The sequence below is a fragment of the Ursus maritimus genome, unplaced genomic scaffold, assembly GCF_017311325.1.
Source record: "Ursus maritimus isolate PB19 unplaced genomic scaffold, ASM1731132v1 scaffold_7, whole genome shotgun sequence".
In the NCBI taxonomy this organism is placed as follows: Eukaryota; Metazoa; Chordata; class Mammalia; order Carnivora; family Ursidae; genus Ursus; species Ursus maritimus.
This window is the reverse complement of record NW_024426885.1, coordinates 55,474,586-55,544,444: the sequence shown is the minus strand read 5'-3', so window position 1 is coordinate 55,544,444 and position 69,859 is coordinate 55,474,586. Positions and strand designations below refer to the sequence as shown.

Below are 69,859 nucleotides of genomic sequence, written 5' to 3'. Positions count from 1 at the left end.
CTAGTATAGCACTTAACCCTAAATGATAGACTAACCTTCAAGAACTTCCTGGATGATCACACAGTCTAGCTATCTTTGTCCTATACTCTGATAGCTTTCCTACACTTTCCTTCCTGTTAACATCCCGACCCATCACACTTGTTCAAAGTGCGTTTTTCTGCCAACTGAGAAATCCATGAGACCAGGAATTATGTCTGTCTTGATTATGGCCTTAGATCCCTACCCTCCATTATAATTAGCACATAGCGTATGCTGAATGGTATTTGCTGATTAAATAAATGAATGATTGGGCAAGTGAATGAACACATTGAAATAACTTGTATATAATATCAGGAATACTTTTTGCTGTAAGTAATTGTGACTTAAACAAATGGGGGCTTATTTTTATCACATAACCAGAAGTTTAGAGGTAGGTGATCTCTTATTAAACAGCCTAATGATTTCAAAACTCTTTGGGAATTTAAAAAAAAGATTTATTCACTTATTTTTTTTGGGGGGGGAGGAGCAGAGGGAGAGGGAGAGAGAGAGAATCTCCAGCAGACTCCCTGCTGAGCACAGAGGCGGATGCTGGGCTGGATCCCATGACCTGAGCCAAAATCAAAAGTTGGACACTCAACCTACTGAGCCACCCAGGTGCCCCACTCTTTGGGAATTATTATTTTTCTTGGCCTTTGCCGCATGCCTGCAAGATGGCTGCAGTAGCTCCAAATGTCACGTCCCTACGTAACAGCTTTCCAGTCCCAGGAAGGAAGGGAACTCTTCTTCCAGACCTCTCTTTTTTGGCCAGAAGGAAAGTCTTTCCCAGGACCCTCTCAGCAGATGCCCCTTATATTTTATTGGCCAGAACAAGGTCACAGGACACCCTTAGTTTGTGGGAAGCTGGAAGAGGGAATGTCTTCCTTCTTTAGGGCTTTGGCACTGTGGTACTCAGTGGGGATGGTGGGAAGAAGCCAGTTCTAAGAGCTCTTGCCCTTCCTTGCCTATGTGGTTCCATGTGGAAAGTCCCAGGTAGCATGGGGGTCGCATGATGTGACCACAAACAAATATGCACTGTTCGTGATGCTTGCTGGAGAATGTTACTTTGTATCCTTTGAAATTCCTTCCTTGACACTGGCCCGCCCTGGAGACTGGGCCCTGCTAGGGGGCTCCCCTGTTTCAGTATAGTCCATCGCCTCATCTCTGTGGTCCCAGAGGAGATGTGCACCAACCCTGTGCCCAGGGATCGAATAGGTTATACAACCTCTTCGTGCCTCATCTTCCTCATCTGTGGAATGGGGCTAGTTGTATACCTCATAGGATTATTGTGAGGATAAAATTAGTTAATACACACAAGTACGTAGAGCAGTACCTGGCACACAGAACTAACTAAGCGTTTGCTGGTATTTTATTATGTCCGCCATGCCATAGATGGGACTGTATGCCCAGAAAGGTTATATAACTTGTCCGCCGTCATGTAGTTAGGGGAGCCAACAGTGAAAGCCTCATCTGTCTGACTCTGGAGCTCATGCCCTTTCTTCTCTTACCCCAGGGCTTCTCTGTGGTGAGTTTCTCCCGAATGTCCCAAGGGTGGGTGTCTTGCCGTGGACACCATCTATTAATTCCTTTCTGGTCTGGATGGAAGGCCACCTCTTCCAGGAAGCCTCCGTGGGCACTTGCTCTCTGTTCCTCACAGGCACTTAGCAGGCCCCTTGTCTCTTCTCTGGAGGGCAGAAAATATCAGTCTTGCCCACGGTTGTGGTCATCAACACAGACACAATCTTAGCCCTCCAGAAGCACCTAGTCTGGATAAGGATGCTGATGTCCGAGCAAGGCACACCCCTGAGGTCAGTCAGGATGAGCAGAGCGGTGCCTTGGAACTCAGGACTCCAGACTCTTTCCAGCACCTTCTCCTCTGCCCAGGGCTTCCTCCAACGACGTGAGCACTTCCGAAAGACAGCAGCTCATCCACAGGAGACCCTGACTCACAGGTAGGCCGAGCATGGGGCTCCCTTGGGAAATCCTGGCCTGAGCATTAAGAGCAGACGGTGTCTTACCCACGTCTGACCTCCTACCTCTACCCTCTGCTCCTCCCTAGGCCCAGGCGGTCCCCTGCAGGTGCCCGTGGTACCTGTAGTACACAGATGCCGACACTAGAGGGCGACATCACTGCTTTAATCTCTGTGGCACGGAGGACTTGAAGCAGCTTCAGGATCATGATGGTGATGATGGTGACGGTGACCTTGACCACGGCCAGGGTTACTATTTATTGAGCCAAACTTCCTTGTAATAAGCATGCATCATCTCTAATCAGCAGGTCTTTCTGTGCATACCCCTCTCTTCTTCCGTGTCCTGCACCTCAGAAAATGGACCATATCTATCTCGTTACCCAAGTCTGAAACCTGGACTTGACCAGCTTTTCCACCCTCACTCTCTCCCCATTATCACCCCCTCCTGTGCATTCTACGTCCCAGACCTTAACCCATCTGCTTCTTTCCATTCCCACTGTCTGGCCTCCTCCAATTCCCCGTTCAATTTACAGAGACTCGCGGGCTCTTGCCTCAAGCCCTGGTGTAAGCCAGCGGTTCCCACACTTTGCTGCACATTAGAATCACCTGGGCAGCTTGGAAAACTCCTGATGCCCCGGCACCCCGCAGCCCAATTAAGGCAGGATGTAGGGGGGCGGGAGCCAGGCACCAGTGCTTTTGAAAGCTCCCCAGGTGGTTTGAGTTTGCACCAAGTTTAGGAACAACTCTTCCCTTGTATGGAGACCTTCCTCCACACGCTTTCATCTGGCCACTTCCACTTAGCCTGGCAGGCCTCCTTTGAACATTGCCGCCTCCTGGAAGCCTTCCCGGAACACATTCAGATCCAGGCGTTGCTCCTCCTGCATCTGGATGCTAACACTGCATTGTTTCTGCTTTTTCAAATGCCTGCCTTCCCCTCCTCCCACAGCCTCCTTCCGCACCTCCTGCTCCGTGAGGTGTGGAACCAAGAATGGGATGAATCTTTACGCCAACACAAGAGGGAGATTTTATTCTTATGATTTGGAATTTTGTCCCAGGTTTTTATTTCTGCAGTTATTTCTGCAGGGCTTCTCTGCAGAGAAGTTACAGTTAGTCTGTTTACAGTGTTTGAAGCATGAAGAAATAGATTTTCTCTTCAAAAGTGGATGTAATGTAAAGACATCTGTTCTTAATACCCTGAAAGCCATTTTCTATTTTCTGTTTGAAAATAGAAACTGTGGCTAATATCTGCCCAGGGGCCTTGAGACTATGGAAAATATCCAAAATGCTGTGGCTTATGGAAGACTGAAACCAAAACAACAATGTTTTTTAAGAAAGACTTATTTTTTTTAGAGGCAGAGAGAGAGAGCAAGTGTGGAGGGATAGAACGGAGGGAGAAGGAGAGGGAGAGAGAAACACAAGCAGATGCCATGCTGAGTGCAGAGCCCAACTCAGGGCTCGATCTCAAGATCCCGAGTTCGAGACCTGAGCCGAAAGCAAGTGTCAGACACTTAACCGACTGAGCCACCCAGGTGCCCCTAAACAATTTTAACCAAGAAGTGAAACCAGGGAGCTGATGCGCTGAGTTCATCTGCAAGGGTCTGCGGCTGGGGGTCGGGGAAGGGGAGAGGAGGGGAGGGGAGGGGAGGGGAGACTTCTGATCTAGTCCGAGAGGCTGGGGCTCATCCTTGTCCCCTCCTATAGTGATGTACAGGTCACTGCCCATTTTACAAAGGAAGAAATCCTGACCTAAAGGTGAAATGCACTGTCCAGGATCCTGTTACAGGTAAGTAGCAGAGGCAAAATTTAAACTCAGTCCTGTCTGTTTATCCATGTTCTTTCCACTATATCAGGATGGGTCAAAGTTCCCAGGTTCACTGTCCCTTCACTCTTTAAGTATTTTTTAAATTTAATGTTTTAAAAGATTTTATTTATTTATTTTTTATTTGAGAGAGAGAGTGAGCGCGAGCAGGGGAAGGGGCAAATCAAGAGGGAGAAGCCCACTCCCTGTTGAGCAAGAAGCCTGATGTGGGACTTGATCCCAGGACCCTGGGATCATGACCTGAACTGAAGTCAGAGGCTTAACCGACTGAGCCACCCAGGCACCCCTTAAATTTAATTTTTATCCAAGTAATACATTTATATAGTTTAAGAAGCCAATACCATAAAACTTAAAAACAATAAAAAGTGGTTCCCTGTAATACTTCCCTAACCCAGTTCCTGTCCCCCAGAGACAAATGATTTCAATTCTTTGAGCTATTTTTTTGGAATTGATGTCCATGTCTTAATAACATAATAACACTATTTCTTGATTTGTAAGCTTAAGTTATTAAACTCTTACTTTTTTTTTTTTTAAATAAACTGTATGCCCAACGTGGGTCTCAAACTCACAACCCTGAGATCAAGAGTCGAATTCTCTACCGACTGGGCCAGCCAGGTGCCCCCACTCTCTTGCTTTTTTTGAGTGAGGGAATATGTTTGATCTTTTTTTAAAATTTTTTAAATTTAGAAGGTAGTCATACATTTTTAGTCTCCCGTTTTATATAAAAAATAATTTGCGGTCATAATGTTTCCTTTGAGTACATCTTTTTTTTTTTTTAAGATTTTATTTATTTATTCGACAGAGATAGAGACAGCCAGCGAGAGGGGGAACACAAGCAGGGGGAGTGGGAGAGGAAGAAGCAGGCTCATAGCAGAGGAGCCTGATGTGGGGCTCGATCCCATAACGCCGGGATCACGCCCTGAGCCGAAGGCAGACGCTTAACCGCTGTGCCACCCAGGAGCCCCCCTTTGAGTACATCTTTACTATAATGCATAGGTTTTTAGATGTATTCTTTACTCCATTATTTTCTAGGGAATCTGTTATTTTAATTGCAATTTTCTCATTGATCTAGAAGTTTTATTAGAAAAATGTTTCATCATTTTCAGATAGTTGAGGGAATTTGGGGGTCCATCTGACCGATTTCTAGCTTTACTGGCCTGTGATCAGCATATGCTGTTTGCAAAATCTCTGCTTTTTATAATTTATTAGTTTCCACTGCAGCTAAAAACATGGCTACTTTGGTCAACTTTCTGGGGACATACGGAAAGGATGTATGCTCTTTATTTCTGATGTCAAAGATTCTAAGCATACCTATTAAATTGAGTGTGTTGACTGTATTCCTTAATCATCTATATTACGAGATTATTATTTGCTTCCTTGATCCATCGAGTTTTTTAAAAAGTACATTAAAATGTCCAACTATAACTTTTTCTTAAATTTATCTGTAGGCCTAGGAATTTTAGCTTAATATTGTATATATATTCTGTGTTATACGGACTGTAAATGTATAATATTATTTGGCGCATTCTTTGTAGCTTTTACACAGACTTTTAAGTTACATAATAACTTATTTCGTGCTTTTGGTTCTGTATGTCACATCGATATCACTGGGAGTGGAGGTCCCAAACCCGTCCTTGGTGATACAGGGGCTCTCTGTGGCCTCAGGTGCTCCTTCAAGGGTCCCCCAGGCTTCCTGGTTGTTACGCAGAGAGTGAGTGAGCTGGCGGGAGTCAACGTTCCATCAAGCAAACTGCGGGATTCGCTGGAGGCAAGTCTATAAAGGCTTTGCTTCCGCTTCACGCCTGGATACTTTCTGTACAAACAAGAGTTGGCGATCCAGGTGTGGCCCGTCTGTTCGCTGACGCGGGTCTAGCAAGCTTTCTCTGACGGCATTCTGACAGTACTTTGTTTCGTGTTTTTAAGTAGGCTCCATGCCCAGCGCGGAGCCCCCGGGGCCTGAACGTAGGACCCCGAGATCAAGTACACTTTGAATTAGAGTAGTGATTTGCAACAGCAGGGTATGACTCGTGTTGAAACAGGGATAGCAGAGAAAATGTACGAAGGCATCTTGCTGGGAGGGGGGGGTTGTGTTTCGTGGAACTTTTGCTCAGCGGTGTGTTTTGTGTCCACACTGGGCTATTGTATAAAACACATCTCCGGGTAAAATGTAAAGATGTGGGAGCTCTGCTGAATGGGAGGACGTCTGGGGGGCAGCTGGTTGGGCTTCACAGGAAGGTAAACGTAAAGGAGGACTAGATTCCCTACCACCCCTGGCTGACTAGAGTTACCAGGCCCTACGGCATTCACACTTACGATGCCCTGGAAGGAACCGGTGAACAGCAGCCTAAGCGGCCGGCCGTCTCTGCCCAGCCCGCTGTCCTGACCCTCCAGGAGCCCAGACTGGCCTGGTTTCTCTGCGGTCACTGGGACATGCTCCAGGCCGGCTGTGAGCTCGGGCAGAGAGCGAGCAAACGTCCCTCCTCCGTGTTGGAGGGCAGCTCGAGGGAGGTGGTGGAGGAGGGGGCGGAAGGCAGCCTGGGTTCTAGTCCCTGCGCGGCTCCTAAAGGGCCGTGAGTGTGGGTGACTTCGGGCACGCTCTCTGAGACGGTCTCTTCGAGGGTCCTTCCCGTCCGTGTCCTGCACAAAGCTATTCTGACCACCCACGAGAGAGAAGAAAACAACCGTTCAGTCAACACATATCGGGGACAGAAAGCGGCCTTTTACTAAGGGAAGGCCTTTGTCTTCTCGAAGCGGGGCAGGGAGGGATGTGGGTAGGCCAGGCAGACAGTAGGCGGGCGCTGAGCTGAATTGCTCAGAAAACAGGAAAGAGGAAGTGGAAATGACCTGAGGGAAAATGTAGGAAGTAGGAGAAGGGGTCAGAAAGTCTGGGAGAAGAACACTGACCCCTCCTAGTGACTCCACAAGTCTGTCATCAAATGCCTGGGTCATTGGATTTCTGGTGGAAGCCAGGGGACGGGCAGGACGCTGCAGTGTGAAATGGGGTCAGTGCAGAGTCAGCCCACATGACCAAGGGCACAGCTGACTCGTGGCCTCCATGTCCAGTGAGCAGCCCCCCACCCCCCGGGAACCCAGATACCAAGGCGGTAGGACGGTCCTTGTCTGCTGGTGCTGACAGTCCGGTGGGGAAGGAGGGTGACATCCGGGCAAGCCTGGAAGTGGCGAGGGCTCTTGCATGTGGGTGAAAGCACTTTGTAAACTATAAACTGTGACGTGCACCCTGGGGCTGTCAGGCACCCCGCAGCAATCACCCACCCAGGACCTTCCTTGGGGCAGAGCAGCAGAGGCAGAGATGTTTTCGGGGTGTGAAAGCCTTCTAGCTCTTCCTCGATAGCTGAAGGAGTAAGTCCAGACCCCACTTCTGTGTCCCCCAGACCCCATTCTTGGTCCCCTCAGACTGCCCGAGCGCCCCGTTCCTCGGAGGCTCCCCTCCCCCAGCAGCACCCAGCACCCAGGCTTCTGGAAGCAGCTGCCCCGCCCTGGCGAGTGACAGGTGGAGCTACGATGGAGCCGTGCCGCCTGGGCACCCGGCCACTCCCCGTGAGTCATGCGGGCTTGGCCCAACACCCCAGCAGCCAGTGTTCCCAGGCCGCCTTCCCAGAATGTCTGGCTGAGCCCCAACCAGGCCAACCCTGCTGGCAGCCAGCGGGAAGCCCCTTCCCCGTGTGCAAGTGCCGGGAGACCAGCCGGGTCTCCTCAGCTCCAGGGGCCCTCGCCGTGGGGAGAAGGGGGTGGGATGGCATTTTCTTAGCCTGTCAGCCCTTCACATCGCCTGCTTCAAAGAGGCTATTACTTAATTGGAAAATGTGCAAAGGAGAAAAACAGGAAATTTATAGAGCTACAAATGGCTAATCAACATATAAAAATACACTCGACCTTACTAATTATCAGGGAAATGCAAATTAAAGAAAGAGAACATTTGTCTTTTCAAAAAAAATGTTTTATTGTGCAAAACAGCACACACGTAGGCAAGGCGTAAATACACAGCCGTGAGCAGGGCGCTAACCCTTTTTCAGCTGAATTTCTGTCTGTTCACAAAAGGGTTGGACTGATGTCCAAGGAGCCTCCCAGTTCTGCCACCTCCCGAACCACCCCTGTCAGTTCTGCTTTATTGCTAATTCCCCCGGGGGAATATAGTTCCCTGGGGAAAATGTCCTAACCTCTCTCTTTCCTCGTTCCTAGTCGGGCGTGCAAGCATCTACCCACGGCCTCAGTGCTGACAGGCGGCTCCAAAATGTTTCGAAGGACAAAGCCAGCCAACGGGAGGTGGGTGCCAGGCACAGGCCGGCGCCCAGGCTGCGCGGCTGGCTCGGGGGGTCTCCCACGTCTTGCCCTCTCCACGTCTGGTGGCCCTCTGCCGCCCCCACCCGCTGGACTGGCCAAGGCGCATGGGCTCTGGGGAGATTTGACTCCTGCTTATTCAGTGCCTGCTTTGTCCTAGGCTCTGGGCTTGATCATTTCATCCGGGTGCCTCGAAAGGTCCCATTTCACAGATGGCACTGTCATGCTGGGAGGGTACTCACAGTGCCAGGTCTTCAGAGTTGGCTTGCATGTGGCAGGGCTGGCATGTGATCCCCTATGCTGACTCCGAATCAAACATTTTCTACCCCCTGTGCCGCTTCTGGGCGCCCAACTCACCCTCCACGTATCCCATAGGTCTCGCTCCCACCCCAGAGGTCCCTTGAAGGAGTTCTTCCCTTTCCCCCAGGGCAGCCTTGAGTGAACTGAAGACACTGGTCCCCACTGGTCTTCCCTCCCACTCCTATGATGTCCTGGGGCTGGGGGGGGGGCGTGCTGAGGCCCAAGGCTCTTTCACCACTGGCTATTCCCTCTGAACTTGTACGAGGTGCTGGGAAGCCTGGAAAGAAGTAGGGGGACCGACTTGTCCTGCTTTTGCACAGGACTTTTCTGGTGTTAGCACCAAAGTCCTGCACCCCAGGAAACCCCTCAGTTCCAGGCAAGCGGTTATGGCTTCTAGGCACTGTCCTGGATTTTCCGACTGAACACACCACATGCCCCAAAACCCCCTCAGGATGGTTGATGATCCCAGAAAAAAAAGGGACAGAGAAAGGAAACAGATCTTGCCAGGGCATCCATTTTTCCCCCCTGAGGAATCAAGACAGGGAGAGATCGGGAAGGAAGGAAGCCCGCACGCCGTTGGTGTCCCGCCGCTGGACCGGGGTGAGGATCCCCCCCCAGGTACCCGGGGAGCCAAATGTGGGTACCAGCCAGCCTAGGGCCTGGCTCCCTCTGCGTGGCTGGAGCAGAGGCTCCCGTAGGCCATCCGTTGGGGCTGCTGGGATCACTGCAGGTGGAGAGCCTCCCACCGTCCTCGGAACGTGTACCCTGTCACTTGCTGAGGAGTGCAGTCCCAAAGGCTGTGCAGACATACCCGGGGCCCGGGCTGGGAAGCCAAGTTGTATAGGAAAGGACTGGACACTTGCTGGCCTCTCAATTCAGGAGAAGCCCTCCTACCTTCTTCTTAAAACAGAGCCCCCTTTTCGCAGGCGAGACCTCACACTGCACCTTGAGGGGTGGTACGTTTTGGGGAAAAGCTATGATCGTCTTGAACTTACCTTTGGGTACCTTGCTTCCTCCACCTGCCCCCCTCACCCCCACTTTCCCCTTGCAAAACGAGTCATGAGAAAGGCCTTCTGGTTCACACAGGCCCTCCTCACCTGGAGCCCAGCACCCCAACATCAAATGCTCCCCTGGGCTGCCCTGAAATTATGCATCCATCCATAAGCCAGAAGCAGTATGCATTCAGAGCCTGTCCCCTCCCCAGAAGACTCACGAGCCTCAGTAGCCAGCTCCTGGGATGTCAGCCTGGACCCACCCCATTCCCTGTAGACCCACCCACTTGCCAGATCCGGGATCCTCCAGCTTGGTTTTCTGGGTTCTAGCCAGGGTCACACCCCTTAGGACTCCAGAGATGCCCCTTCTGAAGGCTGACAACAGTTCCTCCATAGGCCCAGCCCTCCAGTGACACCACGGCTCTCCTCCCCCACCCATCACTGGGAGCAGAGCCCCAGAAAGCTGTGTTGAAACCCAGACCCCATCCCCACTCCCAAACAGGCAGAGTTTCAGAGTACGAGGAGCAGTTCCCACCACACTCAAGCCTTTCCACATCACTTCCAAAGTCTGCACAGGGCTCCCTGGCATGGCTGTGCCATCATTCAGTGAGTTCCCTATGACCAGCCAGTTAGGCTAACACCTCTCTCCCCCACCCCCCTGCTACTTGCACACACCCCCACAGCTGCTCCTGAGGACATCGGCTCTAGCTTGCTGGTCAGGAGCAGTCTTGCTGTGGGGACAACAGGGGACAGCAGGAAGGAGGGCCTGGACTGACCTCCGTGGGAGGAAGCATTTGCAAAACCGGTCCAGGATCCTGTCTCTAGAAGGACGGGTGGGGAGGGGCATAGCACAGTGGGCCTCTGGGACCAGAGCGAGCCTCTAGGACAGGTGGTTTGGTTCCCTCTGCCCAGAAGGAGGCTTTTGAGTCCCCTGAGGCTTTTGAAGGCCTTAGAAGCAGTCTGGGGGTAGAGCTGTAAGAAGGGGCGTCCAGCAGACACGGGCAGGAGAGAGGCTACGGGATGCAAAGGAGTGGGGCTCTGGGGCAGTCAGCCTTCCTCGGGGACAGAGGAGCAAGCTTTCAGAGGCAGCTCTTCAGGGATTTACAAAATGGGAACCGGCTGGAGTGACCTGAGCCCCTCAGAGCACGAGCATCTGGCTTTCCTTGGAGGCTCTTGTCCAGAATTCACCTGGTCCCCAAGGTCATCAATGGAGTATGTGTCCCTCACCCCATGCAGGGCCCTAAGAGGCATGACCACAAATGGATCTGGTTGTGTGACAGTCACAGCAAAGGAAGTTGTATAATTTCGCAAGGTCAAGCACAAAACAGAAATAATCTGTTTCTGATTTTCCTCTTAAATATAACTTTGAAGAGGTCATTTCCAACTTTAAAAGTATCAGAAACCAGTCCCACAGGACAGCATTTCCCAAAGTATATTCTGAAGGATACTGGTTCTTTGAGCCATTATAGCTGGTGTCTGGGGGAAACCGAGTCATGCAATGAGGGACAGCTGAGAAAGGCCACATACCCCCTCTCTCCTCCCAGAGACGCACAGCCCTGGTTCCCGTGGTAAAGGCTCTGAAGTCCGCAGCATTCCCAGACTTAACTTGGTAGATTCTTCTTTACAAAACGCTTAAAATCTCAGGGAACGACTCTTCGGCAGAAACTTACACTAACTCTACATGAAGTTTCCACCCTCCTCGGTATCGAACTCGCAATGTTTGAGCTGAGTGTTTTCTTCCCAGTTGCTTTGTAAGCCACGGAGTTAACTCATTTCTCTCCAGCAGAGCTGGGGCCTAATCGCTAATAAGCCACGGAGTTAACTCATTTCTCTCCAGCAGAGCTGGGGGCTAATCGCTAATAAGCCACGGAGTTAACTCATTTCTCTCCAGCAGAGCTGGGGGCTAATCACTAATAAGCCACGGAGTTAACTCATTTCTCTCCAGCACAGCTGGGGTCTAATCACATTAGCGTAGAACGTGCATTTCTTGCTGAGGCACGAAACACTTGAACTTCCTAATGGAGAAAAGTCCGTTTGCTTCTCTGAACTTCTGTTTCCTCCTTTGTAAAGTGGGATCTATCATATCAAACCCATGGATTTTGAGGACTTTAGCGCTGAGGGTGTGAAAGCCCACAGCTCAGTGCCTGATGCTAAACAAATAATTGGTAGAGAATAAATGGAGAACCTCGACTTCAAATGGGGACGTGAAGGAGGAGAAGTGGCCTAAAGTCGCCTGAAGGACCATCGAGTCTCCTTTTGAGAATAAACATAGACTCAGAAGTGCAGTACTTTGGGACAAGAATGAAAGGAAGAGAGAGAAAGAAAGAGATGGGTATTTGAGTTTGTGTTTTTAAGAGTTTTTGACTCAGGGATGCCTGGGTGGCTCAAGTCGGTTAAGGGTCTGACTTCCACTCAGGTCATGATCTCAGGGTCCTGGGATTGAGCCCCGCGTTGGGCTCTGCACTCAGTGGGGAGTCTGCTTCTCCTTCTCCCTCTGCCCCCACTCGTGCTTGTGCTCTCTCTCTCTCTTTAGTAAATACATAAAAATCTTTAAAATAAAAAAAAAATTTTTTGACTCTAAGAATGTACCAGTTAGCTTTTGCTGTATAACAAACCAGCCTGGAGTTTAGTGTCTTAAAACATCAATATTAGTTCGTGATTCTCTAGGTTGGCGCATTTGGGCTGGACTCGCGCACATGGGTGTAGTCAGCTGTTCGGGTGATGGTCCGGATGGTCTAAGATGCTGTCACTCACATGTCTGGTAGTTGGTGGCTGTCAGCCAGGAACTGGGGTTCCAGTTCCTGTGGTCTCTCCAGCAGACTAAATCCGACTTGTTCTCATGGCAGGAGCATTCTGAGAGGGGCCAAAGCAGGAGCTGCAAGGCCTCTTGATTCCAAGACGTACAATTCAAGCAGCCTTTCTGCTGCCACATTTTGTTGGTGAAAGCAGGTCAGAAGCTGGCATAGATTCAGGAGGTAAGGAAATCGATTCTACCTCTTGATGGAGAAGCTGCAAACAATCGATGATGGCCATTCAGATTTTCCCAAATAGAGGCCAACTCTTGTGTCCTTGGCCTGGGAGGCTATTTGGTGGACTGGGAAGAGTTCCAAGTGTACATTCCTGGGAAAATGGGTTCTTACACCTGTCTGGGAGTGTATACTGCCCTGTGGTGTCTGTCCTGGCCTCCTCCGTTCCTTCCCCTTCCTCTCTTGGGGCTTTTGGCCCCATTGCTCGGTTGAAAGAGATCTTATTAAAGTCACCAATAACCCACATCTTGCAAAGCTGATGGTCAGTTCTCTGCTCTGTCCCTGCTTGACCTCTGAGGTGTAGATGAATCCTCAGTGTATTAAGGAAAGTTCCCAGGACACTAACTCCCGTGGCACCCCTCTTAATTTCTTGAAGCTCTTTCCTCTCCAGGTTTCCCCGTCACCTCACCTCTTATTCCTTCTCCTCAAGGGCTGTACTTTCTCTCTTTCCTTTGCCAGCCCCTCTTGCTCTCCGTGTTGGAGGGCTCCAGGGTCTGTCTCTGTCTCTCTTCTCTTGCTACGTCTTCTCCCTAGATGATCTCACAGAGACCCGTGGTTTAATTTGACCTGATGACTCTCAAATTTATATCAATCAACCCAAATCTCCCCTCTGAGTTCCCTGGACAACTCCGCCTGGATTTTGAAAAGATATCTCAAAAATTTAAATGGCCAAAAAAATTGATTTGTCAACCTCTCCCTGAGCTTCCTCACCTTTGTAAAGGACAGCGACATTTACCCAGTTGCTCAAGGCAAAAACCCTTGGGATCATCCTTGAATTCTCTCTTCCTCACATTCCACATCCAGTCTGCCAGGAAGTCCTGCTGGCTCTATGTCCAAGTGCATCTCCAGTGCTGTGCCCCAACCCAGCCCAGACTTCTTGCTCCGGGATTGACTTTCTCCCCAGCCTCCCTCCCTGCCAACGCCGGCACCCTTCCGTCCTTGTTGGGTGCAGCAGCCCTCCTGAAGCATAAATCCCATTTTGTATCACATCCCTGCTGAAAACCTCTGCATGGCCCTCACTGGAACTGGAAATAAGTCTAAACCACTTGCCAAAGCTGCAAGGCTCCTTCCTAGGTCCAAAGTCACCCCCTCTACCCTCATGCAGTCCTTTGCATGAGCCCTCCCCCGGCTCTCCAAGACTGTCCCTCTCTCATCATCTTTGCCCTTGCTGTCTTCTCCATCAGGAAGCTCTTCTTCCAGATCGTTAGCACATATCAGTGTCTGAAATGTCCCTTTCTTGTGTTTGTTTTCACCTGTGTTCTATGTCCCCACAACTCCCTGCCCAATAGAAGACAGCAGAGACTTGGCTAGCTTGCTTACGGATGTATCCAGAGCCCGGGGCAGGGCCTGATTCACAGGAAAAGCTCAGTATACACTCGCTCACTGATTTGACCATGAGGACTATAGCTAAGGTTGTTAGAGCTAGAAGGGAAAGTGTCCAACCTCATGGCTTCCCAGATGGGGAAATAGAGGCACAGACAGCCTTTTGCTGAGCGGCGTGAGGGCAAACTCACATGAGCCAGGTCGGTCCCGCACATCCTCAGGTTCTTTCTCATAAGCCGTAGGAGCTGCTAAGAGTGGCAGTTAGTTATTTCCTCCTACAATCTGCCTGCCAGGTTATCATGAAAACAGATCTCAGAACAAATTGTGACATCCATAAAAATATCTATAAAACAAACATTTATTGGCAACTAGCCACAAAACCAGTTCCTACAATCTGTTCCGTACAGTCAGTGAAGGGCCAGGTCTCTGCTTTTAGGCGCTCTGCTATCTCGCATGAAGGGTCCGCTCAGGAAGACGCAGCATTCTAGAGACTGCTGGTTGGGTCAGGCCACCGGGTACCTTGGAGCGTGGGATCCTCAAGGATTTAGCCCCACGTATCATCTCTAAGTGACATTCTTCTACTCTGAACAAGAAAGGGGTGGGGTCTCATTTTAGACAATCTGCATATCTGGAATACTACTGATTTCAGCAAAGGGAAGCCCATTTCTAATAACCTGTTATGCTGGGGCGCCTGGGTGGCTCAGTCGTTAAGCATCTGCCTTCAGCTCAGGTCACGATCCCAGGGTCCTGGGATTAAGCCCCACATTAGGCTCCCTGCTCCATGGGGAGCCTGCTTCTCCCTCTCCGTCTGCGGTTTTCCCTACTTGTACTCGTGTTCTCTCTCTCTCTGTCAAAGTAATAAATAAAATCTTAAAAAAAAAACCTGTTATGCTAACTGAGGAGCGGTGAATTTCATGGATGCATTCAGTCATGGTGTACCGGGTTCTCTGGGCTAATCGGTAAAGCTGCAGGGGTGGACTGAGAGAGGGAGAGCTGCAGAGGCATGGGGACCTGTTGGTGTGATTACATCTCATCTTAACGCCCAGGGACCACAGGCGGAAGTATTCCTACTCTGGAAACCAGTGACGGGAGCCCTCCCATCCGCTCCCCACCCACGGAGAGGCAGTCATTAAACCTTCACCAGCATGCCACTAGCTATCTGGGTGACCTCTGGAGTGTGGCCTCTCTGATGAAACGACCACCTCCCCCGCAGGATTACCTCTGGACTGGGGAGACTCTGTCCTGGCTGCATTTTAGAAATTACTTGGGACCTTTAAGATAATACTGATTCCCAGGTCCCTCTTTGTAGTGATTCTGACTTCACTGAACTAGGGTGGGGCCTGGATATCAGCATCCATTTATTTATTTTTTTAAAAAGATTTAACTTATTTATGTATTTGAGAGAGAGAGAGAGAGAGAAGGCATAGGCAAACAGGGGGAGGGAGAGGGACAAGCAGACTCCGTGCTGAACGCAGAGCCTGATGTGGGGCTCGATCCCACTACCCTGAGATCACAACCTGAGGGGAAACCACGAGGCGGAAGCTCGCCAACGGAGCCATCCAGGCGCCCCTCAGCATACATTTGAAACACACTAGGTGGTTGTGAACTGCAGCCGGGGCCACACTCATACGTGTATGTCACACTATCTATGCCACTCATTCTAACGGTTTCTCAAAACGTTCACAGCAAAACCAGGATTAGCCCTACGCCTGCTGACCCCCAGCCCTGGCTCCTGGCTAAAAGAGGGAGAAGTTCAAAATAAGGTGTGTCACTTCTTCTGAGGTCTCAGTGTTTGCAAAGGTGGCTGGGGGCAGCCCACAGTACTTGGGGTCAGGCTGGGGCGGGGGAGGGCAACAAAGGCGCTCAGGAGCCCAGGGAGGGGTGTGCTAGTCCCGCCGAGTTCCAGGCTTTGGGCAGGACTGTCACAGCCTCCTCCCCCGGGGCACTACTTATAGGGGCTCAGGGAGAGCCCCGAGGGGCTGCTCCAGATGGGCATGGCACCAGGAAGACTTGAAATAGAAGAGAAAGTGCAGCTAGCTAGAGGCCAGAACCAAGGCCAAGGGCAACTGGAAAGAAAACCCCAGTGGGGAGGCTCACACCCAGGGAGAGGGAGATGGACAGCCCCTGGGGAGGGGGGCGAGGGAATGAGACCAGTACCTCCAAGAGAGGGTGTAGGGTGAGCTCTGCAGGGCTGGGGGAGGGAAGCTAGTCTCCCAAAGAAGGGTAAAGAGTAGCGTCCTCCTCAAAGGACGACTTTTAACACTGTGGTAAGATGTCTTTGCAGCCCTTGGCTACTCCTTTCAGGTAATGTTCCCCGTCCCTACCCAACACAAACACCCAGTCAGGACTCCCTCCCTTTGTACCAGGAAACTGAATTCCTTTTGCTTCTCTGGGCAAGGCATTGCCTTCCAGCGCAGGGGCCAAGGTCTGGCTGCCCCAAGATGGGCCACTTTGGCATGAAGATTATTTTGAATTGAAAAGCATCAAAGCCCAGCAGATTCAGGAAACGCTCTTTACCTCCCCCTCAACTGCCTAAAAAGAATTTGGGTGGAGAATCGGCTCCAGGAAGACACAGATAACTACATTATGATCTAGTGTAGGTATGGTAGGGGCGCCCGGGGGCTCAGGCGGTTGAGTCTCCAACTCTTTGGCTCAGGTCATGATCTCAGGGTGCTGAAATCGAGCCCCACATCAGGCTCTGCGCTGGGCGTGGAGACTGCTTAAGATTTACTCTCTTCTTCTCCCTCTGCCCCTCCTCCTCTCTAAAATAATAATAATAATAGTAATAATAATAATAATAATAATAATAATAATAAAGTAGGTATGATAGAAAGGGAGGAACCTAGCAAAGCCTGTTCGAGCCAAGTCCTCTATGTCCCATTGTTCCTGGGTTGGGGGGGAGGCCATAAACAAATATTTGTTTATTAAACATTTACTCCTTTTCATTTTCCTATGAATTGCATTTCCTCCTTGAAGTCCCCGACCCCTATCCCTTTCTCCTTAGTTCAGAATGACATATGTATCTCATTTTGCCTGCCTTTGGAATTTTCACATCTATGTGGATTCCTCATATGTATTCTATTAAATTTGATTTTCTCCTGTTAATGTGTCTAATGTCAATTTGATTCTTAGTCTGTTAGAAGGAGCTTGAAGCGGACAGTACATTCTTGCTTTCCAACACTCCGTATCCCAACCTTCCTTCCTTCCTTCTAGGGCAGAACCCTGGGGGCTGGAGCAGGCCGGGTCTGTCTTGGCGCCTGTCTCTCTCTGGGAGGCTTGGGAGCCCAGGGCAGGGGACAAGGACTAAGGTGCCATTCCTGCAGTCACCACCAGGGACCCAGTTCCAGCACTGCCTTGAACTCGACCTCTGGGCCACGCAATAACACCACCACAAACAACTGCTTGACTCCCAAGCCCCAGGCTGAGCTCGGCCTGAAACAGCACATGAGTCAAGATGGGGCAATGGAAGACAGACTCTGACCCCAGGCAGAGGAAACCCTGGAAGAGGAGAGACTGGGTCACACCTGGGCTGGGTGCGTGCAGGGGTGCCAAGGGAGACAGACTCTGACCCCAGGCGGAGGAAATGCTGGGAGAGGAGAGGCTGGGTCAGACCTGGGCTGTGTGCAGCAAGGGCCAGGGCCACTGACCTGGCCTGAGGATGGGCGGTGGGAGGGCTTCCCAGAGGAAGAGGCCCTGGGGGCAGGGTTGGGATCTCCACCAGCCTCCGAGAAGGGGATTCCCAGAGACTCGTTGGGGGGGGGGGCGGGGAAGGCTAGTTGGGGATCTGTGACAGAAGTAAACTCGCGGCCCCAGCTCCAAGGGGACCCCTTAGCCCCACCGGGTTTGCCACACCTTCCTAACTAAAGTCGGTCCCCCACCCGCTCAGGCTGAGCAGCTCCACCTCCGTATTCCATTCCCGTCTTGCACATTCGTTTGCACGCTTCTAACACAGCGGTTAATTCCTGCCCTCTTCCTACAGTCTGCCCTCTTGACAACAGTGGAAAGCAACGCATTTCTACGTACCCCCAATTAGGTACGCCTGCTTTCTCCCCAGCGCTCCTTTGTGCACACTCTCTCACGCCCCACTCGGCGCCCTTAGCACAGGCCCTCCAGAGCCGCCGCGGGCCTCGTTTGCATAACCCTCGCCCCCTCCTCTCTCTGAGCCTCCCGTGGGTCCGGGGCCTCGGCCCCGCCCCCTGCCCGCCCCCTGCCCGCCCCCTTCCAGAGGCTGGGCCGCGGCTTCGCGCCCATTGGCCGCTGGGCGGACTGGTCCCGGCCGGGGCTGTGATTGCGGCCCGCCGATGTCAGTCCCGGAGCGAGCGCCGGTGGCGGGGCGCGCGGTCCGGCTGGCAGCCGCAGGTGGGGCTGCTCACGGCGAGGGACCTAGCCCGGGAGCCCCGCAGCCCCGCAGGCCCGCGGAGAGTGCCCAGGATGCCCCGCGGGGACTCCGAGCAGGTGCGCTACTGCGCGCGCCTCTCCTACCTCTGGCTCAAGTTCTCGCTGGTCATCTACTCCACGGTGTTCTGGGTAAGTGACCCCCGGGGGAACCTGAGTTGGGGGGTGTGGCGCCGACACTCTCTGGACCGCCCTACGCCGTACCGGGGTAGGGTCTAGACTTGGCTGCTGCAGGGAGGGCGCGGGGAGTGCACGCCTGGTTCCTCGTCCCGCTCTCCCAGGGAAGCAGGAAATTCTGGCGCCCCGGCTCAGCCTGAATTTCAGCCGCGGATGGGTGCGGAGCGTTAGAGCCCGTTGACTACGACGAAGGAGCGGTCAGTGGCTCACCTGTGGGCACCTGCCCAGAGCGTTGGTTTTCCGTGTCTGCAGCGCATCGGCTGTTGGGCCAGGCGGTGATTACTGCGTTGTGAGCGCCCACCGGCCGGCCGGGTGTTACAGAGTTTGCCTCCCCATCAGCTTGTGGGGAAGCAGTGGTTCGGCTCTGTGGTCTGGATTGGGCGGGGAAACCTGGACTCCCACTAGCTACTTGCGGACGTCCCAGAGCGAGATGCTTCCCTACCATGCCTCAGTTTCCTCTTTGGTGGAAGGAGGATGGGCGTGCCTTGTCCGCGGAGTAGTTGGGAGGATTCCACCAGATCGCGTAGGTCTCCAGCAGCTCCTGGCTGTTGGATAACTTCCGCAGCCACTGAGCTTTACCTCTTCTTGTGTATTGCTGGGCGGCAGGCTGTTAGTGGTTGGACATGAACTAGGCTTCGTTCGAATCCTGCGGCTACCACTTTCTAGCTGAGTGATCTTGAGGAAGTTACTTAAACTCTCTAGGCGATAGTTTCTTCATTTGCAAATAGAAACAGTAATTATATTCAACTGTAGGGATGGGTGTGGAGATTGAATGAAGTAGGCCAAGTACAGTGCTCAGCACAGGGACCAGTGAAGAGCTTAAGAAGTGTGATCTATTATTATTATTATTATTATTATTATTATTATTATTATTATTATTATTATTGACTGGGAAGCTGGGCCTACCTGGTAAGCTGTCACGAGAGACTGATTTCTTTATGAAGATTTCCGACTAGGCTGGACCCCCATCTAGAAATGAGGACATCTTTCTATAGGCCACTCCAGAATAGTCTCCTGCCCCCAGTAGCCACAAGGCAGACTTGCCCAGGGACTGGAGGGGAGATCTCTGGCTCCTATCCCTCCTGAAACATATGCACACCGTATTCTCCTCTTTAGACCCTCCTTGGATCTCTTCTGTTAGCAGGAACAGCTAGGTCTGCCTGATAACAGGTCTTTCCATTTGACCCCTCTATGGATATAACCTTGCCTGGGGGGCAGGAGATCCAGATTCTTGTCTTGTTCTGTTTTTGACCCACTGGGAGATCTTAGGCAAGTCACTTCCTTGTTTGGGACCTCAGAGCTGTTAAGTGACTTGCCTCTCTAGAGAACAAGGCTGGTGCCTCTAGAGGATGGTAGAGGCCTCAGGGAGGCAGAAGGTTCTATGTGGGATTGGAGTGGGGGTGATTCTCTCCCAAAGTTGCATCAGGATCAACCAGAGACTTTAGAAAACACTGCAGATCCCTGGGCCCTGGCATAGTTATTTAAGCCCCCCAGGTGATTCTAGTTTGTAGTCAGGGATGTAACCTGCTGGGCCTGATGGTCTCACAGACCCCTTGGTTCAGATTCTTGGATTCTTTGCCTGCCCCATGCTTGTCTGGCTGCGGGAGCTCTTGTCTCTGGAGGTCACAGTTGAAGGAGGGAAGGCTAAGGTTGTTGAGGGTGAAGCGTAGGTAGGAAGATAAGGGAAGACCAGGAGTCAGAGGTGGGGCTATGTTTCTGGCTTCACCCCTTCTCTCCATGTGTAATCCCTGACCAGTCTCTTCACCCCCTTGCACCTCCATTTTCCCATCTGTAAAATGGGTAAATGATACCCTGCCCTGCACCTCACTGGATTGTTTTTAGGATAAGTGATATGGGGATATGGTGACATGTGGGTGAGACTGGTGCTATACAAAAGAGAGTTACACGGTTACAGTTGAACTCGAATTGTCAAGGCATTGTTCTGTCGCTGTCCCCTGTGGCCTGGAGGGAGATACTCGATGGCACTTGCTTTGCTTCTCTTGGGCCAAGTGTGGGACTCAGAACTTGGAATCTTTCCTCTCCAGCCAACTGAGCTTGCCTTAGCAAATCCTTGACTTCCCATTGCTGGAAGTATTTCTGCTTAAAAACCTCCCCACCCATGCCAAGAACTCAGCCACCTGCCACCCCTGACAGGGCAGCTCTAGGTGCCAGCTTTTCACTGCAGGGTGGAGGCCCAGCGTGAGGAAGTAATGTGTCCTAGCAGCTTTGCTGCTAATTGGAAACCCATTACAGGAAGGCCCATTATCTCTGGTACCATCCCTTGGGGTGAGAAGTGGGGCCAAGGGTTACTTGCTTTATAAGCCCAAAGTACTAAGACGTCTCTTCATCTCAGACTTAGGTCTGAAAGGGGCCAGAAGTTTTACCATAGTCAAGCACCTTCTGCAAGACTTTCTGCTTTCAATCTTATTATCGAATATGAAATGCAAGGACACTGTACAAAATTTTAAAGTACCAAAGAGTCGTCATCAGTGATAAGCCTCCCGCCTGGCCCTCTCCCCTGGCCCACCCTGTCCAGAGGGGACATCTCTGATCAGTTTCTTATCATTCACTTTGAAGACAGCATCCTAGCGGTGGGCTGCCCTAGGTGCGGACGTGTGCATGCATTATATAATCTTTTTTTTCCATATAAGGGAGCACATGATATACAGTTCTGCCCTTACCTTTTCACTTACACTGAAGTCCATGTGAAGTTCGGAGCTCTGGTAGTGGCCGCCTCATTCTGTCTGATGGCTGCGTAGAGCTCACTGCAGGCTAAGCCCAAAGTCATTCAGTCAGTCCCCAGCTGGGGAACTAGGGTTGTTTCCGATCTTCGGTGACTGCAAGCAGCAGTGCAGCAAGTAGCTTTGAACGTGTTATTTTGCACATGTGTATGTATATCTGCAGGGTAATTTTTAGAAGGAGAAGCGGTGGGTTTAAAGGATAGGTGAATGTATAATATATGTACAGAAATGCACCAATTGTAAACTTATACAGCCTCATGGATTTTTACAAAGCGAACACACATGTATAATCAGCCCCCAGGTCAACCACTAGAATGGAGAGCAGAAGCCAGAAACCCCCCCTTGCGCCCGTTTCCAGTCACCACCCCCTCCCTCCAGCGGTAATCACAGTTGGAATGTCTAATAGCATAGAACTGCATTGCCTGGTTTTGTATGTGTGTTTAAAATTTTGATGTTTGTTAAATTGCCCTATGTAGAGTTTTACCAGTTATAGTATTATTTATTCTATTGCTTTAAACTGATTCACTTTTTAATCTTAAATTATTTTTTAAAAGGAGGCTTTATATCACCACTGCCAATGGGAAACCCGTACTCAGCACTGACAAGAGCATATAACTGTAACACTAAGTCGTGAAGTTGGAAAACAAAATGTTATTAAGTCCTGGCTAGACACTGTGGGTGATGCGGGCTGGGGACCTGAGCTCTGTGTTCAAAAGGCAGGCTGGCAAGTGTTTGAGAGGTTGTAGGACAAACTGACACCAAAACAGATTTGCTCCTGGATGCAATGGGAAGGATGGGAAGGGAAGTGAGTAATGAAAACTTTTTCTCAGTCTATGAGTCAGTATAAATGTGACCCTGAACCCCTCACATGATCTCCTGTCCCACACCTGGGAGCCCTCTCGTTTTCAGCGGGGGACTGTGGGGCTCAGGGCATGTTTCAGGGTCACTCCTCAGCCCCTGTTCAGTGCTCCTTCTGGTAGGTCTCTGAGGGTGTCTCCATGAGGAATGAGCTCACCCGGAGGCATTGGAGCCTCCCCTTCCCACCATGCAGCGTGAATCATTCTGACACATGTGCCCTCAGCCCACTGGGGACACACCTCTAATTTTAGCACTGACCACAGGGTATCCTAGAGATCCGTTTACACGACTGTGTTTCCATGCTAGACTGTGGGCTCCTGGAGGTCAGGGGTGTAGCTCGTTCTTGTCCTCTTCCAAGTCCTGGGCTTGGGGCTGGGCACAGAGTGAGTGCTCAGGGGAAGCTTGTTGCACTGGGCTGGTCAAGTCCCACCCTGTGTCTTGTGAGCAAGGATCAGAGCTGGGGGCCCCTGGATCAGGGCCTGAGTTGGGTATGTAGCCAGCAGTGGTCAGATTCGCTGAGGCCTTGAATTTGCAGAGTGGCCTGGGCTGATCACGGAGGCACTGGCCCTCTAGAAAGCATCAGCCTGCTGCCTTGACAATGGGGTAGGATTTCCAGTTGGGTACAAAAGAGTGTCAGGGCTGGGGGATGTTGACTAATCAGGAAGAAAAGGACTTGGGGTGGGGGAGGTGAGTGGGAAAGAAGTGGGCACGGGCACGTGGCGGGGGGTAGTAAGTGCCAGAGGCTGTATTAATCCTTCCTCGCCTTCTCCAGGGTTGGACCCCGTTATCATAGCTTGGCCTGTGATTCTTTATACTTTCCTATAGTTTAAGAGTGTGGACCTGTACCAGGCTGCATGGGTTCAAATCCCAACTCTGGTATTTATAAGTTGAGTGATTTAGGTACTGACTTCTGTGTGCCTCGATTGCCTTATCTGTAAAGTGGTTGATGCTAGAGGGTTGCCGAGACCCTGAAATGGATGAATATACAGGAAGAGCCTACAGGAATGCCTGGCACGTTAGCGCAAACACTACATCAACTACGTAAGGGTTAGCCAGTCTTCCCACCCTCCTCTCTATTTTTCTAGGAACTCAAGATCCTTAGATTGAGAATGAGAAGGGTCCTTAAGGCACCTCTAGAGTGACCTTTTCATTTTACCGAGGAAAACAGGCCTGGAGAGAGGAAGCGAGTTGCTTTAGACCCCATAGCAAGTTCGGGACAGACCAAGAGCAGGACCCACAAGGCCTGACTGCACTGGGTCGCCATGACCTTCAGCAGCCCTCCCCCTGCCCCCTACCCCCGTGGTCTCCCCCTGCTGTCAGGGCCCAAGGTGTGGGTGGAGGGTAGCATTTCTGCAAGGAGTCATGTCCCTGGCTTCCCAGTTCAACACTAGACGAAGCCAAACAAAAAAGAAAGTAGATTCAGTTTCCAGCAGGAATTTCTAACTTTTGAAAAGAGCTTTATTGTTTTTGTGAACATAATACGTGTGCTCAATTAAAAACCTTTCAGGCAATTCAGGTAAGTACACTGAGGACAGTAGACGTCGCCTTTGTTCCCGCCCTGGGCGAGCACCGCTGTTACACACTGATAAATGCACATCTGGACATCTCCTTGTCCCTATAGGCACATAGTTTATTTTCTGGATTTTAAAAATTATTATTGTGCTTGAGTCCTCAGGCAGGTGCCTCCTCCTCTTGTTCTAGGCAAGCATTTCAAAGAGAAAATAGTGGCATTCAAGCAGAAAGTGACTTCATCCTGGAGAAGTAGCCACCAGGCGTAACGGGCTGGGACTAGGGTCCCCTCTCCCAGCCTGGTCGAGAGGCCTTAAAAATCCGGAGAATCAAGAAGGCAGACCTGGAAGTCACTTGGAGAAGATTCCAATGCATTCATTTCACAGATGAGCAAACTAAGGCCTCAAGGAAGTTTCTCTGCCCTTAGCTTAGGCTTCTGAGCCTGAGCCCTTCTCTTCCTGTAAGAGAGGCGTTGTTTTAAATTGTGGGAATAGATGGGGACCGCCCCGTCTTTGGCTGTTTGTTCCCAGGACGCAGGAGTAACAACCTGTCCTCCTTCTTACCCACGCTGGTGCCTCACCTCTCCGGGTGACTCACAATGCCAGCCTGGGGTGGGGCTCAGAGTAAACCAGATAAAAGACCGATAATGAGATTTCTGTACCGGCTGGCTCCATGTACAGGGGGGAGAGAGGTCTTCGGGGTTAGCCCAGAACACAGGACATTGAGATTAACCTTGTCCAGAGCGAACCTGTGGATGGGAGTCGGGTTGAACTGCATCTTAGCAGAAGGCGGGGAGTCTAGTCCTGAACTGCCATGCTCTCCAGGGTGGAGGTGGTTCTTTGCTTATCTGGTCAACAAATAATTATTTGATGCCTAGTGTGTATGCCAGGCACTGTGATGTTTACTGGGAAATAGCTATGAACAAGACAGACTCAGGCCAGGCCTTGGAAGACAGACACACCAGTAAGTAAATGTAGCTTGTGATCGGTGCTAAAGAGGAAATTTGGGAGCAAGGGGAGGAGATGAAAGTTCCTACTTTCATGGTGTCATCAAGGAAGGACTCTATGAGGAGCTGACGTTTCAGCTGAGGTCCAAGGAATGAGAAGGCACCAGCCATAAGAAAGGTCGGTAGAGAGCATCTCAGAGGGAGTAGTCAGTACAAAGGCCCTGAGGTAGGCCAGCATGGCTGAAGCAGATAGGGAAGCCTAAGAAGGGCCAAGTTGTGGGTGGAGAGGGTGGCAGGGGCCTGGTCATATGAGGAGTATGGGGTCCGAGTGACTGAAAGCGGAGGTTTAATTGTCGGGACCTGATGGCAGCTGGAGACATAGATCAAGTGCTGCTTCTGCTGTGTGACCATGGGTAAAGGACCACCTCTCTGAGCCTCTGACACGTCTCCTCTATGGATACACTAGAGGCCTTGGGGAGGCTTCTGCAAGAGGAGAGATGCAAAGGCACAAAGCACCCTGTAGGGCCCAGTGTCCCTGGGGCCCTTGCAGAGCTCAGCGGGGCTGGGACTTAAGATGTGAGAACTTCTGGAGTCTGTCTTATTAGAGGAGGCTACTTTCTGCCAGGGATGCTCTGTTGGCCTAGAGTAGACGACTATGGCCATAGTCTTAGGCTGAGAAGCCTGGGGGGCGTGCATGTGGCCTTTTTCAGGGGCTGGGTCCTTCCCACCCCTTAGTTCCTGGGCTTTAGTGGTGCCCCAGCAGAAGCCGTGTGCCACATGAGGGGCATGCGTGTCCAGGCAGAGGCGTCCTAGAAGTGTCCTACAAGGCTGAGCACTGGTCCCAGCACCTGGGGAGGTTGGGTTGGGAGAAGCACCTCCAGGAGCTCAGGGGCCAGAGCATACCTAGACCAGGGAGTGTCAGACAGGCGGCAGACAGAACTCAGGGTCACAGCCTACATCACCCACAGTAACTAGCTAGGATTTAATAAAGTTGTCCCTGAACAACTCCTGTCCTCCTCTTATTTCTGCTCTGATCATGAGTTCCCCCTTCTTGGGGATGCAAAGAGTCAAGTGGCCACTGCCACGCCTACAGGAGCCCAGAGCCCAACTGTCCATCTACTGCTGACTCAGTGTCCCCGCCAGAGCCTCCTGGGAACGCTGGTTGGCCCCGCCCCATCACAATGTCGGCAGCTGCCCTGAGCTCTCTGCTAGCACTCAGGGAGTGACAGCCTCTCTAGGGACAGGGACAGGGACAGGGCTGGCTTCTCTCTTCAGCCCAGCACAAGGCCAGGCAAACAGTGGTCCCGGGGCAAAGGCTGGGCAGAACCAAGCCAGAGGCCTGAGTTCCAAGCTGCTGCCCGAGTTCTCTGTGGCCCTGCAGGGAGCATCCTTCCTGGCTGCACAGAAGGCCCCACGGCAGGCCTCTGTCCCTGGGCACGAGGGCGGTCCCATTTGCAGTGTGGGCCCCATCCCCCAGATGGAAAGTCTAATCTGGGGGGAAATCACCGAGTGGTGCTCCTCATCCCCTCAGAATGATGGACATGGTTCCACTGGCCACAGAGTTTGAGAACCAGAGGCAGCTGCTGGAGGGTCTGGCGGATTTCCTCCCCTCTGAAAGTAAGGGGTTGCAACAGGTGCCCTCCGCTGCCCTTGGAAGTTTGGCCCAGCCAGAAGTCCAAGTCATATTCTACCTGTGCCCGGTAACAGGTGACATTCCTGTTCTGAAAGGCTGTAAGAGAAGCCCAAATGTTTTACAGCCCCGCTTGGCAAGCAGTTTCTATGAAACTGCTTTTAGAACCAGGAAGTCCTTCCTGAGAGCCAGCTCACATTCCCCTCCCCTGTTTTACCCTCTTTCTATCAGGCTTTCCTTGCAGAAGGCCCCGGAGAGCACAACCGTGGGCCTGGAGTGCGGCAGGGGCTGGGAGGGGGCGGGGCTGAGGGCGGGGCCTAGGGCGGGGCCGGACGGTAGGCCTCGCCCTCGCTAGCCGTGCTCCGCCCCCAAGCCCTATCCGGGTCTCCGCAGTCTTCCCCACAGCCCCCAAGAAGGGAAATCGATTCTCCCTGCTCAGCTGGGCACGCTCTAGTGAGACAACCTGGTGGAGCAGAGAGGGCTTGCGTTTCTTTCCTGAAGCTGCCTCCAGAAATCCCAAGTTTCCTGGGGGCTGCCCCGTAACAGCTGGGTGGCTTACGGCAACAGCCGGTCTGGAGATCTGAAGTCTGAAACCGAGGTGTCACAAGGCTCCTGGACTTCCAGGGGTTCAGGGGAAATCTTTCCCTGCCTCTGCCTCCGCCTCCCTGTGGCCTTTCCCTCTGTGTCTGTGTCTTGGCCCAAAGCTTCCCCTGCCTTTTCTTATAAGGACACTTGGCCTTCGATTTAAGGCACACCCAGGTGGTCAGGAAGCTTTCATCACGAGATTCAGAACCTAATTCTATCTGCCAAGACCCCTTTCCAAATAAGGTCACAGTAGCAAACATGGACATACCTATTTTTTTGGTGGGAGGGTGGGGTGGGGTGTGGGACCACCAATCCACCGCGGAGCTCAGCGGTCAGAAATCGAGTTTCCATCCTTCCACTGACTGGTCACTAGCTCATCACCATGACCCCAGACAAATCCATCTCACCTGTCTGGGACTGTTCCCATCCGGGAAATGGGGGCTAGACAACCACTGGCCATGTGTCTCCTGCAGGGGGCAGAACTGCAGATCGCGAGTTCACAACCAACATTCCAAACAGGATGCCCATGCATCAGTAGTTGTCAAGCTGAAGACATAATCTAAGGGGGGGAAGCCCCAAAGTCACCTCCCGAGTGTGAATCCCTGACTCACAAAAACAGTCCTCTGGTTGAAGAGAAACTTCTTAAGTTACAAAGTTAACTACAGAGAAGTGTTACCTTTAGAACAGGTGAAAGAATGTTTGTAAAGATAACCAAAAGGAAAGCCAAATTCTAGAACTCGAGGACCACCCGCCACTCCCCAGGTACATCCCGGTCCCCTGGAGAAGCGCAGCCTCCTGAGCGATCTCCCTCACGCCCAGGCTTGGTGGTCTCCGCAGGCTCCACCGGCCCTTCTCACCGGGGCTGAGCCTGCCGACTCCCTCCTCCAACCCCAGCTAGCCCTGCTGTCCTGTCCCGGACCAGCACCAGCAGCAAGCCTCTTCCAAACGGTGCACTGACTCCCAGCGCACAGACACTGCCCAGATTGTCCAGGGCGCTGGGGAAGCTTCACGCATCACTCTGGATTCACACGGAGAGAAAGGCTTGGAAACCCGGCCAGTCGGGTCCGAGTTCCCTCACAGGCACCACCAGAGCTGCGCTTCCGCTCCAGGCTGCCCATGAGAATCACCTGGGACGTTTAAAAAGTAGAGCTGCCTTGGTCCCACCTCATACCTACTGTATCAGCTCCGAAGCTGGGGCCTGGTGTGTACTTGCAAAATCCTCCAGGGCCAGAAGCCTGAAGCCGCAGTCGAGGTCCACTGATCTAGAAAGTCCTTTTGACCCCAGGAAGTGACCCAGACTCAGAATTTGGCACCAGCCCCAGAAGCCAGCATCCCACTCCACTCCAGCGAGGGGACTTGGCCCCACTCTGCAATGGGGTGGTCCTGGGGGCTGGCCTCTGCCCTCTGCCCTCTGCCCAGCGCAGCACCTGGCCTGCTGTGGGTGCACAGGGACTGAGTGCCTGGCCTCAAGCACCACCGTGGTCCCACCATGCTGCACCCGGCACAGCCCATACTCTGGTAAGAGACTGGAAACAGCACGGAAAGCCCATGTGACTGTCCCAGGCCACGCACAGTATCCTGGGAGGGGCTTCCAGCAGCCCTGAGAGTAGCTGGTTCTGGCTCTCCCAGCAGGAAGGAGGGGGGCTCTGAGCCCCTGAGTCCTGACGAGGCCAAAGCTGTTTCCCTTCTTCCCCTCCATGCAAATATTTACTTCCCTGCAGCCCAAGATGCAAATGCCTCCCTGGGTGAGAAAGTCCCCTTTGGAAAAAAGTAAATACAACACAGCAGGCACTTTCCACAGTGAATAGCTCTGGTCTCTGGATGGATGCAAATGGCGGGTTGTGCCAGTTGCTTCCCTGGTAGGGGCCTCAGTTTCCTCAGCTGTAAAATGGAACAGTGCGTCTGCCTGGCTCACACGGTTGTTCTGAGGATCCAAAGAGCTGGAACAGTGCTGGTGAGGCAGGCACCCGATGGCGTCCCTCCCGTGCCCTCCGGCACCCCCTGACCAACACCCCTGGGGCGCAGGGCTCCTGCCCGGTGATGCCAGCGCCCAGCACTCTGCTGATGCCTGCTGCAGGCACTGCCCCATCTGCCTGGCCCCCGTGGGACGTACAAAGTTCTCCCCTTCCCACGGATAAGGAAACTGGGGCCCGGAGAGTTGTGGCTGACCTGTCCATGGTCACGCAGCCCGTCAGTCTCGCGCCTCACCCATCATCCACGTGATCTTCCCCTGATCTGCTACCCAAGGGGCCCAGCCTTCCCCGGGGGTGCGTCTGACCTCCGTGTCCAGCCATTGCCCCTCTGCTGTGAGCGCCCTCTCTTGAGGCTCCTGTGCGCTCCTCTCTGCCAGGCCTCCTCGTCCTTCAAGCCCCCTTCCTACCTCTTCCAAGTCGTCCCCGATGCTCCTCTATAATCCGGGCCGCCCAACGGGCCAGGAACCCGCACGTGACTTCTGGCAGCTGCTGCCCATGTTAGCTTCCATCCTCCTCACGGGCTGACCCTCTAGGTGGGGGAGATGACACCTTCGTCTTCTCTGTTCCCCCTCTGGCCCAGGCCTAGCCTAGAGCTGGACAAATGTCCCACATTGAGTCCCAAGGGCTGCAGAGGGCACCTGTTGCAACCCCTTACTTTCAGAGGGGAGGAAATCCGCCAGACCCTCCAGCAGCTGCCTCTGGTTCTCAAACTCTGTGGCCAGTGGAACCATGTCCATCATTCTGAGGGGATGAGGAGCACCACTCGGTGATTTCCCCCCAGATTAGACTTTCCATCTGGGGGATGGGGCCCACACTGCAAATGGGACCGCCCTCGTGCCCAGGGACAGAGGCCTGCCGTGGGGCCTTCTGTGCAGCCAGGAAGGATGCTCCCTGCAGGGCCACAGAGAACTCGGGCAGCAGCTTGGAACTCAGGCCTCTGGCTTGGTTCTGCCCAGCCTTTGCCCCGGGACCACTGTTTGCCTGGCCTTGTGCTGGGCTGAAGAGAGAAGCCAGCCCTGTCCCTGTCCCTGTCCCTAGAGAGGCTGTCACTCCCTGAGTGCTAGCAGAGAGCTCAGGGCAGCTGCCGACATTGTGATGGGGCGGGGCCAACCAGCGTTCCCAGGAGGCTCTGGCGGGGACACTGAGTCAGCAGTAGATGGACAGTTGGGCTCTGGGCTCCTGTAGGCGTGGCAGTGGCCACTTGACTCTTTGCATCCCCAAGAAGGGGGAACTCATGATCAGAGCAGAAATAAGAGTAGGACAGGAGTTGTGGAGGGACCCCCAGTCCCTGTGACAGGAGTGGGGCCTGTTTGTCCCCATCTTCTTTCTCCCCTGTGGACTTCTCTGGGGCTGGCCTCTCTTAGAACCGAACTTTCCTTTTTGCAGTCGAGAAGCCCTCCATGCTCCCCTCTGTCCAGTCTGCTCGTGCCTTCTGGATGCTCCGGTTTTGTCCTTTTAAAGCTAACAATCGATGAGCCCCCCCCCCCCGTTTGCTAGACATTCTCTCATTTACTCGGCCAGCCACCGTAAGAGGCAACATTATCATTGCCCCGCTCTACACTGAGGTAAAGAGAGGCCCAGAGAGGTTAGGGAACTTGCAAGGAAATGCCCAGCCTCACTCTCCTCGGTTCCTTTCTGTCTCAGGGTCTTTTCCTTGGAAGAACATTTCCTTTTTGGGGACTTGGGCTGTTTGCGGGGGTTGTTGGTTCATTGGCTAGGTTACTTAGGTAGCCATCTAACATTTCCGAGGCACTTGGGGGCCCTCCAGTTCTCCCCGAGGCTCTGTCAGAGGAGCAGGGGCCCTGGCGGCATGGGGAGCAGCTTCCCAGGACTCCCGCAGGGAGGTGGGCTGATGCTGCCCCTTGTGGGACAGGAGGGAGCTGCCCGAAGCGGCACAAGGCCCTGGGGCCCAGCTCTACATCGGGCTCCCTGGAACGGCAGGAAGACAGAAAGGGAGCTGGCATCCCTGTCCTCAGTATCCATCACAGTCCTTTTAATTTTTCCGTCAGGAGAGGGCATGCTAGGGCGTGAGAACTCTTGTTCCTGATGAGGGAGGATAGCTTGTGGTGGTGGGAGCACTGGCCTGGGCGTCTGGAGACCCAGGTCACAGCTGCTGTCCGATGGCTAAGATGCTGTGTGACCTCGTGGGAGTGACAGCCTCTCTCTGGGTCTCACATTCCCATCTGCAGACTAAGGGGGTTGGGCCAGGGCAGCATCCATCTGCTTATTCCTGGTGGTTCACAAGAAGCTTTCAGGCAGTCCCTGGGGCAACAGTTTAAAATGTCATAGATATGGGGCGCCTGGGTGGCACAGCGGTTAAGCGTCTGCCTTCGGCTCCGGGCGTGATCCCGGTGTTATGGGATCAAGCCCCACATCAGGCTCTTCTGCTGGGAGCCTGCTTCTTCCCCTCCCACTCCCCCTGCTTGTGTTCCCTCTCTCGCTGGCCGTCTCTAATAAATAAATAAAATAAAATGTCATAGATATGCATGAAGTGTGATAAGTGCGGAAGAAAAGAATTACTATCTCAAATCTACGATTTTGTAGGTATTGGTAGGTTAGGTCAGGATCATGTTTGTTTTACTAAGAAAAAGCCAATTTAAAGAAACATAATGGCACCCCCTGGTCAGCTGTAAGCCCTTAACATAGTCTTTGTATCTGCTGACTTTTAAGGAAAAAAAATGGGGATTTTCACTACGTGTTAGAGCACCTTAGAGTTTCCAAAGGAGTTTCCCTGTCTCCCAGGGTCCTCTGAGTGACCATCGGGCAGGCGTTAGCATTCCTGGTTAATGGCAGAGGACACCAGCGCTCGGAGAGGCAAGTGGCCTGTCTAAGGTCACACAGCTCCTAAATGGCGGAGGGCCTCCGGCCGGCGAGCACTCTTTGCCAGGTCACACCAGCCCAGCCTCAGGGAGTGGCCGGTCGGGCGGCCCCCACCTCCTCTCACTGCTGGCACTTGGTACCGGGGCTTCGTGGTGCTGGTTTGTGGTGTGTGTGTGCTCTCGTCCTGATTTTCTTAAAGCAGAGGAGGAGAAAATTGAGGGTGTAGAGTGACTCCCTTCTGCCTTCGCTCTCTCCTGTGCACAGGGAGGAGCGTGTCCTAAAGCCTCGGGGCCCCGTTTTCTAGTAGGCTTTCTTGGATGTATAATTGGTAGGTTCCCACTCTAACCTATATTTAGCCCCGGTTAGCAGTTAGCAGACATCTGGTGAGGGCATTAATTCTAGGCCACAGGAAGCTGCCTGGCCCCGGCCTCTGGTGACAGGCCCCTGGCTGTGGCCACGGAGACTTCCCAGGCCAAAGGGGAACTCAGACCTGTAAACAGGCTTCCCCTGGGGAAAAAATGGAACTTGGATCTTGCCGGCTTTCTCAACTTTTTATTGTAAAAAGATGAAAACATAGAGAGAAGGTGAAGGAAAGGCACAAGGGACACTCAGATACCCATCGACCAGAATGGAGACGTTCGGCCATGTCAAAGTAAGTTGCAGACATTATGACAGTTCACTCCAAAGAGCCCAGGGTGCATCTCCTAAAGAAGAGGAAAAAAAGAACATTCTTGGCTATAACCACCATTATCAGGCCTAGGGAAATACAAAGTCCATATTAAAATTTCTCCAGTCCTCCCTAAAATATTTCTCAGAGTGCATTAAAAAAAAAAGTCTGGAGAGATCTCCAATGCTGGAGAGTTCCTGCATTGCCTTGAATCTCATTTGGACAAAAAAGGTCCCAGAGCATCTGAAACATGAGTGGAAATACCTCTGTGTCTCTGAACGTTATGTGTTCTGGAGGCCTGGGAGGACGACTGTGTGTCCCCTGCCTGCCCTTGCCTGATCCACCAGGACCTACTGGGGCCTTGCCCTCTGCTTGCTTAGGGAAGTTCACCAAGTGGATAGGAGGGCCTTGCTGCGCCTGGGTATTGATGTGATGCAGGGGTCGTGGGGGTCCCCAGACCGGGGACTCCCTGAGTGTCCGCCCTGACCACCAGCCGCACATGCCGGGCCCTGTGCCAGGCCCTGGGGGAGATGCCGGAGGGAGCTGCACAGGCCAGGGCCGGCCGCCCACAAGCCCTGGCGTCACTGGATCGGGGACGCTCCTCGAACAGCCAGTGTGTACGAGCAGGTTTTCGGGGAGTCCGTGTGCCCACGGATAGGTGGGACGTGGTCTTTGGTTCCCTGGCTGGGATGCTTCGGGGAGGGTCGGGGTGGGGCAGGAGAGGCCCTTTCTCTCTTGCAAGCTGGAGAGCCCCCGTTGCCAGAGAAGCCTCGAATCAGTAGGTCCAAAACCACGTTGTGAGAGGGGGAATGAGCTTGAAAAAAAAAATTTTTTTTTAAACCCACAGAAAAGTTGAAAGAAGAGTTTAAAGAACACCTGCTTGCCTTTGGTTACCGATTGTTAACGTCTCATCTTAACATCTCTCTCTCTCTTTGTCTCTATCAATACAATACTGCTTTGCAAGCTGAGCCGAAAGAAAGCTGCAGGCAGTCTGACCTCATCCTCAGATACTCCAGTGTTCAGCTTTCCAAAAAAGGCTTTCTCCCACACGCTGCCATTGTCCATCTGAAAAAAAAAAATCTCCATAAAATAAAACCTCATCTTATATGCAGTTCCTCTCCACAAATTTCCCCAGTTTTTCCCCAGGCGTCCTTTGGGGTGGATCTTTTACTTGACCAGGATGTGCTCGAGGTTCACACACTGGCTGGGCTGGGACGCGTCTCTGGAATCGCCCAGTCTAGTCACTGCCTGTGATTCCTTTGACGGCTCCGGGCCGGTGACCAGTGGACACCAGCTCTCGGGATTCGCTTCTCGGTTTCTTTGTCCCTGGGCTCAAGCCACTCATTTCCAGTACAAGCGCTGCACGGGGGCTGTGGCAGGAGGTCCGGGATGCTACGTTCATTTGGAGGTGAACGAGGTCCGGCCACCCCACTGCTGGCTGTGCCAAGCCAGCCCGCCAGCCCCCTCCATCGTCAACAGGCATTTCCCCTTGATGACAGATAAGCTGTGGGATGACTCTTTGGGCTATGTGAATATTCTCTTTGATGAAAGCGCTTTTTTTTTTTTTTTAAGGATTTTATTTATTTATTTGAGAGAGAGTGAGAGCGAGAGAGAGCATGAGCAGGGGGCAGGGGCAGTGGGAGAGGGAGACTCCCTGCTGAGCAGGGAGCCCGATGCAGGGGCTCAATCCCAGGATCCCAAGATCATAACCTGAGCCAAGGCAGACACTTAACCAACTGAGCCACCCAGGCGCCCCACGAAAGAACTTTTGAAAGCAAATCTGAGCGTGTGACTCCCTGCTTAAATTATTTCAGCTATTTCCCTATTGTGACTTCAAAATGTATCTTAGGTCTGCCTGCTTCTTGCCCCCTCCCCATGCCTACCCTGGTCCAGGCCACTGCCACCTGGCATCGGGGTGACCGCAGGAAACTCCTGACTGCTTTCCCTCTGTGCCTCCACCCCCCACCCCCAGTCTGTACTCAGCACAGCACTCAGTCCTAGGAACTCTTGTGAAAATCGGGGTCGGTCGGCAGAGGTTCCTCTGTAAACCTGTGGGCCTCCCCCGCACTCAGAGCGAAGTCTGAGTCTTTTCAGTGGCTTCTGATACTCTACCTGACCTGCTTTGCCCCGCCCCCATGCCCTCTGACCTCATCTCCTCCATGGTCCCCCTCCGTCAGCCCCAGATGCTCTTCTGTGAGCACAGGAGCACATTCCAAGCTCTTGGTAGCTGCTTGAACATCCGTCCATCCATCGAGCGGATGTCAGAGAGCCCTCCCCGACTTCAAGCCTTTGCTCAAACGTCACTTTCCCTGACTAAGCCATTTAAAATGACAGTCTCCTCCCCCAGCCTCCCCAGCCTCCTTTCCTGTTTATTACCTTCAGAGCGCTTATAACCGTGACATACTGTGTTTTTCTTGTTTGTGTCTCCCCAGCTAGAATGTGAACTCCCCCAAAGCTGGGACCTGTGTGTTTGGTTCGCTGCTATAGCTGTGTTCACTGCCCCCCCCCCCGCAAATAGCTCGTTCCCCAACTAGCTGCTGTCAGAGTGTGCTCCAGCCATCCCTGGGGGGACCCTTTCAAGGGGTCCCTGAAGTCAAAACTATTTTTATAGTGATACCAAGATGTTGCTTGCCTTCCCCACTGTCATCCTCCTGCGTGTTCAGTGGCGTATTCTGGGGCACAGGGTGGTGATTATGGCAGCAGGCAGAGCGAGGAGCAGCCAGGAGACCACAGCCATCTTCCTATCAGCCACATGGTGTTAGCAAAAATGTAAAGCTCAGGAATGAACATTTTGGTTTAACCTGAGAGACCTGGCCTTGGTGGTCTGGCCTCTGTGGGCCTGCCTGGCCTCCTCCCCTCCTCCAGCCACCTGTGCTTGGCTCCAGCCGTGCGGACCTGCTGTCCCCCTGGCACCTTCATGGGCATCCAAAACTGCTCGTCCACTTCAGAGATCTTTGCTGTCTATCCCATGCATTAAATGGACTCCGTTCAAGCATTACCTTCTCCAGGAGGCCCTCTCAGATTTCACTGGTCTTGCTTGTGAGTTAGCATCTGCTCCTCTCTGGCCCGTCTGCACACTCTGCCGCAGCGGTTCCCTAACTCTGCGGCATTTGCCGGTGTACGGGGGTGTCCTACCAGATTGAGTTCCTTGAGGGCAGGAACTAAGTCTTATCTTTTTATGCCCAGTGCCTGGTACATAGTAGGTATTTAATAAATGTATGTTGAATCAGTGAATGCTGCCTTGGAATTCAGAACAGGGACTCCCCTCTCCCTGAATTATCCTTGGAGCAAAGTGCCTCTGAAAGGGGAAGTGAGGGGCGCCTGGGTGGCGCAGTCATTAAGCGTCTGCCTTCGGCTCAGGGCGTGATCCTGGCGTTCCGGGATCGAGCCCCACATCAGGCTCCTCCGCTGGGAGCCTGCTTCTTCCTCTCCCACTCCCCCTGCTTGTGTTCCCTTTATGCTGGCTGTCTCTCTCTCTGTTAAATAAATAAATAAATCTTTAAAAAAAAAATAAAAGGGGAAATGGTTTCTGGCATCTAATTTGGAGGCGTTGGTGTTAGAACAGTATCTCTATCTTTACTGGGGAAGGAGGAATAACATGTCTTGAACACCAGCAACTTTGCATGGCATCCTGCTTTGGGGACAGTGTGGTTCAGCAGGCCACTGGGAACAGGCCCGGGCCCGGAGCACTTTTCATATGGCTTCTGTGGGGAGAGTGTGGTCTGGGAGCTAAGCCACCAAACGTGCTGTGAACTAGTGGAACTAACACATTTGCGGACTTTGAAGTTGTGGAGGTCAAAGATGGGATGTGTGCTGCTGGGTCCGGCCATCGTGCCCTGCACGCAGTCGGTAATAAACACCTGGCATTATTTGTTCAATGGGCATAATTAATACGATGACTGTCAGTACTGGTGAGGGCTTCCCATTGTTGGTTTCATAGGTGATCAGAGGTGGAGAGAGATCCCTATGGCTGGGGTGATCCAGAAAGGCTTCCCAGGGGAGGAGCTTTGAGCTGAGTTTCGGTGGATGGGTATTAGCCCCCTTATACCTTTACGATTTCCAAAAAAACAGTTGGGGTGCGACCCACTGCTGCTGTAGGAGACAGTGCAGGGGTGTGCGCCTTGGTGGAGGCTGGAGTGGGAAGGGCACCTCTGTCTCCTGCAGGGCTTTTTCTCATGCTGAAGCGTGACATTCTGGACCAGGTAAGAAAGCAGGAGGATCCCAGGAGAGGGGTCTTTGGGCCACCCTCCGTCTGCTGATGGCTGGGATTCTAGGTGGGGCTGTCCTTGTATGAGTGTCCATGGACTTCTGGAGCAGTGAAAGGATTTTAGGGCTTGTAGCCAATCCCTTCCCTTTTGGAGCAGGGAAACTGAGGCCCAGAAAAGGGACGGGTCTTGCCCAACGTCACATGGGAGCTGGTGACAGACTGGGATTAAAGTTTCCCCTCACCCCCTATGCTCCTTCCAGTGTATGGTACTGCTCCTTTCCGCCTTTGTCCTTTGAACTCTTTGGAGTCATGAGCCCTGGGAGTGGAAGCAGTTTATGTTCTGTAAGGCCCCGCACATGCCAGGCACCGACCCTTGCGGTCTGATTGCCCCCTCTCCCTTCCAACTCTAGCTCAGGGGCAAAGGGGGAAAGGATGAAGCAAAGGCCACATTTATATAAAAAGCAATTTGATTCATTTTTTCTTAGATAAAAAACTACATCTAATGTTAAAAATAAGAGACATGAAACACTTGGTGTAGAAATAAGCCTTAACTTAATATGGCCAACTCGGCAGGGTGACCCTTGGGAAGCGGTTGCCTGGCCATGGGGCTCAGCGCCCTCTGCACCCCTGCAGGAACGTTCTTCCTCTCTTCCTCTTCCTTCCCCCTCCTGCTGCCCTTCCCTGCCCTACCCACTCCTGTTCAGGCAGCTGCTTCCTTTTTTTTTTTTTTTTAAGATTTTATTTATTTGAGAGAGAGAGAGAGAGCACACAAGCAGGGGGAGCAGCAGAGGGAGAGGGAGAAGCAGACTCTCCGCTGAATGGGGAGCCTGACGCAGGACTCGATCCCAGGACCCTGGGATCATGACCTGAGCTGAAGGCAGACGCTTAACTGACCGAGCCCCCCAGGTGCCCTGGCAGCGGCCTCCTTTATGGGTGCCACTTTCAGTAGCCCAGAGGGTCAGGGAGAAGTGAGAGCACAGGAGGCCCCTGCCTACCCACCAAACCTATCCCTGAAGTTCCTCTTGGTTTCACTTTGGGTTGTTTCTGGGAAAAGCCCCAGGCCAGTGGAAGAATCGGGGATGCCTGGCCCAGGACCTGGTGGACACACATATGCTCTAGAAGGCTGCTGGGACCTGAACTGGAGGCCATTGTCTAGGACAAAGCCCCCTTGTCACTCCTGTGAGCCTGTGTCTCCTTTTAAAAGGTCTGAGAGGTGGGGAGGCCTGGGCCACCTTCCCCGCTCCTGCCCACAGCCCACAGCCCTGAGCGGGAGAGCCTTCGCTCCCTGGATGCTCTGTGCTGCAGGGGAAGGCACCCCTGGGCCAGAGGGAGACGGTAGCCAGTGGTGGTTTGGCACAGGGTGTGCTCCCGCGTGGGCACCCCAGCAGGAAACACCCCCAGCCCCACACTGGAGAGCTCTTCCTCCTGAGGGGCCCCGAGCCCAGATCCCCATCTCCATTCCCCATTCCTCGCCTCTCAGCAGGAGCTCCATCCCTAGGCCTAGGGCACTGCCTGCAGTGACCAGAGCTTGGGGACTTCCTGTCCCTACTGCGAGGCCCACCTGTCCACTGTCCCCCACTGCCAGGCCCACCTGTCCACTGTCCCCCACTGCCAGGCCCACCCATCAAGGATGCATCAGGGATCTATGGCCTCTTGTGCTGATTGGCCTCTGTTAACGAGCCCGCCTGGCAGGGGCCCACCTGGGGCCGAGATCTGGGAAGATAATCACCCAGATGTCATGGGAACACAGCCCTGGGAGCCGGCTTCTGACTCTTTGTCCTGACACAGCGAAGGGATTGGGGGAGAGAGAGGCCTGAGATGGAGGGAAAAGAAAACCAGGGAGTGGGTTGGGTGGAGGTGATTTGCTCTTGACTCCTTTTTCCCTTGGCTCTTTCCCTGTTTTTCAGACGAACCACAAGTCACTCTGATCTGTAGGCCTTGGCAAGCTGTGTTCTGGAATGCGATCACCAGAGTTTCTTCTTTGGGCTTATGGGCATCTGAAGCAATATCACTTCTCAGATTCACTCCTCCAACAGGGGCCAGTGGTCCCTGCACCGTGGAGGAGCCAGTGGTGGGAAGTCAGACTCCCTTGTACCCTTCAAGGCTTGGCTCCCGTGGGCCTTCTCTGATTTCCCAGGAGGAAGTAATTCTGCCTCTTGTCTCAGAATATCCTGATCGGTTATCTGTTTTACCACTTCCCACCTGTGTGTCCCCAAACTTTTCCTAAGGAGAGTCCCAGCTGGGTCAGCTCTTGGTACATGTGCTCGGTACATGTGGGGGGTTCTTGATTAGAAATTCCGCTCTCTGCCCTGGCTGGGTCGAATAGCTGGGGCTGCCGAACGTCCCAGCTCAGCTATCTTGTAGCCTGGAATGTGCTGTGTGCGTGTAGGAGTCTTTGAAATCAAGCTTCTCTAACTGTTGGCCACAGGAGGGGAAGCAAAACTGACTGGGGTGCCCACCTTGCTTCCTAGAGCTTTGTTTTCCAAAGGCCGTGTTTTCCACCCCTGGACCTAGCTGGGGGGCCCTCCGGCCTTCCAGAGGCCTTTCCCCATTTCTGCCCGAAAAGCTTGAAGGGGATGGAGAGCACTGTTCGTAGCGAATAAAGAAGACACGAAGAAGGAATAAAGCCTGCTCGTGGGCAGGAAGCCCCGATAAAGATGTCAGTCCTCCCCAAAGGGATCTAGAGATTCGATGTGATCCAGTCGAACCTCAGTAGGTTTTTTCTTGGAATTTGATTAGGTGACTCTAAAATGTATCCGGGAGAATCAAGATTGAAGGATATCTAGCAACTCTGAAAGAAGACAGGAAGGGAGTTGGCCTTCCAGATGCCCAGACGTGTTATAAAGCTGTCGTTGCTATGATGGGGAGGTTTGTTTGGGGATAACTAGATCGACCGAGGGATGGATAAGAAGCCACAAACAGACCTAAGCCTATGTGGGACCTCAATGTGTGACTGTGGGTTCACGCCACATCAGCGGGGGCAGAACTGGGTAGTCAACGGTGCTTATTACATCACAAGCGAAAGCGGGCTGTGTCAGAGAGTGTCATGGACCAAGGACTGCAATTAACCAGGTTCTCTGCACTTGATGTCTGGATTTGGTTAAAAGAAAGATGTCCTGTCCAGGGTCAAGGCAGAGTTGACAGCAAAATGCCAGTGACAAAGGCCAGAGACTGGCTCCTCCTCTGGCAGCAGGAGAGAGCAGCTGCTGCTTTCCCAAGGGGCTGGCTTTGATTTGGGGTTGGGAGGAGCCCCACTCCGCAAGCAGGGGCTGCCTGTGGCAGGGCTGGGGCCAGGGTGGGGGCCCTGGGCTCCAGGACCCGAGAGCTTGGAACTGCCCCATGGTCCTAGAGGGGGGTCTGGCACTCTTCTGGAGGAGACAGAATGGACCCTCTATCAGTCTGGGTTGGGGGCACCGCCAGGGCCTTCTGGGTCTGGCCTGACCCGCTTTCCTTGGGGGCAAGAGGAGTGGGACAACATGAAGTGAGCTTTCTTGGAACAACCGGGAGAAGAGACTGTTTTCTGCCGAATGAGGTCAGTGAAGACGAATCTAACCCTCTCTAGCTAGTGGCTGGATGATTAGGGCCCGTGATTTCTAAATAAGGGTGGTCACTGTGACTTCAGAAAGGAGCGTTGTGGAGAGCGATGAGGGACAGCAGCCAATGGGGGACACTCCAACACAGTGGCCCCTAGCTACTTGCGGTCACGTTTAAATTAATTACAGAGAAAAAAAATAAAAAATGTAGTTCCTTGGGCACACAAGTCATATTTCAAGAGCCGGCTAGCTGCACATGGCAAGTGGCTGCCGGGCCGGACGGTAGCGTCATCATAGAAGCTGCCGTGGGCTGCCCTGCTCTCCTCGGGGTGCCTTTCTGTTTTGCTAGGACATTTTGGACCAGTTCTCTCCAGGTCTTCTCGAAAGGCCTGTCCGGGGGCGCCTGGGTGGCGCAGTCATTAAGCATCTGCCTTCGGCTCAGGGCGTGATCCCAGGGTCCTGGGATCAAGTCCCACATCAGGCTCCTCCGCTGGGAGCCTGCTTCTTCCTCTCCCACTCCTCAGTGGGGAATCCTGACTCCGCCTCTCCCACGCTCTCACTTGGTTTAGCCGAGGCCCTGGCCTGGGACGTGAGACTGGTCCTTTCTCGGACGCATGAGGGGGTGCGAAGGTTATGGGAGGGGATGCAGGTCTAGCATGTGCGGGCTCCTGCGCGGCATCATCACCCTGTAAATGGTAGCGGGCTTTATTATTTGACAGGTGACAAATGAGGCCCAAAGAGGAGGCGGGACATGGCCGGGAGCACCGAGCTGATAACAGTGGCCCAGAATGCCAGCTCCCATCTCTTGTCTCACCTCTGCTGCTCCTTCCGCACAGGAGACAAGCTGGTACGAGCATGCTGAGGAGAAGGTGGCTGTCTGCCCAGGCACAGGCAGGGTTGGCCTGGGGCAGATGGGCTGATGGATGTGAGGTCCGGATGCAGGGTCCTGCCAACCCCATCTTATTTAGAATCTCACCTGGGCCTTACAGTTTAGCTGCTCCCTACATCCTTTCAAATCTAGAAACTCAGGAAAAGTGCTTTGTTTGGGCCCAACAGAGAACTCGAGTGCCTCATGAGATAGTTCCAGAATGAAGCAGTTCTTGGGACCTTCCGGGAAACACTGACTCCTCCAGCAAGCCCATCCTGATTTACTCATGTTCCCTTCCCCCCCCTCCCCCCATACTTCTGTTTGAATCCCCAGCACCCTCTGCACCTCTCCATGGTAGGAACTACAGCTTGCTTCTTACAGACCAGGAAATCGTCACCTTTTTTGTGCCAGAAACATTTCAGCTAGAGATTAGCAAAAGTAAAGATGACTTTTTTCTCCATCTCTAGTTCAAAGACCCACTGAATTCCTTCCACCGGACTGTAGAGGTCATTTCCAGCCTCTCTGACCCCTTTCTTACGCCAGTCTTACCCCATCTAGTCTTGTGACTCCTGTGACCTCCAGGCCTGGAACATAATAGGTGCCTTGTATGTGCCTTTTAGGATGAAAATGGGTCTTGCAGGTCTGCTGTGAGACTGCCCCAGCTGGGGATGAGCCAGCAGATGGGTGGTCAGATGCTTCCCGAAGGAGGAGACACAGGTGCTGGAATGCTTCCCAGGGCCTCCTGTTTCCAGGATCCATATGAAGCTGGACCTCTCTGTGCAGATGAGGAAGCTGGTTCCAAGCTGCTGGGCTCCCCAAGATCCTACGGGCTGGTTTATGCTGGGCCACAGGGCTCCCCAGCAGCTTGTTGAAGACGGCACAGGGCTTGCAAAGCCTGGGGCTTTGGGCCTGGTCTGGGGGCTGCCAGCGGCATCCCCTCTTTGGCCCCAGATGGGCATGGCCATGTGCCCCCACCCCCAGCCCTGTCTAGCTGCAGCTGCATGACAAATGGGCCATTTGCTTCTGGCTGGGGCTGGAGTGGTCGCCTGCAGCTTTGGGGAAAGGCTATAATTAGCAGAGAGTTCTGGATGGGATTGCATGCTCGCCCTAACAGTTAATTTTATAGTCAGATGCAAACATAAACTGATGTCATGGGAGATGTAAATATCATCGGAAATCTCGAAGTTCCTGGGAGGGGTACGGCTGCCTCTCCCGTGCCCACGGCCCCTTGAGCACTTGAGTGAGGAGCCCAGAGCACCCTGTGCTGTGTGGGAGCCCCCTCAGGGCTTGTTGGGTTGGACCAGGAGAAGCGTGTGTGTGATGGCTCGGTTTACACAGTGCGGGGGGAGTCGAGACGCTTGGGTTTGCGTTTGCCACAGGAGTTTTTCTATGGCTTCAGTGGTCTGGGAATGTTGCAAGGCTGATCAGCGAGGAAAATGCGATGCTTTGCCCCAGGAGGGAGAGCATGCCAAAGGAAGTGTTTCCTGCCAGCAAGGCCATCCTGGAGTGGGTCCCGGGGCTCTAGGGCGCTTGTAAAAATGGAAGAAGCCACTTTATGCCTTTATGGAGAGGGCTGGGGTCAGGTCTGCTCTGGTGTTTTGGAGATGGTTTCCAAAGCAGGCCATCTTAGCCCAGAAGCATAGCCTCAGGCAGGCATGAGCTAGGGGCCGGGAGAAGTTGTCAGGGCCCTGGGCCCTCCTGCCCAGAAGACCTTTTTATTCTTTAAAACAGGAAACACAAAATTCTTAGAAGTATACGGAATCAATTCTGAAAATATTAAGATGTTATCTTGTTGGGTCAGCAACAGCATAAGAAAGACATTTTTCATCAAGACAGAGGATAAAACCCCACCTCTGTCGCCCGCATGTACGCTATGTCCTTGCATACTTAATTCAGTCCCTGCCTGGGCTCTCAAGGCTTCCGGCTGTCTGTCTGTCTGTGTGGGGTCTTTTTGAACCATCATCTTCAGCTTTGGGGTGGAGGGATCTCTAGGCTCTGTGTCCGGTCCAGGGTTGGGGTTGAGCGAGCGATTCCTTAGAGGTCTGGTAATTCGGGGGGGATGGGGCTTTTTTACAAGTTGCTTTGCTCTTGTTCTAGGGGCCCCACGGGGCTTAGGCCGGCCTTGAACAACGATCTCACCTTGTTCTTGGTTTCCGAGTGTGAACTAACCAGATAGCCTCAGGCTGATGTCGCTCTGTCAAAGGTAGATTTTACTTCCTGGGATCACTATCTTCCTGTAGAAAGTATCGTGTGTGTGTGTGTGTGTGTGTGTGTGTGTGTGTGTGTGTTCTGCCTTATAAATTTAAACATTCACCCAAGTGGGTACTTTTGATGACATCATTTCACGCATGGTTTTCCTGATATGGTCAACTTGTCCCAGGGGCACGGCTTCCTGGCCATCCTCTGTCATCCGGTGTTCTATGTAAGCTCGTTCTGTTTGACTTTCGGCATCCTGGCCACCTGTCAAAGCTTCAGAGAAAGCAGGCAGTTCCCGTTACCCAGGATGGTCTTAGTACTCTCCAGAAGGATGTCAAGGGGATCTATTTTGAGGGCACATTAGAGCCAATTTAAGGCCAGTGAGGAACTGGAGAGGCGGGCTCCTCTGCGTCCTGGCTGTTGACTCTAGGCATCTCACAGCATCCTGTCTGTGTTATCCCTCACTTCCTTTGCTCGGACCTTAGCTGGCTGCACCGCGCGTGGCTCTGGTTACTGTCTCACACCACCTTCTCCTTGGTGGGGAAGCCCAGCCTATCTAACGATGTGTCCTTGCCCTCAGGAAGGTATGGCCCGGAAACTCAGAATCCTCGGACAGGCAGGAGATGGGGTACACAGCGTCAGACTCCAACCCAAGGGAAGTCCGGCGCGCGTCCAGTCAATACACAATGATTGTAAGCACTGACTGTACTTCCTAAATGTCAGGACGGTCGTGGTTGCTGGGGATGCCCCAAACAGTTGGAAAATCCCTCCTATCATGGAGCTTAGAGCCTCGTGGAGGAAGACAAACAATTACAAAGTAAAAGAAAAAAGCTGCATGTTAAATACTGGTCAGGGCAAAGGAGAAAAATAAAATGCGGAATGGGATCGGGGGTTTCAGGGCTTTTCTACTTTTAAATCAGATGGCCTGGGAAGGCCTCACAAAGCAGATGACAACTGAGCAAAGACAAGAGGGAGGTGAGGGAGTGAGCCATGTGGATGCCAGGAAGAAGAGCATTCTAGGGAGTGGGAACAGCCTGTACAAAGGCCCTGGGGTGGCGCACTTAGTGTGTCCCTCCAGCGTAAGGAGCCCAGTGCTGCGAAAGCTGAGTGAGGAAGGGAAGGAAGTGAGAGGGGAGCTCAGACAGGTCGTGTGGGCCTGTCGTCTGTGGTTAGGGCTGTGGCTTTCATTCTCGGCGCACAGAGAACCAGCCTGCTCTAATTAGGGTTTGCCTGGTCACTCTGGTGTGGAGAATGGACTGAAGGGAGCCAGTCAGGACACTCCAGTGGGATCCCAGGGCGGCAGTGTAGCCCCAGACGTGTCTGAGGCTTGGGAGTGGTGTCAGCTGATAAAACTCCCCGAAAATTTAGTAGGAGACTTTAAGGCTGAGAGACAGAGGGGCCCTCCAAGGGCTTCAGGACCTGGTTTTTCCTGACACAGTGCTACTCAGCTATCTTCCCACTGTTGGGAAAGTTGATTAACAAGGAATTTGACTTAAAAATCCCCTCAAAATTCCTCCTGCGCCAACCTTCCACCTTCCCGACGGTCCTCCGGCAAATACGGTCCACAGTTAGGGTACCACGCACAGCACCTCTGAAATATCCCCGGGCTGACCTGCCCACGTAGCAGGCCTCACAGTGGCCCCAGGTTCACCGGTGCTTTCCTCTAAACAGGGTCTGTGCCAATTTGCTCGGGTTGCCGGAGCCAAGTGCCACAGCCCGTGTGGCCTCAACCACAGAAATTCACTTCCTCACAGCTCTGGGGGCTAGAAGTCCAAGACTAAGGTCTGGCAGGGTTGGCTTCTCCGGAGGCCTCTGTCCTTGGTGTGTAGATGGCCTCCTTCTCCCTGTGTCCTCACGTGCTCTGCCCCCTGTGTGTGTCTGTGGCCTAATCTCTTCTTCTTATAAGGACACCAGTCCTATTGGAGTCAGGCCCACCCATATGACCTCATTTTCACTTAATTACCGCTTTAAAGACTCTGTCGCCAAATATAGTCACGATCTGAGGTTCTGGGGGCGGGGGGGTCAGGAGTGCAGCGTACGAACTTTGGGGGAGCACCACGCAGCCCATGGCAGGTTCCATCATGTACGGCGAGCCCCCCCACGGCAGGCACCGTAGCCCCCGGATGAACTCTTTGTAGGATAATCAAGTGGCTGTCAGTCCTTCCTCTCTCTCACTCCCTGCTTTCTTGCTGCAGCTGATCGGAGCCCTGGTCTTGTCGGTGGGGATCTACGCAGAGGTGGAGCGGCAGAAATATAAAACCCTCGAAAGTGCCTTTCTGGCCCCGGCCATCATCCTCATCCTCCTGGGGGTCATCATGTTCATTGTCTCCTTCGTCGGCGTGCTGGCTTCCCTCCGAGACAACCTGTGCCTCCTCCAAGCGGTGAGTGGGCCCCACGTACCCCTTGGCGGGGGGCGGGGGGGGGTCCTTGGAGTCCCCCAGAGAGCTGGGGAGACAGACCCTGGGGCCCTTGGCAGCCCATTTTTTTCAGTCCTTGCCTCAAACCAGACGTTCTAGAGGGTTCCTGGATCAGTCTACCTGTTCACATTGTGCCAGGAGAGCCCAAGCCCCCTCCACTTTTGCCTGTCAAGGCTGATTTGAATACTGTGCTTATTTGAACCCCGTGTTGGTCTGGCCTCTCAGTACAGGGGGAGAAACCACACTGGAATGAGAGCAAGCAAACCCCAAAAACGTGGGCAGTGAGTCACTGGCTCACGTAAGCAGCAAACGCACACTGGGACCAGGGGTTTAGATGGCGCCGTTGGGCTCTCTCTCTTTTGCCACCTCCCAGTCCTCACGCTCTCTTTGCAATGGTCACCAGCAGCCTCAGGCCAAGCGAGTCCTTACAGCTCCAGATCCAGGGAATCTTTCCTGGTAACCTCTGGCCAAAGCCCCAGGACTCCGATGGGCCTTCTCGGGCCAAGTGCCTGCCCTGGGGTCAACCCCACCTGGCCCCCTTTCCGTGAAGTGAGGACTGGCTCCCCAAAGCTGGGGGGACGGGGTTGGCAGGTCCGCTCACTCTGCACCCACGTGTGTGTTTGCCCTCCCTGTCCCCCCTCACATGGGAAGCTCCTAAAAGCCCGTACAAGCAGGGTATTGGTGCTGCCTGAGGCTGGAAGTTGCTGGCATCAGTTTGGACAATGGCTGCCCTGTGATAAGGGGCAGGGGAGGGGGTGTATATCCCTCAAGCCTCAGACATCGCGTCACCCACTCCGGGGGTCTGGGAAGTCGCTTCTGAGGGGCTCTGCGGGCAGAGCTGGAGATGCTGCCCCAGCCTGCCCATCAGGCCAGGCCTGCCTCTGGGTCAGCTGCTGTGAGGACCCGCTCTCGTCACGGCGGTGCCGGTGTGGGAGGGGGTGTTTTTCCACCCAGACTCTGCTGAGGGCTCCTGAGACAAACCTCAATGGCAGTCTGGCCCGGACAGCTGAGTCACCCTTCCTGACCACTGACTGGCTCCAGAGATGGGGTTTCCCGGGGAATATCTGCCCGCATCCTGTGTCCTCACAGGAAGAAGGAGCAGGAGGCCCAGGAGCCAGGAAGAGCTCCCGCAGACTTGACCTCGGAGCAAATGGCGCTTCTCTTGCCCCTCTAGGTGAATCTCTGAATTTTGTTTTTCAGTTTATGTACATCCTTGGGATTTGCCTCATAATTGAGCTCATTGGTGGCGTGGTGGCCTTGATCTTCCGGAACCAGGTGGGCCTCTGGCGCAGGTGTCAGCCACACGTGTGCTGAGCTCCCACCGTGCGTGCCTTGGGCTATAAACTAGGGGTGTGCGGAGAGGAGGGTAGATAATTCCTTGTGGAACGTCATTCTGCTGGGGAGATGGGCACTGAACAGGTAGACCAGAGAACAATAACACACAACTGGTGACAGGTGAGTGCCTGGGGCAGAGGAGGGAATGAGGAAAGAATGAAAAGGAACCTATCAGGTGAGGCTCAGGGGGGACGGAGGTCCAGGCAGAGGGAACCACTGAGGCAGAAAGAAGCTTGGCAGGTCTATGGACTGGTGTGCAGGCTGCTGGGCTGAAGCAGGTGAGTGACAGGGAGGGACAGAAGGCGAAGTCGGAAGGGCCACCAGGGCAGATCTCGTAGGTCCTCGTAGGCCATGGTTAGGGGGCTCGGAATTTTTTCTAAAGGTAGTAGGAAGCCTTGGAGAGTTTTACGGGGAAGGGATGTGATCTGACTTACAGTTTGCTCACTACTGAGTGGAGAATGGACAGTAGGGAGGCAGGGGGATTTATTCTTTTGCATGTGGATATCCAGTTTTCCTAGCACCATTTAAGAGACTATCTTTTTCCTATTGTGTATTCTTGGCATTTTTATAGAAAATCAGTGGGTATGACTGGGTTTACTTCTATGATCTCTATCCTGTTCTATTGATCTATATGTTAGGGGTATTTTTTTTTTTTGGTCAATACCATACTATTTTGATAACTATAGCTTTATAATATAGTTTGAAATCAGAAAGTGTGATGTCTCCAGCTTTGCTTTTTGTGCTCAAGACTGCTTTAGCTTTTTTGGGATCTATTGTGGTTCCTTACAAATTTTAAGATTTTTTTTTCTCTTTCTGTGAAAAAATGTTACTGGAATTTTGATAGGTATTACATTAAATCTGTAGATCACTTTGGGTAGTAGGAACAGTTCAGTAATATTAATTCTTTCAAAGAACAAGGGATATCTTTCCTTTTATTTGTGTTGTCTTCAATTTCTTTCATCAGTGTTTTGTGATTTTCAGTATATAGATCTTTCACTTCTTTGGTTAAATTTATCCCTAAATAATTTATTCTATCTGTTGCTATTGTACGTGGGTTTGTTAATTTATTTTTTGGATAGTTCGTTGTTAGTGTATAAATGCAACTGATTTTTGTATGGTGATTTTTGTATTCTGCAACTTTACTAAATTCATTTATCAGTTTTAACAGATTTTTGTTGGAATCTTTAAAATTTCTTCCTTTCTTTCTCTTTCTTTCTCTCTTTCTTTCTTTCTTTCTTTCTTTCTTTCTTTCTTTCTTTCTTTCTTTCTTTCAGTAGGGTCCATGCCCAGCTTGGAGCCCAACAGGGGGCTTGAATTCACGACCCTGAGATCAAGACCTGAGCTGAGGTCAAAGAGTTGGACGCTCAGCTGACTGAACCACCCAGGCAACCCTGGGGTCTTTAAGATTTATATATATAAGATCATGTTCTATATATAAGATCAAGAAAATTTTACTTCCTTTATGATTTGGATGACTTTTTTTTTTTTTTTTTTTACTTCTTTTTCTTGCCTAAGTTCCTTGCTCTGGCTTAGGATTTCAGGACTATGTTGAATAGAAGTAGTGAGAGTGGACACTTGTCTCTTCCTGATCTTAAAGGAAAAGCTTTCACTTTTTTTACCATTGAGTATGATGTCAGCTGCAGGTTTATTATGTATGGCTTTTGTGATATTGAGGTACATTCTTTCTATACCTAATTTGTTGATCATTTTTGTCAGAAAAGGATAATTGAATTTTATCAAATGCTTTTTTTGCATCTATTGAAATGATCATATGATTTTTGTCCTTCATTGTTATTGTGGTGTATCACATTGATTGATTTGCAGCTGTTGAACCATCCTTGCATTCCAGGGATAAATCCCACTTGATCATGGCTATGATGCTTTTAGTGTGCTGTTCAATTTGGTTTGCTAATATTTTGTTGAGGATTTTTACAGCTATGTTCATCAGAGATATTAGCCTATAATTTTCTTTTCCTGTAGTGTCTTCGTTTGGCTTTGGTATCAGAAGAGTGCTGGCCTTGTATTGACTTTGGAAACATTTTCTTCTCTTCAATATCTTGGAAGAATTTGAGAAACATTAGTATTAATTATTCCTTAAATGTTTGGTAGAATTCACCAGCGAAGCCATCTGACCCTAGAGTTTTATTAGTTTACCAGTTCCTGACCTGTTATTGGTCTGTTCAGATTTTCTATTTCTCCATGACTCATCCTTGGTAGGTTGTATGTTTCTGGAATTTATCCATTTCTTTTCAGTTACCCACTTTGTTGGTAGATAATTGTTCATCGTAGTCTCTTATGATCCTTTGTATTTCTGTGGTGTCAGTTTTGGTGTCTCCTCTTTCATATCTGCTTTTATTTATTGGAATTGTCTCTTTTTTTCCTAGTCTAGCTAAAGGTTGTCAATTTTATCTATGTTTTTAAAAAATCAACTCTTAATTTTGTAGGTATTTTCTATTGTCTTTCTAGTCTCTATTTCATTTATATCTGCTCAGATCTTTGTTATTACCTTCCCTCTACTAACTTGGGGCTCAGTTTGCTCTTCTCTTTCTGCTTTCTTGAGGTGTAAAGTGAGATTTTTCATTCAAGGTCTTTCTCTTTTTTCTTAAGGTAAATGTTTACTGCTATAAACTTTCTTCTAAGAACTAAGGTTTTTGTTTTTGCTTTTGCTGCATCCCCAAAGTTTGGTATGTTGTTTCCATTTTCATTTGTCTCAAAATATTCTTTTATTTCCCTTTTTCTTTGTCCCATAGTTGTCTTTTCAATCTAGTGTCACTACCTGCTCCTCCCTTTTCCCCTTTTCTGCCTTTCAGATCATCCTCTCTGAGCTGGAAGATCAGGGTATTGGTTCACATCTCCGCAGCCCGAGGGGAGAGAAGTGTTTATTTCATATGTCTGTGGGGTTGCGTTTCTGTGCAGTCATTGGGCTCCCAGCCAGCCTATGGCTTTCCAGAGGTTTTGTTTTAGTGCTTTCTTGCTGGAGCCCAGGTCCAGGTTGTGGTCAGCAGCATCGGTTGTTTTAGTAAACAATCCCCTAAATGAGGAGCAGTTCTTGTTTCCAGCGTGCTCTCACAAAGGTGGGCTGGTTTGTCATTGTCTAGTCCCCTATGGGTCAGTAGCAGCCATGACACCCACCGCTCCTTCCAGCCGGGGGCCTGAGCTCTCTCGTCCTCACAGCTGAGGGTGCCATGGGCCGAGGTCGGGGCTGAGAATTTCTCATTATCTCATTATACCCAAAGCCTGAGGATTGGACGGGGTGTTCCCTCACTGGGTTCTGTCAGGGGAGGATCTCTGTATGCAGCACAGGAAGGACCCTCACTGTCAGGGCTCTCGGCTCTTCGGAGGCTCATCGTGAGCCGTGTTCTCATATGCCTGTGATACATAATTCAAAATAACTGAAAAATGAGACATACAACTATAAATGCAGTAAGATCTCCACCATGAAAAAAATAGGCCTGGAAAAATCTGGAAGAAATAGAACTCTTACATATTAACTCTTATTTCCTCTGAGGGGTGGGGCTAGGGTAATTTTTATTTTCTCTTTGATATTTTTTCCCCTGGCTCCCAAATTTTCTTTTTCTTATAATCATAGGGGAAAATACCATATACAGAAAAATAATGTCCTTTCTAACTCTAACGTAAAATATGAGACTGGCCAATGCTGAGGATGGCTGTTGACAGAACCAGGAAGGGGCTGTGTAAGGTGGAGAGGAAAGGTGGGGAACAGTGAAGGTCAGCTGCCAGGAGGAGGTGAGTCCCCAGTTCCATTTTCTCCTCACCAAGAGAAGAAACATTTCTCTGAGCCCTCCTGTAACAAGTCTGGCCCCACGGGCTACCTGCTAAATCTAAGCATCCACTCGTGGTGCCAGATGAGGACAAATTAGGCTAATGACCTCACGCTCAGGTCTCAGGAAGGGGCACAGGCCATGGCCACCACTGGCAACAAAACATCAACAGATACCTGGGTATGAAGACGAGACTCCATCCCTGATCCTGGGCGGGGTTTCTGCTATTGAGCACTACCTCATGGTCAGACTCAAGTGGCTTCTCTGTTTGTACGGAGTGTAGTGGCTGGACCCTGGGGAGCTGGCCATGGAGCCCCAAGGGCCCAGGCATCAGTAGTGCGGTGTCCTGACCCCAGCCAGTGTGAGGAGAATCTGAGTGAGCTCCGCAACTGTCTGGGTCTCACCTTCACCGACCAGTACTTCAGCTTGTTCCAGGGCCTCTCTTGAGGGTGCGGGGGTGTCAGAAGAGGGCAGCTCCTGCCCATGTGTCCCCAGTTAGGCAGAGCTGTGTGGGACACCCAGAAGGGGCTGGGCTGTAGCTGATACATCTGTACCCCCAGCCCAGGCCTCCTGGCCTCTACCTTCCCTCTACTGCCAAGGCAGGGGTGAGGAATGGACTCTTTCTTAGCCTTGATCAGAGGGTGCTGGGGTCACACCCAACACCGGGGCAGGGAACAGTAGACAGGCCCCGGCCTGTTTGTTTTATCATGGCTCCAGCACCACCTGGCTCTAGACACACCCTTGAAGCCAGGGGGAGGGAAAAAGGAGATGACATGTGGCCCGCTTGACGGAGCACATGGACACGTATATATCCTGCCCACCCAGAGCAAAGGTTCTGCACTGAGGTCTGGCCAGACTCTCACAGCTACTGTGCCCCACTGTGGACAGTGTGTGGGAGTGAGAACTGCTCCCTGCAAAGCTGAAGCAGGATCTCTTCTCCTCCGGCCCCACCCTGGATTAAACCTGTGACCTCTGGCCAGGTTGGAGGAAGGATCTGGCAAATATTCCAAGGAACCCTGTAGCCCTCTTTCCTCCTTTCTTCTTGCTCCCTGGGTTCTCTTCAGGCCTTGGTTGTTAGATTGAGTCCGTCTCATTACTGGAGGCAAGAGGACGCGTCCCCACAGTCTGGGGCATGGAGGGAAGCCCAGAGATGAGGGTTCGGCCCATGTGCAAGGGAAGGAAGGGTGTTCTAGGCTGAGCACCCTCCCCCCCCATGGTGAGAACTGGGCTGGTATTGGTGTCAGCGGGACCTCTGCAGCCTTGGGTCTCAGGGTGTGACGTTCCATCCCTCGAGGCCAGGAGCTCCTGTGGCAGCCCTTCCACTCCTCCCTCCTCCCCCTGCTCCTCAGCCTCCCAGCCTGGCGGAGCAGCCGCCACATGCCCCACCCCCTTGATGCCTCATTCACTTAAAAACACTAAGCACCTCTCCAGGAAGCTGGGCTGCAGAGGCTTTGGATAGCTTTAAAATTAGATTTAAAAGAAAGAACTAGAAAGGACAGTTCTTTGTAGCTTGCCACTGGTGGTTTAAACCATGTGCTCTGAAAATCCTGTGACCTTTGATGTTTGGTTAGGCTTTGCTTAGTTTAGCCCGGGCCATGTGGCCCTTGAGGCCTCGTCATCCTGGCGGGGGAAGGTGGTTTTCTCGCCCTAGTTGGAGCTGGTTTCGAGCAGGCCGGGGGTGGCACTGGGGGTTTGGTCTCCGGGAGTGGGAGCAGCAGAGGAGCCAGGATTCCCTGCCATGCCCCACAAGGCACATCCTCCGAGTGGCTCCCCCAGTCCTGCAGAACGTAGCTGAACACAGCCGAGCACTTTGCAGTTAAATTCATGAGCTGGACAGCTTGCTTGTCTCGCTGGAGTTTCTCATCCATCCCCAGCCCCATCATGGCACAAGGACCACCTAAGTATCCTCACATCTCTGGTATACGCATGCACATGTGTGTACACACACACACACACACACACACACACACACACACACACACACTCATGAGAGCACAAGAGCAAGCCTGATCCAAAGAGGTCCCTGAGGGAGCTGGGGCAGCTGCTGCCCACAGAGCCTGGGGCCATCTGTTCCTCCTGTCCATTCGGAGGGGTCTCCAGCGGGGTCTCCCTTCCCGGTGGGGCCCAGCTCAACTTACCAGATGGGAGGCCTGATTTTCACAGAGGCCTTTTTGGAGTCAGCATGTTTGGAAAGTACCCAGAGACTGAGTTGGTCTGGGGAGAAAGGTCAGAGCTGCTTACTGAAAAGGGAGGGAGAGCCTTTCCCCATTGGGTCCCTGGGCATTCCCTCTGTGGACCCTGCCCGGGGCTTCCTGCCCTCATCCCCTGCCCACCCCCATCTTCAGCCCCAGGGGAGTCCAGACAATCTGTGACCCAGGGGAGGGGCCCGGAGGTGACCAGTGGCCTGGGGTAGTGCAGAGGGACGTGGAGGCCAGGACTGTGTCTGCAATGCCCCGAGAGTCAGCTACAACAAGCTGACATGCCCCTATGCACGTGGCCCTGACCCTGGCATCCCCCCAGCCTCCGCCCCGCACCTCTGTGCAGCCAAGGGCCCCCTCCCGCATGCCATTCAATGCCGTGAGCGAGTTCCCTTGCCCTCCCCTGGGTGGTGGACTAACCCCACCCCTGTGTCCTGTTTCTCAGATGCCCCCAACCATGGCCCCGGTGGCTGACCTGTCCCTTCATCTGCTAGACGAGCAAGCACCCCAGATTGGAAAGGCTTCATGACCTGGGGGTCTCCAAGAAGGGTGGGACGGAGGTCGTGGGGTCCCTGCTCTGCCCAGGTTGTGTGACCAGCAGGCTCCTGCCCTGGGGTCAGTGCAGGACTGAGGGCTGGCGAGTGCGTGGTCTTTCACATGGGAGAGGGCCTGTCCCCTACCGTCACGCCCCCCAGGCTGCTGTCAGGTTGTTGGCTCCCCAGTCTGTTTCTGAGCGACTGATCTCCATCAGTAGAGGGTTTTCCTTCTGGCCACAGAGATGGGTTTCCCTGAGCCTGTCCCTTTGTTGCCTTGACTCTGAGCAGGGTGAGTGTCGGGAAGGAGGTGGCTTATGTACCCTTTGTTCCTCTCTTCCCGCTACTGGAGATGGTTCAGGGAGATGACCCCACACTGAACCTTGAGTTCTTACTTTGGCTTCCTAAAGTGTTATCAGGCTGGGAGTTTGCCCCCTTGCTCCTAGTATCTCTCTGCCAGCGACCAGTGGGGCCACCTAGGTCCGATTGCCTCTCTGGGCTGCAGGTATTTGTGAGGGGTCTGAGGCTAGCGGCTGGCTCTGGCTTGGGAGGCTGCTTCCACCTCAGGAGGCATTTTGGACAAGACTTGAGGCCTCGGTTTCCCTTGGGATTGGCCATTTTCCACTCACGATATGATGGGTACAAAGCAGTACTGTAGGGTATATGTCTCCTGGAAAAGGAGAGAAAGATCTATAATAATACCATGGCCTACCATGTGCCTGGCCCCTTGCTAAGCACATTTGCAGCTTTAGTTTCTCTAAACTTAAATCTCTCCAAAGCAGAGGTTGTCCTCCTCATTTGGCAGGTAAGGAAGTGGAGGCTTGGCGGCTAAATGAGGTGTCAGGCCCGGGTGGCTGCTGGAACTGTTCTTGACCATGAGGCTTGATGGCCCCTCTTAGCCTCATCTCTGCTCCTCAGAGCTGGCAGTTATCTCAAAGATGGGCCTGCAGGTTTGGTTCACAGGTGGGAAACTGAGGCTCAGAGAGGGAAGGTCACTGTGGTGGGGCCTGCAGTGGCAGGACCAGGCCTGGAACCCAGGGCCCTGTCTTCCCAGTGGCGCCCGCAGGCGCCTCCCCCGGGGATCGTCTGGCTCCAGAGCCAAGAATGCCCCCTTTGTGCCAGCACAATGTCTGCTGATCCGCGGGCCTCCCTGCACTGAGAGCCCTGATTGTCACTAGGAGCGTGGGGTTGGGCTGCCCACACTCCCGCCCCCACCCCTTCCCGCTGTGGGGCCTTTTGTGCTCCTGGATTTCAGCACAACAGCCGGGCTGTTGATCCAGAAGGCCCGGCGTGACCGGGAGAGGGCGATGTGCCAGCGCTCCTCCCGGTGGGGATTGTCCCCGCCCGAGCCAGGAGGTGGGCCCTGTCCTTCAGCCCAGAGCCCTGCAGCAAGGAAGAGTAGCCCACTGCGGAAGTCAGGACAGCCGATTTCCAGTCCTGGCCAGGCCCCTACCCAGCCTGCTCTGTGCCCCAGGAGAGTCAGGTCCTCACGCTGGGCCTCAGTTTCCTTATCCATAAGATAAGAGCTTGGATAGCAGAAAAGAGTGGAGAGGAGGTCTGGAGGACAAAGACTCAGTTCGGGCCTGTCTTTGGGCAATGGAAAGGGCAACAGGCTGGGACCCGGGCCAACGAAGTCCCAGCCTGGTGTGGCTGCTTCCCCATCTGGGGCCTGGGCTCTCTGATTTGTATAGGAAAGGGGGTGAATTACTCCTGCTCAGACATGGCAAAGGGACTCAGGCATCAGATGGGCACCAGGGCCCAGAGAGGGTGTGTGGGCAGGGAGGTAGTGCAGGTGGGGTTGGGACTACTTGAGCTTGTGGGCACTCTGCTCCAGTCCCGAGTTCTGGGAGCTCTTGGGTTGGACTTTGAGGGGGTGGGGAGTTGTCTGTTTCTTTTGTAATGTTTCTGTCTAAATAGACCATCGACTTTCTGAATGACAACATTCGAAGAGGAATCGAGAACTACTATGACGATCTGGACTTCAAAAACATCATGGACTTTGTTCAGAAGGAGGTGAGCCAGGCTCTCTGGGTCAGAGATGCACCTGCCGTGCCCTTTGCCCCTGGCTCGGTAGCCCGCTCAAGAGGGCGAGGACGAGGGAGCAGTGGCTTATCCATTCCCAAAGCAGGTGCTGGCCAAGTTGGGAGGCAGTGGCGGGGCCATGGATGGGCACCAAGGGTAGGGCCTGACCTTCTCAACTAGTCCTCTGCCCACGTGCCTGGCCCATAATGTCCTACTCTCCCTGTCTCTCTTTATTTACATAGATATCCCCCCATCAGAAAAAATAATAAGGTCAGCTATAGCTACAAGCTGCTTTGCAGGGTCCCAGGGTACCCTCTCCAATGGGCAAAGGTCCTACTTCCTTGAGGTGGGAGAGGCAGACCTCCCAGTTGCCCAGTTCAGAGACCTTTCTGCCGAGACCCTTCAGTGACAGGGGGCTCACCTCCAATAAGTAGGGACAGCCCTGAGGTAGAGAGCGCTCTTCCCTGATTCCACTTCCCCCTGAATTGGGGAACAGAACACGACTTCTCCTTTTCCTCCATAACACTTCTTTCCATGCCATGATTATCATTTGGGGACACTGTCCCTGCCCCCAAGGTCCCCCGCGTCTGTCGGTGTTATGGTAAGAGCAGCAGCAGGCCAGCGCTGCCCTTGGCGGCTTCTGCTCCTCCGTCTCACTTAGTTCTGAGCCTCAGGTTCTCATCGGCAGCAGGGGGCTCGGGTGGCCCCTACCTCTTGACTGTGGTGAGCACTGCTGCCACGTGCTCCTGGGCAAGACTCAGCCCTGGCAGTGCTCCCTGGGACGTGGTCCAGGGGGGCTTCAGCTGGCCTGCTTCCCGGGGGCTAGCCCTCAGCGAGAACCAAACCTCCCTGCGCCCACGGCCACCCGCAATGGCCACTCCCTTGGCTCAGGCCTTTGCTGTAGTCACAACAGGTGCAGCCTCCGGGAGGCCCCTCTCTGCCAGGGGTGTGTCGGCCAGCTGCGGCCATCGGGCGAAGCATGATATTTTCATTGGAGCCAGCCTTCCCCTGGCTCGGGGATTTCATTTCTCCCGGGCTGGGATGGGGGGGTGGTTCATGCTTGGTGCCAGACCCCAGGCTTCGTGCATGGCCTGACTTCGTAATCCTCGGCTCAGCTGTGCAAAGCTGGCCTCGCTCATCCTGCTTGGCAGATGGGGCTCTGAGGCCCAGAGAGGCTGGTCAGCTTGCCCAAAGTCACACAGCGAGGAATGGTAGGATGAGGATTCGAACTCTGGTCTCTTGGACTCTTGAACTCAAAGCAAATGCCCTTTGACCTGCACCCTGGGGAGGCGCTTCCAGGTCCTGAGAGCTGACAGCTGGAAGGACTCTGTGGGGACACCTTTGTTTTTCTGCTGGGACCTCTGACCCTATCACTCCCCTAGTTAACCCTGCAGTGACTCCCCATCACTCCGAATATGACCCCAGCTCCCTACTTATTCTGGCTGACTAGGCTTTGCGGGCTGTGGCCTAGGCCAGCCTCTCCACCTCATCCCTCCCCTCTTGCTCGCCCTGCTGCAGACACACGGGCCTCCGAGCCCGCTGCCCCCTACAGCTCGCTCATCCTGCGTGGGGCCTGTCGCCGTCGCCTGGCTTTCTCCTGCTGTTCATGTTTCGGATTAAATGTTGCCTCTTCAGAGGGGCCTCTCCTGACCTCCCAACGTACAGCCACCCCCCCAGCCCCCTTCTCCTCCTTTCCCATGCCTCTGGCACACAGCACCACCCCACTGACCTTTCCATGTAGGGGTTACTCCCTGTCTCCCCAGCAGAGCCTGTCCCCCGCGCTGTGTCGCTTTGGCTCACCCTGGTCACTCCATGGCACGCCACCACGCCCGACACACAGCAGCCCCTCAGTGGAGTCACTACTCCCCTGGGCGCCGGCAGCAAGCAGGGGGAGATGCGGGGAGAAGCTAAGCTAAGGGGAAAATGAGGCCCACTTGCCAGCCCTTGGGTCCTGAGCCCGAGGCAGGATGTGAGGTGTGGGTGCCCCTGTGCTAAGGGCTGACAGGCAGAGCTGGGGAGGCTGTGGCGTGGGGGCCACGGGCTATGGGGGCCACGGGCTGTGGGGGCATCGTCCATAGAGTCCTAGTCTCTGGGACCTTCAAGGGTTGAGCAGCTACCCTGGGACGTGAAGATGGGGACGTCAAGGAAGGACTTTCCCTCTAGCATCTAGTCATCAGCCCCCCCACCGTAACCCTCGGAGAGGCTGTCCAGCCTTGCCTTGCATGCCTCTCCAGGGATGGGGTGCTCCCTGCCTCCTGGGCAACTGGCTGATAACCACAGCCTCCATTGCCCCCTCCCAGGTGACCCGCTCATAAATCCTGGCGGGGCCCCTTCCCGGCGTGCACCTGGGGCCTCAGCGGTGACAGCAGCCCTTCCCTGCTTGCCTTCCTCTCAGTTCAAGTGCTGTGGCGGGGAAGACTACCAGGATTGGAGCAAAAACCAGTACCACGACTGCAACGCGCCCGGACCCCTGGCCTGTGGGGTGCCCTACACCTGCTGCGTCAGAAACAAGGTACCCACCCCGGCCCACCAGACGCCTCTCGTCTTTCAGGAAGGGGGGCGGGCAGGAGGCGGTGGTCTTTGCCAAGGTGTCCTGAATCTCCAGGGCCACGGGAAGGGGTACATCTGGGGGTGGGGGCAGGGAAGGTCATCTTTGCTAGTAGCTGTCGTGACTAGCGGCTAACACTTGCCATGCGCACCTGTTCTAGGCTCTCTAGTTGCGGGAACTCATACAGCTCTTTCCGCAGCACCGTGGGGTGGGTCCTGTTATTTTACCCACTCACAGATGAAGAAGTTGGGGCACCGAAGCATTAGGTGCCTGCCTTGCCCAGGGCTGGCGGGGTTGGAATGAAATGCAGGCTGCCAGCGTGGGAACTGCGTTCTGGACTCCTACACGGGGGGCCTAGAGGGGTGGCCGGCTCTGCAGCCTTCACTGGAGGGCACCTGGGAAGGGGTGTGGTGACATAATGCCAGCCACTGCCTCTCCCCAGCAGGACCCCTGCTCAGCGCTTGTCCCCTCCATGGCCACTTGGGAGGCTGTCCTCTGTAGTCACCGCTTACAAATGCGGGGCTTCGTCAGTCCTCTGTGTTTGACTAATGTGTCCAAAAACTGCCTGGTTTCTGGATTGGAATGAGGTGGCGAGCTTTGCAATTACTCATGCCCTGAAGAGTCATGGAAAATTTCTTTTCGAACATCTCTACCATTCTGTGCCCACTCCTGGATTCTATAAACCAAGCAGCTGCCGATGGGGGCGGGGGCCTCCCCCATGAGTCAGGGAGCCAGTGCCAAGTGCATCAGCCCTAAAAGAGCCTGGGCCGGGAGGGAAGGCTTGTTTGGAAATTTTAGCTGCCATTTTAGGGTAGCTTTCTGGGAAGGGGGAGCGCTGGGGAAGAGCCCAGCGTTTTCAGAGAAGCCCGTGGGGGGTGATCGTGAACTTCCTCACCTAGGGCAGTGGCACCCGAATGTCCAAGGCAAGCTGTCCAGGTCAAGCCCTACATGTATTCATTCATTCAACAGAGATTTGTTGAGGCCTACTATGTGCCAGATGTGATTCTAGGTTCTGAGGAGAACATGGAGAACTGTCTGCCTGCATGGAGCTGACACTCTAGTCAGGACTGATAAGATAAACAAGTGACAGACAGAATGCTCGAAGGCGCTAAGTGCTAAGGAGAAAAAGCAGGGGCGTGGAGGATTGCAACTTCAGATACTGAGAAGATAGGTTCTTGGTAAAACCCTGAAGGAAGCGAAGGGGTAGGCCATGTATATCTGGGGGATGGGCATTCCTGGCAAAGAAACCAGCAAGTGCAAAGGCACTGAGGTGGGAATTGCCCTGGTGTGTTTGAGAAACGGCACAGAGACCAATGTGGCTGGAGCAGAGTGAGCGTGGGGGAGAATAGTAGCAGATAAAGTCAGGGAGGTCCCGGGTACCCTGAAGGCCATGGTCAGGACTTCGGTATTCCCGTGAGTGACGAGGAGTCAAATGAAGGGCTTTGGTAGCTGAATGGCAGCTCTGACTTAAGCTTTACCGGGGTCACTCTGACTGCTGTGGGGGGCAGAGGTGGACGTGGGGGGTCTGGTTAGGAGCTGGTGCAGCAGTCCGTTTCAGGTCAGGCTGCCGGGGAAGCAGGCTCTGAGATTCTGGTTAGCAAGCAAGCTCTGCAGGACCTCCGACAGCTGTGCCTGTTGAGCCCTTGTGTCCAATTGGCCTAGCTCCCCACTCTCATTTTTGGCTACCCTTTGGGGGCCTGTCCCTCCAGACCTCTCTCTTAGCCTTCCCACTCACTTCTCAGACCTCAGATAACCCAGCTCATCGGTCCTGGGCCAGAGTGAGAGGAAGCACCCACGAAGAACCCTTGTGAACCTCGCCGTGTCCCTCTTTGGGCTGCTCAGGAGTCCCCTTCCTGACCTCCCGTCCATGCCGCTGTGCCAGATGGAAGAGGCCACAGAGCAGCCTCAGAGTAGAGCTGCTCTCGGGGCCTGTAACCTTCAGCAGAGCCTCTGGAGAATATCGGTTCTGTGGTCAGACCCAGGCAGGCTTTACATGTAGAAAGACCACGCATGCCTCTTATCCCCCTCCTTGGAGGGGGCTCTCCTGGCGGGGGAGGCGAGTCCGGAGGAGGGGTCGGGGCTCTGGGTGCAAGGAGGCCTCTGCCAGTGGCACGTCTGCTGCCTGAGGGCGGGGGCCCTGCCTCCAGGGCTGGAAGCACGGGGCCAAGTGGTTACGCTTGTCCCCTTCTCTGACACATTGTCCACTTACTTACTGCGTTCCCTGTGTGAACAGAAGTTCCACGATGGCAAAGACTTTCTTTGGTTCTTCTACATCCCCAACACCTAGAACAGTGACTGGTACATAACGGGTGCCCAGTTAATATTTGTTCAGTGAGTGAATGAAAGAACGTACCCGTAAGGTAGAAAATACCGTTCCCGTCATTATATCAGCACCTGCTTCCCGGGCCTGGCCTCCGCGGGGGTCGCGTGCACCGTCCAGAGGAGCCACGAAAGCTGAGCAACGTTAAGTGGGTGCTGGGCAGATTTGGCTGTGAGGGCACCCAGGGTACAGTCTAGACTGAAGGAGGTGATTTTGCCTGCAAACCAGGTCCTGACATCTGAGATAAGGCCTGAGGGGCAGCCCACTCTCGTGGAAGGAGAGCAGACAGCCTTCCTGGCCTTCCAGGGCCTGGGATCCTGTCCAGTCACTCCAGCCAGCGCCCCTGCGTTCGTCCATGCGTCCAGCCCCGAGATAAGCCCCTGATGGGTACCCCTCACTTCGTGTTCAAAACAGCCCCATGACGTGGGGTCACTGAGCACCACTGCTTTATGGGCGAGACCGAGGAACCTATGCATCCCTTCGTTCACGCATGCGTGCATTCACTCAACAAACACTTACCCAGCGCCCCCATGTTCCGCCCCGTGACGGCACATCTAAGACCGGCCGCAGAGCTCCTGGGGAGCAGAGCAGGATCTGGGCCACCACGGGACGCCAGAGGCCGTGCTGGCCACCCCGCAGCTCCTGCCTGGCTACCTGCGCCCGGGCCCCCTGACCCCACGGAGGCTTCCAGGCACATGGAGAAGGCTGGGGCCGGGGCACTGGCTTCCTCTCACTTGGCAGGAGGAAGAGGAGACGACACAGGGCCTGGGCAGTGAGGGCCTGTGCCCTGGGCCGCCCTCTGGCTGGGGCCTGCTGGGAGGGGATTTGGTGGCATCCGGGGCCCACCACAGCTTTCCCTGCTCCTGGGGGAGTCGGCAGCCGGGGGCTCCCGAGAGCAATGCTCTTCCTGGGGAGGCTCGTGCGTGGCACGTGGACCGGTGGGATGGCCGTCTGCAGGGGCAGGGAAGTGTGGTCGGGGGCCCCGGGCTGGTCCTCAGGTAAACCGCAGTGTGCTGGGGCCCTGCTGTGGTCTGAGGTTTTCCTCCGTAAGAGCCTGCGGAGCAAGAACAGCCGGGCCCCGACCTCTGAGACCACGATGTCAGCGTCAGCCTGTCGGCAGAGCCGCAGCCCTGGGGCGGCTACAGCAGGGGAGCCTGGGAAGGCACGCTTCTCTCGGGGTTCTTGGGCCGCTCTCAGGAGCAGGGAGTGCTCCTTCCGCCCAAACATCTCAGAACTAGCTCCTGGGCGTTTCTTGAGTGGGGCGTGGGGGGTGGAGGAGGGGGGTTAAGGGGCAGACTCCAGCCAGACTGCCTGGGTGGGAGTCTCAGTGCCATCCGTCCTGACGGTGCCACTCTGTGCCTCGATGCTTTTGTCAGGGAAAAGGGGAGAATAGTCCTTCACAGTAGGCGCGATGGAAGTGGCAGCTAATACCCATTTCTGTTTCAGACAGAAGTGGTCAACACCATGTGCGGCTACAAAACCATCGACAAGGAGGTAATGTCTTTGCAATCTCTTTCCTTGAGAACGGTTGCTCTTCCTGTCCCATCCCCAGAGTGATGGGAAGGGTTCCCAGGGGTGGGGCTCTTGGCTTGGAACAGGAGTCGGGGACTGCCAGGGTTTTCCACCTGGGCCCACACACGGAAGGGCTCAGGGAGCCAAGAATCCCCCAGGCTGGGAGAGCCTGCCTGTCTGTGTTTGCTGAGCACTTACTGTGGGCTTGTCCGTGTTAGACCACCGAGCCCTTGCCTGTACCCCTCACCCCCCCGCATGCCCGTGTGCCCAGCTGTGCCCAGCACCGGCCTGTCTTGCAACTCCGCTGGGCTAAGAGTGACACTGGGGTGGTGCTGAGAAGGGAGCTAAAATTCATGACAACTTGAGATGCCTGTGAGTAGTGGTTCTTGAAGGGAGATCCCTGGACCAGCAGTGACAGCAGCCCCTGGGAACTTGCTAGCAATGCACATTCCGGGGGTGGGGCCCAGCAGGTGCTTCTGACACACATTTCAGTTGGAGAGCCATGGACCAGCAGAGGTTCTCAAGCCATCGGACCCAATGGCCAGGTTTTATCATAATCATCTGGTAATGTGCTAGTTAGTATCTCGAAATGAAATTCACAGATAATTACCTGCACACCTCAGTTCAGAACAAGTGACAGATCTGAGATAAAAGGAGAAGTAGAACAACTTACAATCATATAGCCTATTTCGCAGGGAAATGCTCAGCATGAGACACCACAGAAGACACAACAAAGCAGTCAGGTGTTTGCGGCACACGTGGGAGGCGGGGTTGTGCCGGTAATGTGAATACCATGGGCATTATTTTTGCCGTGGACGTGGTCTTTAAAAATGGACAATTCTTGATAAAATTCCAAACAAAATACAATATAATCCTTCTTGAATTTACATTCTTAATTCAGTAGTATTTCTGCAAAATGATACACAGTGTGCACACACGTGTGTGCTGTGTATCTGTGCATGGTAGAACCACGCAGAAAGCACTTCGGTTTTTATGAGTCCCTGGAGTTGGCCTTTTGGCTCAGGTAATTCTGGCTGGGATTTCAGCCGTCTAGGTGTCCCCGGGGGACTTCTGAGAGGCAGGTAGACAAGATAGCTGTTTGTGGAGTAGGATTGCCCTTAGCTCCGCAGCCCCTCAGTCCCCACACCCACTGCTGCGACAACAGTGCCACCACAATGTCCTCAGTGCTCTCTAGGGGACACTGCCGCCCACGGAGACCCGGTGGTCTAGAGCCATCTGCTCCTATCGCATGTGAGAAACTGAGGCTCAGAGAGGTTGAGGACTGGCCTCGACCTCGAGCGAGCAGCAGAGTTGGGACGGGGGCTCTGCCAGGCGAGGGGTCAGCCAGGCTCCTCCCTGCGCAGCGCCTCAGCGTGCAGGACGTCATCTACGTGCGGGGCTGCACCAACGCCGTGCTCATCTGGTTCATGGACAACTACACCATCATGGCGGGCCTCCTGCTGGGCATCCTGCTCCCCCAGGTGGGCTGCCCCCCCCCCCCGCGCGTCTCCCAGGGAGCGGAGCCGGAAGTGGAATGGTGGGCTAGGTGTCGGTTCAGAGAGGTGGCTTGGTGATTACAGAGAGCAGAAAAGGTACAGAGGGGTGGGGTGAAGAAGGTTCTCGTACCATCAGTCTGGGCTCACCCTTGGAGGGCTGCAGGGCCGGAAGGAGAAGGCGAATGGCAAGAGCTTTGCTTGTAAAGCTCTTTCGAGTGCTTCACAGGCACGGCCATCTTCAATCCTGTGAGGTAGATACTATTATCATGCCCATTTTACACAGGAGGAAACTGAGGCTTGGCAAGGTTAAGTGACTTGCCCAAGGTCCCCTCGATAGTGAGCGGCATAGCTGGGGTGGAGACAGGAGTCCCAGAATGGAGGGGCCTCTGCTGATGGGGCACAGGGAGGGTCCCTGGCATTTCCTGGGAGGGGAAGACAAGGGCCCGGGCTGCGAGCTGCCAGAAAGAGCCACCCAGATCCCCTCACCCACCCTGCCCTTGTTCCTCAGTTCCTAGGGGTGCTGCTGACATTCCTGTACATCACCCGGGTAGAGGACATCATCATGGAGCACTCTGTCACCGACGGACTCTTGGGGCCCGGCGCCAAGCCCAGCGTGGAGGCGGCAGGCACCGGATGCTGCATGTGCTACCCCAATTAGCGCCCCCGTCTGGACCGTGCCGGGACTGCACCGCTCAGGCCACGCCACGGAGGCACGACAGGACTGTGGATCCTCTCCCCACACTTGGCACTGACCAAAACCCTGGCTGTGTTTGCTCTGGTGGCCTGTTCAGGCCTCCCACGGCCACCGCCTCCCTGGGGAGCAGAGCCCCTCCCCAGCTCTGGGGTCCTGTGCCTGCCCGCACTCCTCTGCGTGGGGAACAAGGGCGCCCCTTCTCCAGGCTGGGGCCGGCGGGGAAGGGGGTGCTCAGCGCTCCACTCAGGGCGCATTCATTTCTGGCAATGCCGTGGCCTGTGGTGTTTATGCCCCTTTGAGGGCAATTTTGTACTGCTTTGTAAGCAAGGATGGGGGAGACCGTGTGTGCCGTGATGGGGAGCAAAGTGTGTGGCCCCCAGGGCCCCCTTGGAGTCCCTCAGCCACGCTCCAGAGGCCAGGTTGGGCCCATTTCACACCCTCCCAGGGACCTTGAGCCCTCCCCAAGGCTGCTGCTTTGCTGGCCGTTTTCTACGTGATTTTTGTAACATTCGTTTTATACACAGTTAACAGGAGTTTCCGACTAATCAAAGCTGGGTGTTTCCCCACATGCCGCACTCTTGCCCCTCCAAGCCAGTTTATTAATCAAACAGTAAAGACATGATTTTTTTTTTTTTTTTGGTGTTTCATTTGTGTTGTTTGGGTCAGCAGGGGGTGGGGAAGCCCTCCGCTTGGGCCCAGAAGCTGTTCATTGGTGCAAGGATTGAAGGGGGTACTCTGGGGCCAAGACCTGGGGTGGCTTGGGACCCCGCGGCCCAGGAGGATGGGCAGCTGGTGGGGGCTGCCTGCTCCGGGTTTGGAACGGCCTCTCCCATTCTTTGGTGTTGCTTCTGACAGAAACGGCTTTTCCCAGCTGTGCTTGTGGGCTGGCCTGCCGTCCCCCGGCCTGCCCTTTCTGCTAGGGATTCACCTGTGGGAAATCTGTGGAGGAGGCAGAGATGACCACACCTATTTTATACACTGGGAAACTGAGGCAAAGCCACCAATGGCAGGAGGCTCCTCCCCCGGGAAGTGGGGCAGATGGGAACTAGGAAAGTCAGGGGTCTGGGAAGGAGCTGTGCCCACAAGCCCACCCGCAGCTTTGGAACCTGAGATGCTCTCCCTCCAACAGTAAGCAGCGGGTGTTCCTGGTTCTGGAAGGGGAGGAAGCAAGCTCAGTGCCCGGCAAAGCTTGGTGCCATCGCCCCCTGCTGGACATTGCGGGACCTGCATGGGTCAGCCCACCGGAGCCTCCCTGCCCCAAGGCTAGGGTTCCAGATTTCCCCGTGAGGTTCTTAGCAGTCAGATCAATGGAAATAAACAGCACGAGCCCCCAGACCTGAAGAGCTCAGGCTGAGGGTGTTAGAGAGCTGCCATCACGCCCAGAAGCTAAGTGGTCGGATGCTTGCTCTGCGTGTGTAGGGGCCTGAGTCGTCTGATGGGTGTGGGAAAGGGCAGGAGAGGGGTTTGTCGAAGCACAGACCAATGTCACAATAGCAAACACATCCCCGAGCGAGCTCTGTGTTGGGAGCTCGTGTATACATTTCACAGCTACCAGCTCCTTTAAGTCTCACAACCGTGTGGGGTATCCCTCTTGTCGTGTCCATTTTATTGCTGGAGAGACTGAGGTATGTTAAGAGACTTGCCCAAAGCACCTGGCTGGCAGGCGACAAAGCCATGATGGGAACCCAGGTGGAATCTCCCTGGCGTTCAGTCCCTCTGTCCTACTGCCTCTGTCGCCTGGTGTGGACACAGGTGTGCAATTGGGCATGCAAAGCACTGATGGCTGCTAGCACAGCTGTCCCCGTGCATGTCGTGGCCATTGCAGCTCCTGCTGGAACCACCACCTGGTCCCCATTTTGACCTATGCACGCAAGGCCAGGTCGCACTCTGCTTCTGGTTGGTGGCCTCCTGGCTGTCTGGCTCTGGCTAAATCTCAGGATTCTCCACTGAACAGCTTTGGGACTGTGCTGAGTGTGTTTATCAGAAGTCATATGACCCTGTAACCTGAACACCTCTGGTCACATGTCCTCCCTCTTTCTGCCACCTCAGTGCAGACACCCTTCTCCCCGACGCTGCTGCTGACGTGGGGCAGGGGTCACGGGTGGGTGGTCACAGATGGCTGAGCTCCAGCCAACACTTTGCTCTCTTTCTTCCAAACCTCAGCCACTCACCTCTCTAGAAAGCAAACGGGACACACAGAGAGGACTTTTTCAGTCCTGTGGTTGGGATGCTTCTTCTATTGCACCCCCCCGGTGCTCAGAGCCAACAACACCCTCCTGACCCCTCATCTCACAAGAACGGAAGACTGACCTTCAGGACGAATCCTTTTCCCTCACCCCGGCGCGTACAGAAAATGGCCATATTGTTGCAGCCCACGATAGTCGGGAACTGGAAGAGTAGGCTTTAATTTTGGACTTTTCTGTTGTTATATAATTATAAGAAAAACAAAACAATCAAATACATCCAGGAAGTCTGACTTTGAATAAAAATTCCAAATACAGTATTCCCCAAACTTATTTTTTTTAACAGTTTATTGAGGTGGACTCAACATCACATAAACCGCATGTGTGTAAAGCGACAAACATACCATTAAGGAAACCATCACCACAATCGGGGTAATGAACATTCCCATCACACTAAAAAAAATTCCCTCTTGCCCCTTGGGAATCCCTTCTTTACAGCCCTCCCCACCGCGTCCCTGAGGCAATCATGGATCCGCTTTCCGTTTCTGTACATTATTTTGTATATTCTAACATTTTATATCAGTGGGTTTATACAGTGTCTACTCTTCTTTGTGTTGGTCGTCTTTTTTTTTTTTTTAAGATTTTATTTATTTATTTGACAGAGAGAGAGAGAGCCAGCGAGAGAGGGAACACAAGCAGGGGAGTGGGAGAGGAAGAAGCAGGCTCATAGCGGAGGAGCCTGATGTGGGGCTCGATCCCATAACGCCGGGATCACGCCCTGAGCTGAAGGCAGACGCTTAACCGCTGTGCCACCCAGGCGCCCCTGTGTTGGTCTTCTTTCATGCAACACAATTATTTTGAGGTTTGCTCATTTCGTAGCACGTGTCCGTGGTACATTCCTTTTTATCCCTCAGCGATATTCCATTGAATGGACGTGCCGCAGTTTATCTATCGCCTGTTGATGGGCATTGTGTGGCTTCCAGGTTTGTGTTGTTGTTATTACAAATAAGGCTGCTACGAACATTCAGATACATGTCTTCATATAGACATGTGCTTTCATTTCTCTTGGGTAAATATCTGGGGGGGGACTAGCTGGGTCCTACGGTAAGTGTATTGTTTAGCTTTGTAAGAAACTGGCAAAGTATTTTCCCAAGTGGTTGCGTGATTTTATGCCTCCCCCAGCCGTGTGGAGTCCCAGCTCCTTCATGGCCTGGCCAGCATTTGGGGTGGGTGTGCGGTGATACCTCATTGCGGTTTTAGTTTGCATGTCCTCAATAATTAATCATATTGAGTATCTTTTCATGGGTTTGTATTCACCATCCACTAATTTCTTTGATGTATCTGTTCAAATCTTTCTTTAGAAACTGTATTGTTAGAGAATTCTTTCTATATTCTAGATACGAGTTCTTCAGCAGACTGATGATTTGCAAGTATTTTCTCCCCATCTATGGTTTATCTTTGCATTCTCTGAACAGTGGTTTTCAAAAAGGAGAAATTTTCAACTTGATGAAATCCAATTTATCAATTTTTTTCTTTTGTGCGTTGTGTTTTTGGTATCACATCTAAGAAATCTTTGCCAAACCCAGGGTCACAAGGGTTTTCTCTTGTATTTTCTTTTAGAGGTTTTATAATTAGGTAAAACTCTTCCATTTAGGTCAATGGCCCATTTTAAGTTAATTTTTTATATAGTGTGAGCTTTGGATCAAAGTTCATTTATTTGGTAGATGAACTCCCAGTTGCTCTGGCACTATTTGTTGAGAGACGGTCCTTTCTCCCCCAACTTGCCTTTGCCCCTTTGCTGAAAGTCAGCTGCCACACGTGTGCGTTTGCTCGGGATTCTCTGTTCTGTTTCATTCATAGAATAGAACGTGTGAGAATAGACGTCTTTGTCTTACTCCTGATCTTATGGGGAAAGCGTTCAGTCTTTCATCATTAAATATAATGTTAGATGTGGGTTGTTCATGGATGTCCTTTATCAGGTTGAGGAAGTTCTGTTTATTTCTAGGTTACTGAGAATTTTTTTTTAATCGAGCATGGATGTTGGATTTTGTTAAATGCTTTTGCTGCATCTTTTAAAATTTCTTAACATGGTGAATTACATCGATTGATTTTCAAATTTAAATCAACCTCGCATTCCTCAAATAAGTTCCACTCACTGTTCAATAATGGCTGAGTTCGATTTGCTAGAATTTTGCTTAGGATTTTCGCACCAGTGTTCGGGAGGGATGTTGGGCTGTAATTTTCCTGTAATGTCTTTGGTTTTAGTATCAAAGGAATGCTGGCTTCATAGAATTTGTCAGCAAGTATTCCTTCCTTTTCAATTTCCGGGGAGAGTTTGTGTGGAGTTGGTGTTATTTTTTCCTTAAAAGTTTGATAGGATTCACCAGTGAAGCTTGGACTTGGAGCTTTCTTTGTAGGAAGATTTTACACAATAATTCCAATATCTTGAGGCACCAGTCTGGCTCAGTCTGCAGAGCAAGCAACTCTTGAGCTCAGGGTTGTAAGTTTGAGCCCTATGCTGGGTGTAGAGATTACTTAAAAATAAAATCTTTAAAAAAATAATAATTCCAATTTCTTTAATGGACATCAGGTTATTTTGGCTCTTTACTTTTCTATTCTTTCTTTCTCTCTCTTTTTTTTTTTTTGGCAGTTTAGTCCTTCAAGGAATTTGTCCATTTAATTTATCAAATTTATTGGCATAAAATTGTTCAGAACTTTCCCTTATCATCCTTTTAATATCTGCAGAATACGTACTGATCACATTTTTCTTATTTCTGATATTGGTACTTTGACTTTTCTCTCTTTTCTCTAATGAGTCTGGCCAGGGGTCTATCAATTTTATTGATCTTCTCAAAGAACCAGCTGGATCATTCTCATGAGTGTATAAACAAGCTATGCTAGTCCTATCTGGAAACAAACAAGCAAACCTCTCGTGATCTCACTTTCCCCATAGCCACCCCTCGATTTCTGGCCTTCCCTCCACCACAACCACTTTAAAAGAGTGTCCATACTCTGTCTCATTCCTCGCCTCTCACTTTTTTTTTCAGATTCACTTCTTTATTTCTTCATTCTTTAATAACTTTACTTTCTAACTGTCTTGAAGTATAATCGACAAATAAAATTCTAATATGTTTGAAGTGTACAAGGTGATGATCTGATAAACACTATGAAAGGATCCCCACCATTGAGTTAACTAACACATCCATCATCTCGCTTACTTATCTTTTTAAAAAAACTGAGATAGAATTGACATATAACATTACATTAACATTATATTCCACATATATAGCAATATATAACATTATTTTCAGAGGTAGGAGATGCTTTGCTATTTGTATATATTGCAAAATGAGCAACTCAGTAAGTCTAGTTAACATCCATCACAACACGTGATTACGGTTTTTTCTGTAATGAGAACTTTCAGGATCTACTCTCTTAGCACCGTTCGAACACGCAACACGGTGTCACTAACCAGTCACCGTGCTGTACAGTTCATTGTCCTGGACTGACTTATTTTAACTGGAGTCTGTACATTTGACCCCTTCCCTCCTTCTGCCACTCCCACCCTCACCTTTGTCAACCACCAATCTGTTCTCTGTTTCTATAAATTCAGGGTTTTTTTTTAATGATTCTACATCTAAGTGAGATCATACGGTGTTTGTCTTTCTCTTCCTTATTTCACTTAGTATAACGCCCTCAAGGTCTGTCTCTGTTTGTGCAAGTGGCAAGCTTTCCTTCTTTTTTTTTTAAAGATTTAATTTTTTTAAAGTAATCTGTACACCCCACATGGGGCTGGAGCTCACAACCCCGAGATCAAGAGTCATATGTTCTGGCTGAGCCAGCCAGGTAACCCTCCTTCTTTTTTTATGGCTGAATAATGTTTCATTGAGAGTGTGTGTGTGTGTGTGTGTACATATACACACACACACACTACATATATACACACACATACACATATATACGTGCACGC

General features: G+C 52.7%; 1 protein-coding gene and 1 long non-coding RNA gene across 2 annotated transcripts; one reads left to right on the top strand and one right to left on the bottom strand.

Annotated features, from left to right (window-relative positions):
* Window positions 1-18,082: 18,082 nt before the first annotated feature.
* Window positions 18,083-64,341, top strand: TSPAN15 (tetraspanin 15). Its single transcript, XM_008695970.2, has 8 exons — window positions 18,083-18,271; window positions 45,045-45,230; window positions 46,467-46,541; window positions 55,032-55,127; window positions 57,532-57,648; window positions 61,451-61,498; window positions 62,881-62,997; window positions 63,521-64,341. The coding sequence occupies exons 1-8, from the start codon at window positions 18,176-18,178 to the stop codon at window positions 63,668-63,670; spliced, it is 885 nt and encodes a 294-aa protein (XP_008694192.2). The 5' UTR covers window positions 18,083-18,175; the 3' UTR covers window positions 63,671-64,341.
* On the bottom strand, window positions 33,031-34,367 carry LOC103667785. Its single transcript, XR_569857.2, has 2 exons — window positions 34,193-34,367; window positions 33,031-33,110 (listed from the first exon to the last, which is right to left on the bottom strand). It is a non-coding gene; the product is annotated as an uncharacterized LOC103667785 (long non-coding RNA).
* Window positions 64,342-69,859: the final 5,518 nt, after the last annotated feature.

Excerpts from the sequence above, each read along its gene's own strand:
- TSPAN15 (XM_008695970.2), top strand. The coding sequence starts at position 18,176 with ATGCCCCGCGGGGACTCCGAGCAGGTGCGCTACTGCGCGCGCCTCTCC. Across the intron at positions 46,542-55,031 it reads CCTTGATCTTCCGGAACCAG|ACCATCGACTTTCTGAATGA; the intron begins GTGGGCCTCTGG and ends CTGTCTAAATAG. Across the intron at positions 55,128-57,531 it reads TGGACTTTGTTCAGAAGGAG|TTCAAGTGCTGTGGCGGGGA; the intron begins GTGAGCCAGGCT and ends CCTTCCTCTCAG.